Raw genomic sequence first — 72,089 nt, 5'->3', positions numbered from 1 at the left:
CACAGCGTTACTGGGAGATATCCCGATTGCAACTATCCGGGTATCTCCCGAAGCTGAATTTGAGCATCACTAATTCCCGCTGCCTCGCCCTAACCACTCCACCCTCATGTCATCAGCCACCCCTCTTTAGTATAAGTAGCCAGATGACCTCTCCCCCATTTCTCTAGTATAGATGGCCTGATGACCCTCCCTCCAGCATAGGTAGCCCGTTTACCCTTCCCTCTAGTATAGGTAGCCAGATCACTCCTCCCCCCACATCCAGTATAGGTAGCCAGATAACCCTACCCCTTCAGTTTAGATAGCCTGAAGACTCCCCCTTCCCTCCTCTATAAGAAGCCCGATGACCCCCCCATAGATAGCCTGATGACCCCCTCCCTCCAGTATAGGTAGCCAGGTGACCCTTCCCCCCTCCCTTAGTATAGCCTGCTGCAATCCCGCACTTAATCCTCTGGTGCCCTAGGCCATGGCCTAAGTGGCCTTGGCTTAAATCCGGCTCTGCCCTCATGCCTAACCCTCACCTCCTGCCTAATTGACCCTACTCCCTGCCACCATAGGCGGCAATAGTAAAAACCACAATTAGCGGCAAGGAGGTTCGATTACAGTGTCCCCGATAAATAGTGAGTGACTATATATCGGATGCGCCACCATTTTTGTCTGCTCCCCTAAAGCGTAAATACAGTTACATACAACAACTGAAGCAAGGAAAGTGGAGCAGCTGCCCGTTGTCTTTTCACTCTGCGCTTTTTACATACCATAAAAACGTTTCCACTTGAGAATAACTTACATGTTTTGATGGACGGACTTCATGGCTTTGGCAGCATAGCCCATGTTCTTCAGCACCTCAGTGTTGGTGTGAGAGTTCTCTAGTGCTTCTCTCTGGAACTCGATGGTAGAGAGAGTCCCATCTATCTGAGTCAGCTGCTTCTCCAACCTCTTCTTCCTCTTTAGGGCTTGCAGGGCAGCTACACAAAAAAAAAGAATATTTATGTTATTAAAGGACATACGAGGTGAAAATAAACTGATGGGATAAACAACTGTATCTATCCTCCTCCTCCTCCTAAAAATAACTTTTTTTTAGATATCCCACAGTTTTATTTTCTATTTAAAAATAGTTTTTATTGTTTCATGATCTCTGCTCAATGACACATTCATTGAAGTATGCCAAAGCTCAATTATATGAATATTGACCCTTTTTATCTATTTCCTGCTCTCAGAAGCTATTTTCTGCCAGGATCATGTTTTATGGCTGTAATTCCTTATTAGTGAGAATTATGCTATGGTCGGACCCAGTACCGACCCGGACAGAAACTGTCACTTATGATGTTTAACTTTTTCAGGCAAAGAAAGAAAAAAACGAGCACAGCATAGTTATTTGAGTGCTTGGCAATGTACAATACACATGTGTATCTCATGTCACATGTCACCTCGGTTGATCTGTAATGGAACCTTGCAAATAATGGCTCACCCTTTCATATCAATGTAGGTTCGTATGATATTTCTGTGGCGATTGAAAATAAACAGACCTGTACTAATACCAAGTGGTTGGCACTCTTGCTGTACAGAATTAGAGCACCAGATTTAAATCCTGGCTTACTGCCTGGTACACACGATGCAATTTCCCATCAGATTGATGGTCAAATCTATAATCTCCGTTTTTCTGATCGATTTCGTATAGAAGTGATCAGAAAATCGATCAGAAAAACAATCGGAAATCATATCGGGACCTGGCGGAAATGATCAATTTGACTGTCAATCTGACGGGAAATTGCATCATGTGTACCAGGCATAAACACTACGGGCCCGTTTCCACTAGAGCGGTGCGGAATCGCCGCATATCATCGCTGACAAAATCGCATGCGGATGCGATTCCGCATGCGTTTTTTGCCGCGATTTCGCATGCGATTTCGCATAGGCAGGGCGATTTTAACCATGTCACTGCCTGTGTCAATTTACATTACTTTCAATGCGAAATCGCACGCGAAATCGCGGCAAAAAACGCATGCAAAAAACGCATGCGATTTCCCTATTAAATACATTGCCTGCGATTCGCCTGCATTCCACACGCAGGCGAATTCTGCAGGGTCTACCGTGCAGAAAAATTCTGCACATAAAAACGCAAATGAAAACTGACAAGTGGAAACAGTCCCATCCACTTGTATTGCCTATGCGAATCCGCATGCGTTGTCTGCATGCGAATTCGCCCTAGTGGAAACGGGCCCTACTTGTATGGTGTTTGTATTTTCTCTATTAGAGAAGGGTCAATGAGCTAATAATTGATGCAGGATTATGCTAATTCTGTAGGCCAGTTTGGGAAGCTTGAAAATGGACCAATCAATTTCAGCCAAGATAGAATTTGTAATGAGCATCGGCAGTGCTGCTGCGGCGGAGAGTGGCGCGGCTGCCGCCTCCACCGCTCAAGTCTTGGAGGTCCCTGCGCCTCAGACATCTCGCACGCCGAGGACAGGTCTTTCAGCCGCACACAGGGTTAGGACAGCGCGCAGGTCCTTTATTCCCTGAGGAGGAGCGTCAGCTGACCCGCAGGTCAGCTGATGTCAGTGAGCACACACCCCCTCTCTGATTGGCCGGGAGCCTGGGGCGGTACCTTGAGAGGACCTTTGTGTATTTAAACACTGAGTTCACTTGCAAATTGTCTGTTGTTGCGAATACTTCGTGTTAGCGCTCAGACCTTTGATAGCTGTAATCAGTAGTGAAAAACATATTTGTGGGCCCTCGCCACTGGTGAGGTTACCGTTGTGGTTCTATCTGTAACCTCCCTCGTCACTGGTGAGCTTACCGCTGAGATTCTATCAGAAACGTACTGTTTGCACCATTCACTACACTTTGTGCAATAAAGCTAGTGACTTCTGTCACGTCTTACACGCCACTTGCTTACTATATTTGTATTATTGATGATTCTGCAGATCATCATATAATCAGATATAGTATCTGTATTATTGGTGATACTGCAGATCACCACATAATCGGAAATCTGTTATCCTGCTGACACTATTGTTACAGAATTTGATTGATTGATTTTCAAGATGTACAAATTAGAAAATTCCTACATTAACTCAGAATTATTTGCATCTCATTAACCATTCCTACTCTATATATGTTCATCTTGGTTTTCCCCCGCTGCTCTAGTTATTATAATTATTTAGTATCTATATAGCACTGATATAGTCTCTGATGCCTCAATAAATATAATCCATGTATATATATTTACAAGTATTACTTACCGTAATATCATTTGAACTGAAGAAGCCTCTTGATCAGTGTTGAAATATTTTCTAGAATGGTGATGGTCGTGTCTAGGAGAACCCATGGAGGAGAATGTGATCAGTTTGGTCAGGTGATAGATATGCAAGTCTATGATTTGCTAGTCATGATCGTGTGCTAAAGTAGGATGTGATCACAGCAAATCAAAGCTTTGCAAATCTATCAGCTGATCAAGCAAATCACATGCTTCTCTGTGAGTTCTCCTAGATATGACCATCGCTATACTAGAATTCAAAAGGAAAATGTCCAATTTCCTTTGACTCATGATAAGCAAATCTGTTCTTATTACTCCTAAAAGAGTGCTTAGGGAGTGTACATACCAGATGCAGATAAACTGGTCTGTACACCAGTCAATGGCTTGGCAGTTGGGTGTGATTTTGAATACCATAACAATACTTTCTACTTAGCTGGTGACAGACACATGATGATGACAGCGACAAAACAGAATTCCTCTACTGAAGTGTGCTTAAAATGTCTTAAATGGAGCCCTGATAAATAATGCAGTATACTAGCCTCCTTTCTAAGATTTTGGCATGTGAACCCAAGTGTACAGTAGGGCCCTTTTCCACTAGGAAACGTGATCGCCATGTGACACAATCATGTTTCCTTACATTTTCTTTTTCAGACAGCATGGTGGCATAGTGGTTTGTTTAGCGCTCTTTGCTTGTGGTGCTGGGTCCCCAGTTTAAATCCCAACTGGGTCACTATCTGCACAGAGTTTGTATGTTCTCCCTGTGTCTGTGTGGGTTTCCTCCAGGCACTCCGGTTTCCTCCCACATTCAAAAACATACAGAAATGTTAATTGGCTTCCCCTAAATTGGCCCTAGACTACAATCCATATAGACGTAAAACTATGGTAGGGATTAGATTGTGAGCTCCTCTGAGGGGCAGACAATATAATCTGTGCAGTGCTGTGTAAGATGCCAGCACTATATAAATAATAATTTTAACTAACACGACATTTTCCACAATCCGATAATGAACAGTCATGTGTACGGTATGGTGTGATTTGTGGTGCGTTTGTAGTTCGACGAGACAAAACAATCCCAAGTTTGAATTGCCAAATAGCAGGGAAAATTGCATAGCGGCAAGATTGCTATGACATTTTCCTGCGCTCCTATACAAAGTATAGGATCGCAAATGCACCAAAAATGCAGCAGGTCGGAGATTGTGATTCAGAAAAAAATAATGGCACTAGTGGAAAAACAGCACCGCGAATTACATGCCAATCGGCAAAATGGGCGCGATCCAATTTTTGGTTCCAAACACGCCTACCGGAAAAGGGCCCTGAGCTCATAGTAAATAAGCAGAACTGGATGCTGATTACTGTTGAAACAAAAATGTTCTTTATAGCAGAGCATTGTATCGTGTTGCCATAAGTTAGGCTACTTTCACATCAGGATGTTGCGTTTAATGCAACGTTTAGGTCGCACAACGTGCCCCTAACACAACGCATTGTGCACTATAACTTGGACATTATAGTGCATTCTTTAGCCCTGCATTTGGTGCGCCGTTTTTGTTGCACAGTGATGGAACGAAAACGGCGCATGCACTACATGAAAAAAAAAACATAACTGAACATGTGCAACACACATAACGCAGCAGATTTATTGCTAAACGCACAGCATGCAGCACTTTCTAATAATGCTACACGTTACACACAATGCAACTTGTGCACTGAGAATGTCGCACAGACTTAGTATTGCTGTGCGTTAAGGTCCGTACACACGCCGGACTGCAGGAAACGACGGGTCCGTCGTCACCTCCTGCTGGGTGGGCGTTCCAGCGACAGTCCGGCGTGTGTACAGTCTGTCTGCAGACTGATACGGCTGTTTCTGAGCGATCCGCCCGGCGGATCGCTCAGAAACAGCCGTATCAGTCTGCCGACAGACTGTACACACGCCGGACTGTCTGCTGAAAACACGCCCAGCAGGAGGTGACGACGGACCCGTCGTTTCCTGCAGTCCGGCGTGTGTACGGACCTTTAGTCTGCATTGGAACATTTTCTAACATGCGACTTTAACGCCCCACTGTGAAAGAGCCCTTAAAGCAGATAGTTTTGAATAAGGATGATACAATTTATTTGAGTAGTTTGGTAGATTTAAAGTGCAAGCTTTCAGTATAAGGCACCTTTCACACATAACAGAATTTGTGTGCGATTTCCATTTTTGTTATTTCACATTCGCCACACATCTCATGCAAGTCAATGGTATCACATTTGACATGCGTTGCTGTGCAACTTTTTTCATGCAATTTTTCTTCAGAAAAAAAAGACAGCCTATTCTTTTTTTTTTCAGAACAGATGTGATTAGCATATAGTTTAAGTAAATAAAAATGCAGAAAAAAATCACTTTTGTTACGCAAAAATTGCTCCCAATTCTAAAGTTACCGTAATTAGATAGTTTGTCATGTAAATCAACGTCATTGATATGCATGAGAAAATCACATTCCCATAAAATTGCATAAAAACTCGCCCAAACAAAAGAGCAATCGGGACTTGAAAAACTGAAAAACTCAGAATCGAAAAACACAGGTAAAAGTGTGTGAAGGCAGCCTAATAATCTTCAGTTGTAACTTGATTCGCTATACTTCTTTTCATCCCTGTACAAAGTCCGGATAAGCTCTGCAAACACAGAGAATGAAGTATGGTCTGCTGCTGACTCTTTTCTCTAAACAGTGACAATGACACACCTACTGTATATTGTAGTACAGAACTAAAGTCTGTAATATGAATACATTATTCATCAAAGCTTTATTTTCAGACCCCAGCCTGTGCACCAATAGGATGTGTGGGAGTGGCATCAGGTTAGGAAGGAGTACTGCAGTGTTGGACTGGGAGGTGGTAAAGCTGAGGAAATCCACTTGCAGGCCAAGCAGCAGTAATCATGTGTTGCTGCTCATAGTGAAGACTGGCTACAGGTGTTGGGAGTGATAACACAGGGTTTTTGCTGCTTGGCCAACAGGTGGATTTCCTCAGTTTTTCCACTTCTCAGTCTTCCCAGTCCGCTTCCCAGACATTGGAGTATAGTCACAGTTTTGTATAGCGCTTTTCTCCTGTCAGACTCAAAGCGCTTGCAAGGCAGCCACTAGATCACACTTAGTAGGCAGTAGCAGTGTTAAAGTGAACCAGAGACAAAGCACCCTCATGTATTTTACTATATATATCAGTGGGAACATTAGAGAAAACACCTACCCTGCTCTCTGTTTCATTATTTACTGCTCAGCCTGTTTCTTATCACCCCTGATAAAATCCCCTACTGAGCATTCAGTCTGGCTTTGTTCAGGAATCTTTATAGCTGAGTCCGTCTTCTGTGCTGTCTTTTCAAGCCCAAGCCTGCCCCCTTGTGGCTCTGCTCAGGAATCATTATAGCTGAATCATTATAGCAAAGCCAGACTGAATGCTCAGTCGGGGATTTTATCTGGGCTGATAAGAAGCAATCTGAACAGTAAATAATGCAACAGAGAGCAGGGTAGGTGTTTTCTCTAATGTTCCCACTGATATACATGGTAAAATACATGAGGGTGCTTCGTCTCTGGTTCACTTTAAGCCTGGTACACACCATGCAATTTCCCATCAGATAGTTGGGTCGAATAGATAATTTCCGACAGGTCCGATTCAATTGCCGATGGTTTTTCTGATCGATTTGCATCAAAGTGATCGGGTCTGTCAGAAATTATCTATCAACCCATCTATCTTATGGGAAATTGCATGATGGGTATCAGTCATTAGGGAGTCTTGCCCAAAAAACTCCTTACTAAATAGGTGCTGGCTTACTGAATAGGAAGAGCCGAGGTTTGAATCCAGGTCGCCTGCATCAGAGGCAGAGCCCTTAAAGAGACACTGAAGCGAAAAAAATATATATGATATAATGAATTGGTTGTGTACTATGAATAATTACTAGAAGATTAGCAGCAAAGAAAATATTCTCATATTTTTATTTTCAGGTATATAGTGTTTTTTCTAACATTGCATCATTCTATAATATGTGCAGATTACACAACACTCAGCATTCAAAATGATTCTTTCAGAGCAGTCTGTGGACTAATGACCTCTCCTCTGGCAGAGAAAAAGTTGAGATAATAAAAGTCAGAAGACAGCCCTCTCCATGACTTTGAAAGTCGTAGAGCTTAATGGATTTTTTGCATAGAGATAACAACTGGAGTTTCTTAACTCTTCCTGTACTGGAAACAATTACACTGATGTATCTGATCTTAATGTTTTATTTCTTAGCTGTACTACACATACAAATCATAATATCATCATTTTTTTTCCGCTTCAGTGTCTCTTTAACCATTACTCTTAGAATCATGATGAGAATGTAAATGAGAGGTTACTCACCCTGCTCTCAGCATTCCACTGACGAGATCTCCGTTCAGTCAGGGGCACCACTAGCTACTCAATACTATAATAGGAATTACGGCTATAGCGGCGCACAGTGAGTAACTTTGGCGCTATTAGAATACAGAGCTGAAGTTACTTTTAAAACACTGTAATTTGGCCGCCAGCATTAGCAGGAAGCTGAATTACATTATTCCCCACCATCCACGTGGACCTTGAGGGGGAATAGTAATTAACGCCGCCGGAGCAGGATAAGCCATAACAGGGTAAGCCATATAGCAGCTATATCCATCAGCAATGGCGGCGATTTCATATGTATGCCTCTGGATACTTAATGCTATGGGGCACCTGTAGCTACCTATGATGATTAAACAATACCAGTGGCCTGGCAGCCCTGCCGGTCTATATAGCTGCAGTAGTGGCTGAATCACACACCTGAAACAAGCATGCAGCTAATCCAGTCTGACTTCAGTCAGAGCACCTGATCTGCTTGTTGAGGGGCTGTGGCTAAAAATATTAGAGACACAGGATCAGTAAGAGAATCAGGCAACTAGTATTGTTTTAAAAGGAGAATCCATATCCTTCTCAGTTTAGGTTCCCTTTAATCTATCCACACCACTAAAGAATCCAACTTGCAATCTTATCTCCACCAGTTATGCTCAGATCAATTAAAATATCTGCCAAGCAGAATGATTATTTCTTTAAAGGACTTACGAGCCCAAATAGGTAAAAAAAGAGAAGTACCTTGATCACTTTTAAATGCACGGAGGACACTATCCGCGCCTTCCGTGCAGTTCCGCCGGGTCCCCGCTGTGTGATAGCCCCCGTGCCGCTCCCGACCCCACAGACGGGGTCGAGCTCCCCTTCCTCTCCTAAGATGGGCGCCGGAGCTGGCCGCGGCTGCGCAGTCCGCATATGTGTTAGTGCGGCTGCGCAGCTCTAGGCCCCCCCCCCCCCCCGATCCATGCACAGTAGCGTGGATCGGGGGGAGGGCCCTAGAGCCGCGCAGCCGCACTAACGCGTATGCGGACTGCGCAGCCGCGGCCAGCTCCGGCGGCCATCTTAGGAGAGGAAGGGGAGCCCGACCCCGTCTGTGGGGTCGGGAGCGGCACGGGGGGCTATCACACTGCGGGGACCCGGCGGAACTGCACAGAGGGCGCAGATGGCGTCCTCCGTGCATTTAAAAGTGATCAAGGTACATCTCTTTCTTTACCTACTTGGGCTCGTAAGTCCTTTAAGAAAACGATTGATAGGGGGATTGTCCAGGATCAATTGGGCCCACCAGTTTCTCTGTCTTCAATGTAGTTGTACATTCAGCTTTGAAGCATCACTACAAAGTGAGTAGTATTACAATGCAAGGAAATATACATTTCCTGCGCAGTGCTTATTACCAGGTTGTATGGGGCGCGTGCACAGAATGGACATTGGACTGAATATCTCCGAACAGAGTTTGCTCTAATCAGGCCATGTAAGTGTTAACCTCAAAGAATAAACAAGCCCTTCAAACAATTAACATTCCTAGTTATCACACACAGGCTTTACAACCTCCTGTAAAAATCACTCTGAAACTGAATAATAATTGCCTTTAGCTAATAATAAATGCCCTTTCTGCAGAAAAGTGAGCTTAAAAGCAAACCTGAAGTGAACATAAATGAGTTATAAATAATAAAGAAAAGAAAGTTGTTGGCTTACCTCTCAAAGGTGATACAACTAATATAAATTATAAAATATGTTTATTAGCACAAAAATTGGGACAATGTGTTTTGCAGGTTTACTCCTGCTTCGTTAGATCAATAAGCTGAATGCTGAAGAAATCAAGTAGTAGTGTTCTTACTATATTGCTTCAGCATTTTGGCATGGTTAATGGCCTGAAAAGTAGGATTAAAGAGTAATAAAGTACTCATGGGCCTGATCAAAGTCACTTTTTCTCCAGTCCAGAGTTTGTCCTAAGAGATGATTTTTCATCTTTCATTTAACCACTTAAGGACCGCAGGCTTTATCCCTTAATCCTCCCCCCCCCCCCCCCCCCCCCCAGGTGGGTTCTAAGAATCCTAATAGCAGGCAGAGGCTGGGTCTGCGTATACTGCCCAGCCTCTGTTGCTATACAGGGTCCCTCCAGGGCCCCCCTGCGCTCTGCCCCCCATAAATCACACGCCGCTGTTTACCTCTGCCTATCAATCTTGCCTCTCCCCCGCCTCCTCCAGGTCGCCACTTCCCGCACGCGTCCCATCCCTCCAAACAATGGGGATAGAAGGGATGCGGGTGGGGAGCGGCAACCTAGAGGAGGCGGGGGAGCGGCAAGATTAATAGGCAGAGGTGAACAGCCAGCTGGCGAAAACTGCCTATCGCCAGCACGGCGTGTGATTTATGGGGGGCAGAGCAGAGCGCAGGGGGGCTCTGGAGGGATGCTGTATAGCAACAGAGGCTGGGCAGTATATGCAGACCCAGCCTTTGTCTGCTATTAGGATTCTTAAAACCCACCTCGGGTTCTCTTTAAGGGTAACAGTAAAAAAGGGCGCAGGAGGCTAGTGGACAAATCGGGCGCCGCCATTCACTCCCATAATAAATATCGTTTAATGGGCGCCCAACAGGAAAAAAGGGCGCCGGAGAAAAATAACGTTTTAAAAGCGGTGCCCGGAGACTTAATGTTTTATAACTGCTTCTCATAATCACACATTATTTAATGATTTATACATTTTTTAATATAATTTTTAAACGAAAAACAGTACAATTTTTTTTTTTACATTATTTTTAAACGAAAAACCGCACAATATTTTTTTGAAACGTTATTAATGCTTATCACAGGGGGGTCTAAGGTGTAGGCACCACCAGGGGGGTCTTAGGTTTAGGCACCACCAGGGGGTCTTAGGTTTAGGCACCACCAGGGGGTCTTAGGTTTAGGCACCACCAGGGGGTCTTAGGTTTAGGCACCACCAGGGGGGTCTTAAGTTTAGGCACTGTCACAGGAGCCCTAGTGGCTGACCGCACTTAGCCTTCTAAACGGTGCCAGCGCACAGATCGTGCGAACTCTGGTCGCAGTCAATGCGCAGGAACCGTTAAGAATTAGCCGCAGACAACTCAGAAGGGAGCCGGTGAGACACGGGTAATTACAACGTCACCTACTGGTTCAGAGTAAACTGCCACCACCGCGGTTACCATGGGACCGTGGAGCCCACTAACTGACTGACTAGTCCTGCGAATAAAACAGTTAAACACACGGTATTCTGTCTAGCCAACAACAAACAAACAGTAGCGTATCTTCAGAGACCCGGGATCAGTTCTGTGTGTGCTGATAAGCAGGGTAGCGGACAGTGAATGACTTGGAGAAAGTCGTTTATTCACGCAATATAAATAATTAATATATACAGACAATTATTAAAATCACAATTATTAAGACAGTAATAGCCAGTATAAAAAATAAAAGAAGGGAGAAAAATACTTAGTTCCTGGAAAGATGTCCTTTTTGTGGGAAAACAGAGTTCTGGGTTTCAATTTGAGTTCAGAGTTCAGACCAGGTGGATGCCAGCATATCCTCAAGCTGGCATCTGATGAGTTCAAGATGTTTCAGTGTGGAGGCAGGGCCGGATTTACCATAAGGCAGTGTAGGCGCGTGCCTACAGGCGCCTGATGATAGAAAGGTGGCTCACTCCTCTCACCGAACGCTTCCCACCACCTTCCCTATGCAGAGTCCTGAGCGGAGTGTAAATGAGAGGTTACTCAACTCGGTCTCTGCATTCCACTGACCAGATCTCCCTTCAGTCGGGGACACCTCTAGCTACTTAATACCGAGGAGAGCTCTGGCTACGTAAGGGCAACCTGTAGCTACCTATGACAGACAAGGTATGTAAGGGAGAAGTGACAGTTGGGACAGACAGCACGCTTGCAGTGCGGTTGGCAGGTGTTTGTGGGTTCATGGAGGGCAATGTCTAGGGTGCCAGGACATCTGTGCCTATAGGCTCCGTTGATGTAAATCTGGGCCTGTGTGGAGGACACTGAGTTTGGGTCCTCTGCCATTCTTATGCCCCTGCTTCAGTAGGAGGGAGTGAGGGCGGGGAGCCATACACCCCCTTAGAAGATGAGATGAGCCCTCCCCTTGTCCTGGGGGCTAGAAATCATATCTACCCATATATGGGCTCTATCTCACAGAACCGTACAGGTCAGGGCAGATTTATTAACATTTTCAGGTCTGTCTCGATTTACCCAGCGCCCTGATACCAGACATGAGGGGTGGGACCCCTGTGGTATCATCAGGGCATTTTCAAACTGCCTAACTGGCAGTCCTTACCTCAGAATGTTCTGAAACTTCCTCAGAACCAGCACCGGGGCTCATGCTACACTTCCCCCACATTTGGCGAAGCTGCCATCTCAGGAACCCCAGAAATATAACAGATCTGGGAAGTTATGGATTATGCTATGAGACTCAGGTTTATTCAGGATGTGTTCTAGCTGCTAACAGCTGACTTCCCTTTGATCTTTACCAGTGAGCAAGGTGTCAAGACCTCCCGGAGATTTGTAGCCTGCCTGGCTGCACCTAGGCATCCTGATCACCCCTTGGTTAATTAACATCTACATGAGATCAGCTAGGTGTCACCTTATACCTGATGGATGGGCCATCCGCACAGCTTGAAGCCAGGGACTCTCTGGGCCCAGGCTCATTAGCATATCAAAAGAGCCATCCAGCCTTTAGGATGGTGCTCTCTCTCTGCTAAGAAAAGGACTTCAGCTGCCCCTACACACTCAACCCAGATTGTATCGATTTGAAGCGCAATCGATGCAGGGAATCGAGTGCGATCGCTTTTTCTTCACGGGCGGTTACAGGACGCGCCTGCGGCCCCGCAACCGTCCGTGACAGGCACTACTAGGGGGGTCTTAGGTTTAGGCACCACCAGGGGGGTCTTAGGTTTAGGCACCACCAGGGGGGTCTTAGGTTTAGGCACCACCAGGGGGGTCTTAGGTTTAGGCACCAATACGGAGGTCTAGGGGTTAGGGGTAGGTACAGGGAGGGTTACTTACTAATTTTTTTTAAACGTTATTATACGTTTCACTTTTTAAACGGAAGATTAACGTTTTCACAATTGCCGATTTCATGAACATTATTTAATGATTTATAACTTTATAAAACATTATTTTTAAACGAAATATAGTACATTATATTTTTAAACGTTATCCATGTTTATCGTTTAAAACCCCGCGCCCTTTTTTCCCAGCGCCTCTTTTTAACGTACGCCTCTTTAAGGCCTCGCTGCAGGGCCATATAACTCAGCACACAAGTGATTCCCCCCTCCTTTTCTGCCCACCAACAGAGCTTTTTGTCGATGGACTCTGATCTCTGCTGGGATGTTTGTTTATTTTTTTATTGTTGTTTTTTTTTTATAAATTTGCTATTTATTTGTTTTATTTTAGACCCTCCCTCCCCCCCGCCAGCCAATCCCTGCGATCGGCTCTCATAGACATTGGCCTATGAGAGCCGATCGCTCTGTGAACCTCTCCAGGAAACAGCCAAGTGACACGGCTGTCCCCAGTACAGCGCTGCCTTAGATCGCAGCGCTATACAATGTAAATAGACAACCGTCTAACAGTCTCCTAACGGTGATCGCTGCTGGGAGACTGATGACGGAGCTCTGCTCCACCATTCGCGCGATGTCCTGCAAAACACGCCCCCAGGACTGCACATCCTGGGGCTGCCAACGCGTCCACGCCGATTGGCTTGGAGCGGTCTGTAAGTAATTAAAATAACTTTTCAACACTCTGCAACTGAAAAAGTACCACAAAATAGGTAAAAAAAAACCACTGTCAAAATTATTACACCCACACTTGTTTTATGACCCTTGCAAGATGGGCACCAGGTTGTGAGGGTCTCAAGAAGTTAACGAGAGAAAGGGTGTGATTATTGGGGAGTCCCAACACAGGTTTGCTCTCATGATTGAATTTATACTCCGTATCCCTCTTAAAGGGAGGCAGCCGCTGTGTGTAGTTGGTTATGGAAAGTATTGCTCTGGATATTTGACTATAGTACCACCTTAAGGCTAGTTTCACACCAGGACGTTGCGTTTTAGGGGACGTTATGGTCGCATAACGTGCCCCTAGCGCAACGCCTGGTGCTCTCTAAGGTGGACGTCAGAGTGAGCCGCATTGTGCAGCTCACTCTGGCGTCCGTGATGCCGTGATGCGTACTCTTGTGCGCATGCGGCATCACGTGGTCCCGCCGGCCAATCGCTGCACAGAGCGGCCGCTCCAGGAAGTAAACACTGCACGTCACTGAGTGCAGTGAATATTAATTAGCCATGTGCCTGGCCGCTCTCCGCTCCTCCCCAACGTTACTGAGCATGTGCAAGCAGTCTATCGCCCTGCCGCTTAGAAAGTACTGCATGCAGTACGTTGTCTGGTGGCGCAGCGTTACTGTGTAACGCAACGTGGGCACTGTGAACAGCCCATTGATTTTTCATTGCTGTGCGGTGGGGTGCGTTACAGGCTGCTCTAACGTGCGCCTGTAACGTCCCACTGTGAAACCAGCCTTAAGGTTGAAAACCTGAAGTTCAAAGGACAACTGAAGTCAGAAGGATATGGAGGCTGCCATATTTATTTCCTTTTAAAAAATACCAGTTACCTGGCAGCCCTGCTGATCTATTTGGCTGCAGTCGTGACACCAAAAACAAGCATGCAGCTAATCATGTCAGATCTGACAATAATGTCAGAAACACCTGATCAGCATGATTCTGCAGGTTCTATGGCTAAAAGTAATAGAGGCAGAGGATCAGCAGGACAGCCAGGCAACTGGTTGCAACTGATATTGCATCCTCCATATCCCTCTGTTTCGGTTGTCCTTTAAAGGTGGCCATACATCTAGCAACTTGGCGGCCGATCAACCATCTGAATCAGATGAAAATCGGTGCAGCCAAGCGTATGCTTGATTGATGTTGCAGCCAATTTCCTGCGGAGCATATCAATCGGACATTCTGCAAGATGTCGGGCCCTCATGGTCGATCGGGTTTGCGGCTTGAATAGGATTTCCATAAATTGTAATGAAGTTTTATTTTTCCCCCACAAAGGTTATCATGCTGTGACTAATCTTTTAGAACAGAATATAATGTGGAATAATAATGGAATAATAAAAGTTTCACTAGTTTCACTTTAATGGCTATACGTTGAGTTATTTTGATGGTCCAAAGACATAACAACAAAAGTTGTTTAGGTGATACCTTTAACCACCCTGGCGTTCTGATTAAATCGCCAGGGTGGCTGCGGGAGGGTTTTTTTTAAATAAAAAAAAAACTATTTCATGCAGCCAACTGAAAGTTGGCTGCATGAAAGCCCACTAGAGGGCGCTCCGGAGGCGTTCTTCCGATCGCCTCCGGCGCCCAGAATAAACAAGGAAGGCCGCAATAAGCGGCCTTCCTTGTTTTGCTTAGATCGTCGCCATAGCGACGAGCGGAGTGACGTCATCGACGTCAGCCGACGTCCTGACGTCAGCCGCCTCCGATCCAGCCCTTAGCGCTGGCCGGAACTTTTTGTTCCGGCTACGCTGGGCTCAGGCGGCTGGGGGGACCCTCTTTCGCCGCTGCTCGCGGCGAATCGCCGCAGAGCGGCGGCGATCAGGCAGCACACGCGGCTGGCAAAGTGCCGGCTGCATGTGCTGCTTTTTATTTCACGAAAATCGGCCCAGCAGGGCCTGAGCGGCAGCCTCTGGCGGTGTTGGACGAGCTGAGCTCGTCCAGACCGCTCAGCAGGTTAATGACTAAAAACTGTACAAGATTTCTTTGCAAGCTTTCTGATGGTTCTGATCCAGTTCTGAAACATGCCTGAAGAAGAAACTTAAAGTTTCGAAAGCTTGCAAAGAAATCTTGTACAGTTAGTCATTAAACGTATCACCTAAACAACTTTTGTTGTTATGTCTTCGGATTCTCTCCATGAATAATACCGGATCACACGCAACTCATTTTGATGGGACTGCAAATTCTACTGTTCTACAAGCAGCACACTGACTGCTTTACAGTGTGCCATATCTTCACTGTTGTCCCATGAAAAGATATAATAACATATCTACAAAAAACTTTGTAGGTGTACTCACTTTTGTGAGATACTGTAAGCATTTTTATGTCATCATGCCCAGGGCCGGATTTGTACTTTTTACCGCCCAAGGCCAACTATACTGTCTGTATGGTTGTTATCTCTGTGTGCCCCAATGAGCATTTTACTTTATTATTATTATTATTATTTTTTATTTATATAGCGCCAACATCTTCCGTAGCGCTGTACATAGTACAAACAAATAATGGGGAACAAATATACATAAGAAATACAAGACACTGTACAGTCATGACATTGAATAGAATAAATACAGATACATACATAGTTGATATGTAGTTGGTACATATACATATGTTAAAATTACAGCAGTATGAGAAACACTAGGAGGAGGTCCCTGCCCTTGCGAGCTTACAATCTAGAGGGTAGTGGGGAGGAAACAAAGGGGAAGGAAACACCAGGATTAGTGGGTGAGCCAGTGTGCCTTCAGCGCTGCCTATAGCAAATTATAGGCTTTTCTGAACAGGTGTGTTTTCAGAGTACGTTTGAAGGTTTCCAGACTCGTGGCATGACGAACCGGCTGAGGGAGAGAGTTCCAAAGGAGAGGGACCGCCCGTGAGAAGTCTTGGATGCGAGAGTGAGAGGAGGTGACTAGGCTGGAGGACAAAAGGGTCTCCTGTGAGGAACGGAGGGTCCGAGCGGGGAGGTATCTGGAGATTAAAGAGGAAATGTATGGAGGCGACAGCTTGTGTAGAGCTTTGTATGCAAGTGTGAGAAGTTTAAACTGGATCCTTTGGGCAACTGGTAACCAGTGGAGGGATTGGCAGAGAGGGGCTGCCTCAGAGGATCTAGAAGAGAGGTGGATGAGACGGGCCGCAGAGTTTAGTAGGGATTGGAGAGGTGCCAGTCTGCTTTTTGGTAGACCACAGAGTAGGGTGTTGCAGTAGTCAAGACGGGAGATGATTAGGGCATGCACAAGCATTTTAGTTGCTTCTTGTGAAAGGAAGGGACAGATTCTGGAAATGTTTTTGAGATGGAAGTAGCAGGAGGTAGTTAAAGTGTTAATATGTGGTTTAAAGGAGAGCTCAGAGTCCAGAGTTACCCCTAGGCAACGAGCTTTGGGGGTTGATGCTATTGGGGTGTTCTCTACATGGATTGTGACAATGGGAGGTGGAACAGAGAGTGAAGGTGGAAATATCACAATCTCCGTTTTGCTCATATTGAGTTTAAGGAAGCGGGATGACATAAATGTAGATACAGCGGATAGACATTTGGGGACTTTTGATAGTAGTGTGGAGAGGTCTGGGGCAGAACAATAAATTTGGGTGTCATCAGCATAGAGGTGGTATTGAAACCCAAAAGAGCTTATTATCTGTCCCAGGCCATGGGTGTAAATGGAAAAGAGGAGGGGTCCAAGGACGGACCCTTGTGGTACTCCCACAGACAGTGGGCGTGGAGAGGAGTTGGTATTGGCATAGGAGACCATGAAAGAACGTCCAGACAGGTAAGAGTTGAGCCAGGAGTGTGCTAGGCCCTTGATTCCCAGTGTTGAGAGGGTCTGGAGAAGCAGGGTATGATCAACAGTGTCGAAGGCAGAGGACAGATCTAGGAGTATTAGTACCGAAAATCTGCCTTTGGCTTTAGCAACTAGGAGGTCATTGGCAACCTTAGTGAGAACGGTTTCCGTAGAGTGTTGAGGGCGGAAGCCAGACTGGAAGGGGTCCAACAGGGAATTAGCAGAGAGAAAGTTAGACAACTCTGCAGGGTTGCCAACCGTCCGTCTTTAGACGGGCAGTCCGTCCAAATGACCTCAAATTAACCATGTCCGTATTGCCCGTATTTTTAAGCATGCTGTCCTGGAACCGCCCATGAAGAAAAAGCGATCGCACTCGATTCTCTGCATCGATTGCGCTTCAGATCGATAGAATCTGGAGCAGCTGAGTCTTTTCTCAGCAGGGAGATAGCATCAGCTTAACTGCAGAGACTCTCTGGCTTCAAGCTGTGCTGATGGCCCATCCATCAGGTATAGGTGACAAGCACCATGACAGAAGCAATCTAGAGTGGGAAAACTCAGACACTCTGGCTCCTTCCCCCAGCAGGGGAGCCGACATGTGGCTTGCTGCTGCCAGCTTCAAAAAGAACCTCACATAGGGATGACCTGCTGTCAATCCCAGATGTAGATCATATTCCATAAACTGCTATATGTGTCATATTTTCTGTGTTGCCAGGCTGGCAGACCCTCCAAACTAACAGAGCATGTAGGGCCCTGTCTGGCACTGGTTCTGAGAACATTTCAGAACATTCTGAGGTAAAGACTGTCAGTTAGGCAGTTCGAAAGTGCCCTGATGATACCACAGGGGTCCCACCCATCATGTTTGGTATCAGGCTGCTGGGTAAATCGAGGCAGACCTGAAAATATTAGTAAATCTGCCCTGACCTGTACGGTTCTGTGAGATAGAGCCCATATGTCTTTAAGACATGATTTCTGGTCCCCAGGACAAGGGGAGGACTCATCTCATGTTCTAAGTGGGTGTGTGGCCCTGCCCTCACTCCCTCCTACTGGACCAGGGGCATAAGAATGGCAGAGGAGACAAACTCGGTGTCCTCCACCCTGAAACATCTTGAACTCATCTGTGCCAGCTTGAGGATATGCTGGCATCCACCTGGTCTGAACTCTGAAATTTGAGTGAAACCAAGAACTTTACAAGTTTTCCCACTAAAGGACATCTTTCCAGGAACTCAGTATTTTTTTCTCCCTTCTTTTATTTTTGCATACTGGCTATTACTGTTTTAATAATTGTTGATTTTAATAATTGTCTGTATATATTAATTATTTATATTGCTTTCAATAAACCGACGCTATCGCCAGTTGTTGTTCTAGCTACCCTACTATTCAGCACGCACAGAACTGATCCCGGGTCTCTGAAGAGACGCTACTATTGGTTGTTGTTGGCTAGACAGAATAGAGTGTGTTTAACCGTTTTTATTCGCAGGACTAGTCAGTCAGCGGGCTCCTCGTGCCCATGGTAACCAAGGTGGTGGCAGTTATACCCTGAATTAGTGTGTATTTTGTAATTACCGTATCTCACAGGCTCCCTTCTGGTTTGTCTGCGGCTAATTCCCAACGGTTCCTGCGCATTGACTGCGACCAGAGTTCGCACGATCTGTGCGCTGGCACCGTTTGGAAGGCCATTTGAGGTCTGACCACTAGGGCCTCCTGTGACAGTGTTTGGCAGCGGTTGGGACCTGTGTTGTGCTGAAAAGTATCTAAGATAGCGCTAGCGCTATCCAGAAACGAACTAATTCGTTGGTGTAGCTGGAAGGCAGTATATTTTTTATATATACAGAGAGACTGTGTAGCCAGTACCCCTCCCCAAAAGTTTTATTTTATTTGGCATGGAAATGTCCGGGAACTACAAGAACATGTGCCTGTCGGACCTTCAAAATCTTTGCCAAGCGAGAGGCATTGACGTCGGCCGCAGGAAACAACAGGACCTGGTAACGGACTTGTTTCAATGGGATACCCAGCAACTGGGGGAGCTGGATGTGTCGGCTGAGGTAGACGCCGGCCCATCTGACCCAGGACAAGGGAAACCAGGGACTGAAGATTCTTTGCGTACAGAGGTTGAGCATCCTGCGGGCCCTGTTGCAACAGTTACGCCAGAGACTGTCAGTGTGGACCCCAATCCCAGAGTTTCTGAAAGTACTCGCCCGGAATTGGCCAGTACGGGACTGTCCATGGGTGCTGACCCGGTAATGCAGCAGGCATTACGAAAGCTGATGGAGACTGACCTGGAAAAGTACATGCAGTACATGAAAGCCCGTGAGGAGCGGGAATGCCAATCTGCAGAACGCAAGGCTGCTGCTGCAGAACGCCACGCGGAGAGGGCTGCTACGGAACGGGAGCTCCAACGACAGCATGAGCTAAACTTGGCAAAAGTGCAACAGGCCAGTCGGAGTTCACTCTCCAGCCTCCCTGCTGAAGGAGCTGCATCACCCGTAAGTGCAAAATTTTAATTTGCTAATATTGAAAAAGACACTGACATTGACTTGTTTCTGCGGTCTTTTGAAAAAGCATGCCGTCAGTATCGTCTGTCCCAAGACCAGTGGGCCAGACATCTGACACCTTTGCTGCGCTACAAAGCGCTTGATGCTTTCGCAGAATTGCCTGCAGAGAAAGATAATGATTATGCCGCTATAAAAGATGCTATCATTACTAAGTACCAGCTGACGCCAGAAGCCTATCGCAAAAAGTTCAGGGCCTGGCAGAAAAAGTCTTCTGATTCGTAACGAGATGTGGTCAGCAGCTTGCTCACCACACTCTGCCAGTGGACTCTAGGCCTCACCAAAGGATCTTATGGTGTCCTGGAGGACTTGATAGTCCTGGAACAATTTCTGAACATTTGCCCTGCTGATGTATGACAGTTTGTGCTAGAGCGCAAGCCGGCGTCAGCAACTGTCGCTGCAGACCTTGCCGAGACTTTTGCGACTACCCGGGTGCCTGATGCACGCAGGACTGTCCCATCCAGCTGGAGAGGAGGTCAGCCCAATACCCCGGCAGACTCTCCTGCCCCTGTGAGCCGTCAGCTACAGAGGCTACTCAGCGCAGCTGCTGCACCCAGGTCTGCAGCCCCTGGAGAGGTCACCTGTCACTACTACCGCCAGCCCGGACACATGAAATTTGACTGTCCAGAGCGGAGACAGACACCACCAGCACCTGTATCCCCTGCACCTCACCCACAGCAGAGGCAACCCGCCAGCGAACCACAGCCTGGATCCTCAGATTTTGTTCTGTTTGCCCGCGGAAAGGAAATCCGCGACCGAACCGACCAGCAGCAACTTGTTAGAGTGAACGGCAAAGTTGTCACCGGATTCCGAGACACCGGAGCTGACATCACGTTAGTTCACTCACACCTTGTGCCAAAGGAGGGCATCAGCTCCAGCCGATCCCTTGCCCTTACTGGAGTAGAGGGCACCCTTTTTCACATAGCCCACGCGAAAGTGAAGCTTGACTGGGGGGTGGGAGTCCAAGAAAGAGTTGTTGGGGTTATGAAGGATCTCCCAGTCCCTGTGTTGCTGGGGACTGATTTGGGCAAGCTTGTGTCCTACTACGAACCTGCCACGACCGCCTTGTCGCTCACGGAAGGAGACGGACTCTCCACCCACCACCAGGTACTTTATACACTTGGGGGAGCACCAGGGGGAGGTGGGTTGAATGTGCCCAGTTCAAGGGTACCCGGTTCAATAGTGCCTGCTTCAAAGGCACCTGAGTTTGATGTACAGACTGTCTGTTGTGATGATGATGTAACTGTACCTGAGTTTACTGTACAACCTGTCTGTAATGAAAAAATGTCTATACCTGTCAATGTCATTAATGCATGCAACAATGATTTGAGTAATGCCTGTCTGTGCCCTTCTGAAAGTGTACCTGTGCTAGCAGTACCGCGCAGCTGTACTGCTCAGAACCCGAGCTCAGAACAGGTGGAGGGGGTTCCGGCCTCCTCCCCCTCCTCTGACCGCAGGGATGAGACCTTTCAGCCGCTGGCCTCGTGTGACATGAGCATGTTGACTGAAACTGACAGCGTCCTCACAGCAGCACTACAAAGCGGCCCAAGCCTGGAGGTGCTCAGGCAGCAAGCCTCTGAGTCCCTCGCAGATGGCGCCGCTTTCAAGGTGTACTGGGAAGGTGGGAGACTGTGCAGCGAGTCTGTACAGCCCCATACCGGTGGATCACATGCGAATGCCAAATGGCTTGTGGTCCCGAGTGCATTCAGGAGACATGTGCTGAAATCCGCACATGCTAATCCTCTGACAGGGCACTCGGGTGTCCGCAAGACACTTGCCTGTATTCGGAAACAGTTTTATTGGCCCGGGATGAACAGGGATGTAGCCAAATACTGCAAAGCATGTGCCGTCTGTCAGGAGCGGGGGAGGTCCAGGGATTTCCGCGGGGTTCCCATAGGTCCGCAGCCGCTTCGCAGGGAACCCCTGCATGGGCTGGCTGCTGACCTACCCAAACCACTGCCCGTTGTCAGCAGTCCTGGCAGACGCCCCATCCGAACGCAGTGGCGTAAACACCCTGGCCGGAACGGTCCATGTCGGGTCAAGCCTGAGGGTAGCGGACCGCGACCTGTCCAGGGGAACCGAGCCACCGGTTCCAATGGGTTTTCCCGCCGTACCGGCAACCCGAGACCTGTCAGCCAGGTTAGCGGCGCCGCCACACATCTTGCGGGTGTGTGGCTAAGCCACAGACAAGAGGGGGGGCTGTCACGGACGGTTGCGGGGCCGCAGATGCGTCCTGGAACCACCCGTGAAGAAAAAGCAATCGCACTCGATTCTCTGCATCGATTGCGCTTCAGATCGATAGAATCTGGAGCAGCTGAGTCTTTTCTCAGCAGGGAGATAGCATCAGCTTAACTGCAGAGAGTCTCTGGCTTCAAGCTGTGCTGATGGCCCATCCATCAGGTATAGGTGACAAGCACCATGACAGAAGCAATCTAGAGTGGGAAAACTCAGACACTCTGGCTCCTTCCCCCAGCAGGGGAGCCGACATGTGGCTTGCTGCTGCCAGCTTCAAAAAGAACCTCACCTAGGGATGACCTGCTGTCAATCCCAGATGTAGATCATATTCCATAAACTGCTATATGTGTCATATTTTCTGTGTTGCCAGGCTGGCAGACCCTCCAAACTAACAGAGCATGTAGGGCCCTGTCTGGCGCTGGTTCTGAGAACATTTCAGAACATTCTGAGGTAAAGACTGTCAGTTAGGCAGTTCGAAAGTGCCCTGATGATACCACAGGGGTCCCACCCCTCATGTTTGGTATCAGGCTGCTGGGTAAATCGAGGCAGACCTTAAAATATTAGTAAATCTGCCCTGACCTGTACGGTTCTGTGAGATAGAGCCCATATGTGGTTAAGACATGATTTCTGGTCCCCAGGACAAGGGGAGGACTCATCTCATGTTCTAAGTGGGTGTGTGGCCCTGCCCTCACTCCCTCCTACTGGACCAGGGGCATAAGAATGGCAGAGGAGACAAACTCGGTGTCCTCCACCCTGAAACATCTTGAACTCATCTGTGCCAGCTTGAGGATATGCTGGCATCCACCTGGTCTGAACTCTGAACTTTGAGTGAAACCAAGAGCTTTACAAGTTTTCCCACTAAAGGACATCTTTCCAGGAACTAAGTATTTTTTTCTCCCTTCTTTTATTTTTGCATACTGGCTATTACTGTTTTAATAATTGTTGATTTTAATAATTGTCTGTATATATTAATTATTTATATTGCTTTCAATAAACTGACGCTATCGTCAGTTGTTGTTCTAGCTACCCTACTATTCAGCACGCACAGAACTGATCCCGGGTCTCTGAAGAGACGCTACTATTGGTTGTTGTTGGCTAGACAGAATAGAGTGTGTTTAACCGTTTTTATTCGCAGGACTAGTCAGTCAGCGGGCTCCTCGTGCCCATGGTAACCGAGGTGGTGGCAGTTATACCCTGAATTAGTGTGTATTTTGTAATTACCGTATCTCACAGGCTCCCTTCTGGTTTGTCTGCGGCTAATTCCCAACGGTTCCTGCGCATTGACTGCGATCAGAGTTCGCACGATCCGTGCGCTGGCACCGTTTGGAAGGCCATTTGAGGTCTGACCACTAGGGTCTCCTGTGACACACAGCATTTTGAGACAGGGGAAAGAGAGCCCTGTCCAACTGTCCTTAAAGTCTAAAGAAGCCAAGTCCAAAGTCCGGTCTGGGGGCTAAATGCAGCCCGCTGAGCCTTTTTCGGAGGCCCCCAAAGCTCTCAACAGTTGTTCATTCCATGTGGCCCAAACGCTTTAGCTGCGGTGCCATATGCAGGGGCCACCTTGAATTGCCGCTTTGCCACCTCCTATGCTTGTCTGTAGGTTTTCAGCCACCACTATAGCAGTAGCATCCAGGAGATTGCATGTAGAATGGTATCTCGAAATAAGTTTATTTAGATAAGGAGCTAGGTTTTAAAGAGCTTTGTAGGCGAGCGTCAGGATTTTAAATGTTATCCTTTGTGTAACTGCCAGCCAATGAAGAGACTGACAGAGTGGGATAGGGCTGGAGACGCAGGAAGAGAGGGGGATGAGTTGCGCAGCAGATTTCATGATGGACTGTAGTGGGCCAAACGTTTAGTGGGTAGGCCACAGAGCCGAGAGTTGCAGTAGTCTAGACGTCAGATAATTAGAGCATGCACAAGAAGTTTAGTAGTGTTCTGTGTGAGAAAGGAGAGATGCAGAAGATGTTTTTTAGATGGAGTTCACAAGAGGAGACTAGCTGGTCAATGCGTGGTTTGAATGAGAGAGTCGAGTCCAGTATTATACCTAGGCAGCATGCCTAGAAACTGGGACATGAAGGATGAGATAGCACTGATACAGTTAGGAACACAAGCTGTTAGAATAGTCAAGTCTGGAGCTGAAAGGTAGATTTGGGTGTCATCCGTGTATAGGTGATATTGGAAGCCAAAAGAACTGATGAGCTGACCAAGACCATAAGTGTAGATAGAGAAAAGGAGAGGTGCAAGGACTGAGCCTTGGGGAACTCAAACAGTGAGGGGGCATGGAGAGACAACTGTTTGCTGGAGTGAGCAACTCTGAAGGTCCTATCTGTAAAGTAAGGGGAAGGCCAGGAGACAGCAAGACCCTAGATGCCAATGGATGAGAGAATTTGAAAAAGGAGAGGGTGATAATAGGGCAGAGGTCTTTAGATTTAGGAGTTGCCAGGTCACTGGTTACTAGGGCAGATTTGATCGAGTAGATTAGGCAGAAGCCATATCTCCGTGATCGCCCACTGTAGAGGTAATATGACAAGGACTCTATGATTCACACATTTTGCCCATCAGTTTAAGATCGAACGGCATTTGCCTAGCATGAATTATAACCATAATATTTAATAACCGGGTATTGCCTGTAGACATCCAGACATACAGTAAATAGTATGGAAATCTTCATGATTTCCCCAGCATTTTATTTTTACACTTTACATAGGGGTCAGATGCACGGTTTAGCTTAAAAATGAACAAACATGAAAATGCATGATATTTACTCCTGTGATCCTGTGAGCTGCTGCAGGTGATCACCCACCATGGGACAGCAAGTCTACAGCGAGCCAAGCCCCCTGCAGGGACTTCCCCTTCATTCCATTTCTGCTCTGACATGAATTTTGGTTTGGCATTGAGGTGCTAACCGGAAGGTATGTACTGTTTTCAGAGACTGCTAGGGGACAGATGGCTTCTGACATGCAAAGTGAAGATGAACACATCAAACCCCGTCAGAAAAACATAAAATGCCCTTTTAATATCAACTGGTGGATTAAAGCGGAAGTTGATCCACATCCACGATTACTCACGGTTCAGCCATGACAATCAAGACATCCAATAGGGTGCTTGCCACTAAAACCATGGATTTCAGTGCTCATTCCTGCTACGCCCAGGGCATCATGAGCCCAGTGAGTAAACCAAATTGTTCCTTTGAACATTATTGTCATGCAGTTTGGACTGGTGCAACAGAATTTGACATTTTTCTGAATCTGAACAGTAAGACAAACGTTTAGCATTCAATCCTCCTGTCCTGTAGATAGCGGTGAGCTCTCAGAGGACAGGCTTACCAATTCTCATCCGTGCTCATCTCTGTCCAGAGTTTTAGGTTTCCAAGTATCCTCACAGAACATCCATTTTCTCTCTGCAGGATAGTGTTACTACTTAGGATTCTGTTCTGACAAAGCTGTTCCATTATTCAGAAGAAACTTAAAAACTCAGCAACTAGCAGTCATAACATTTAAGGTCAATGTCTCTCCCTGCACAGACTCTGAAGAGCACAAACTGGTATATGAGGTCTGTAATCACAAAGCCATTAAAGAAACAAAGCTAAACACGCCTTTCCTGCTGCTGCAGCCTAAGAATAGACCTGGATCCTGAAGACAGTCAGACTGCTGTATTCCTCTAATTCTGTCCTGCCTACAGTTTAACCCTATTTCATTATCTACAGATGCTTGCTCTACCAGGAGACCCGTTATAAAAGATGAATTTATCTATACAATCATGTATTATCTATCTATTATTATTTCTTTATATAACACCAACATCTTCCGTAGCGCTGTACATAGTACAAAACAAATATTGGGGAACATAGATACATGAGAAGTTCAAGACACTGTACAGTCATGACACCCATTAATGCAAAAACAAATACATACATAGTTAATGGGCCATATGCAATTCACTTTTTCACCTGAGTTTTCTCCCAGGTGATATTTTCACACCTTGCAAATAAAATGCCTTTCACATAACTAGTAAGCAAACAAATACTTAAAATAATTTTGATAGTACTTTTTCGCCTACCCTTTGGTACTTTTCCATTGCAAAGTGCTAAAAAGCTATTTTAAATCAAAAATGAAAAATTATCTCCTAGGAGAAAACTCAGGAGGAAAAGTGATTTGCATATGGCCCCATGGGCCATATGCAATTCACTTCTCGTCCTGAGTTTTTTCCTAGGTGATATTTTTACAACTTGTCATAAAATGCCCTTAAAGTCACCAGCAAGCAATAAATTACTCAAAATAAATGTGATAGTACTTTTTCACCATCTTTGGGGCACTTTTTCAGTTGTAAAATGCTGAAAATGTAGTTTACAGAGAAGATGAAAATTATCTCCTAGGAGATAACTCAGGTGAAAAAATGAATTGCATATGGGCCCATGTGTGGTTTGAGATATCACTAAAATTGGCACACATTTATACAGTAAATTACAGCAAAATAAACGATAGGAGGAGGTCCCTGCCCTTGGCAGCTTACAATCTAGAGGGTAGTAGGGTGGAAACAATAGGAAAGGAGACATGGGTTAATAGATGAGGCAGTGGCATCCATCTGAAAATGGCGCCTGTGAATAATGGCGCACAGTGTTGCCGCTAATCCGTTTGCCGCTTATCGCTATTTAACGATAAAGCCTTATTGTTATTTAGCGTTAAAGCCTTATTGTTATTTAGCGTTAACACACAGAACCCTCTCTGTACCTATCCCTAACCCCTAAACCCCTGGTGGTGTCTAACCTTAACCACCCCCCTGGTGGTGCCTAACCCTAACCACCCCCCTGGTGGTGCCTAACCCTAAGAACCACCCCCAGTGGTGCCTAACCCTAACCACCCCCCTGGTGGTGCCTAACCCTAACCACCCCCTGGTGGTGCCTAACCCTAAGACCCCCCTGGTGGTGCCTAACCCTAATCTTGACAGTGTTACATTAAATCCATGCATCGTTTTGCAGTTAAATAACTTCTGCAGTTTGGCTTATGTAGGGCGCTATTGCTAAATAACGTTAGTGTGTGCCACTATTGATAAATAACGTTAGTGTGTGCCACTATTGATAAATAACGTTAGTGTGTGCCACTATTGATAAATAACGTTACTGTGTGCCGTTTTTCTTCTTTTTTTCCCTGTGCGCCATTATTATGCAGTACTAACGATAAATAGCGATAAGCGTATCTTTTTAATGCGGCGCCATTTCTATGCATAGGCACTGTGCGCCATTATTCACTGATCCCGAGGCAGTGAATCTCCAATGCTACTTATAGGCTTGTCTGAAAAGGTGTGTTTTGATAGTACATTTGAAGATTTCCAGGCTTAGAGCATAATGGACAGCCTGTGGGAAAGAGTTCCAAAGGAGAGGGGCTGCTCGTGAGAAGTCCTGGATGTGAGAGTGAGAGGAGGTGACCAAGCTAGAGGACAAAAAGGGTCTCCTGGGAGGAGCGAAGGTTCCAAGTGGGGAGGTATCTGGAGATTAATGAGGAAATGTATGAAGCTGACAGCTTTTGTAGAGCTTTGTATGAAAGCGTAAGAAGTTTAAACTGGATCATTTGGGTAATTTATAACCAATGGAGGGATTGGCAGAGAGGGACTGCCCTCAGAAGAGGGGGAGGAGAGGTGGATGAGGTGAGTAGCAGATTTCAGTAGGGAATGGAGAGGTGCCAGATTGGTTTTTGGTAGACCACAGAGTAGGTTGTTACAGTAGTCAAGACGGGATATGATTAGAGCGTGTTTGGTTGCCTCCTGTGAAATGAAGTGTCCATCTAGCATCTTCTACATAATCCAATCTATCCATTTAAGGTGCCCATATATTTAAAAAAAAATACCACTTCATAAGAAAGTTATAAATGGTGGAAGCACATGTGATTGTTGTTGACAGGAATGTATATTGCTTTTTGGAAATGAATGCAGATGCTATGTTTGATGACATTGCTGGCATAATTCCATGATGTTATCATGCTGCATTTATGATTCATATATGCGAAGGCAGGAGACTGGATCAGAAGGAACAGACACGTTCTCTACACATTCTCACTGTCTCCAAGTGACAGGACAAAGGCAGTGTACTGAGTCACATGGTACAGAACACATGACCAGCATTGCTTTTCAATGAGGCATATCAAGATAACAGGCCACATGAGGCAAAGCATACTCAATGGACCATCCCCTCCACCATCATCTACCAGGAGAACACTGAAAGAGCTGACTTTCATGAATCGGATATCACACAATCAAATGAAACATTATACAAACTGTAAACCTCCACAAATGTCTCTGTATGCTCAGCAGGAAAAAAAACACAGAATCCAGGCTCCTCATTTTGAGCTGGGTCTTTCTAAATATTTGAATATGTAATAAGGAGGTGCTGGAGGGGGTGTGGCAAGTAAAACAGCAAAGTCAGTTAACCCTCCACACACTTGCATGCAAATTATTTCACACAACTCATGCAGGAACAGGAGCGTAACTACAATTCATTGGGGCATCCAGCAAAGCTTTGATCCCCCCCCCCATGTTCACACCCTTTCCTTTACCTATTCTTGGTGACCCTCACAGCCTGGGGGCCCATCTTGCAATGATCATAATCCAAGAGTGGCCATGTAATGTTTGGGGAATTATTTCCGTGGTCAGCGCACAGAACGCGCGCCGACACTACGGAAATCCTCCACAAGCGTGTAATTATATAGAACCCAGTTATGGTGCAATGCACCTGTAGAGGGAGATTCCCACCGGCAGGTGGAGCTGTGGAGTACAGACGGACACAGCCTCTGTACTGCCACAGATGCCAGATGTGAATTGCACAAGTACAAGCAATGCAGGGCAAGATAGCCCTAAAAGAGAGAGAGCACAGAGACAGAATGAATGTGTGTCCACCAATCTAGTCGCCACCCAGCGACGGTGAACACACATCAGCAGAAACAAAGTATGAAGGCAATCACAAGAGTGGCAATTGCCAAAAGTGACAGAAGACCGAGCAGGACAGAACACAAGAGTTAGCAAAAGGCACAGCAAGCAACACCAATAAAACAACAAGGAAAATAACAAACGCTAGCTAAACGCGAACACCGCACTCATTCTCAACAGCGAACGCGTTTAAGCTCGATCACCGCGCGATAGGCGCCCAGTGATAAGCGTGCCACCCTAACTAACCAAAGTACACAAACACAAAAATAGAGAACGCGAACGCTTGCTAAACGGTTACCTCACCGAGCCTACAGCAAGCATTCGTACAAGACAAGACAGAGAGAAGGAGCAGCCAGCAGCAACCGCAGCTCTAGCCTACACTCCCAGACAGAATTCAGAAGGAACCACCACTGCTACCACTAGAGCGAATGCGATCCAAACAGACAAACAGATGGGGCTACCAGTAGCAACCGCTGCTCTGGTTAGCACCCCTAAGGCAGAATACAGAAGGAAGCACTGCCACTACCACTAGGGCTAATGCAATCCAGACAGATGGAGCAGCCAGTAGCAACCGCAGCTCTGGCCTACACTCCCAGACAGACAGAACGATTCCCTGTCGACCGCCGCTGGCGACAAGGCAATCAGGGCAGAGAAACAGAACAAGGCAATACAAATAATGCAACCTGACTGCACTAGAAGGGATGCCTAGGGCAGTCCCAAGGAATTACTCTAAGATAATCCTTAGCAACCGATAGCAGAGGCTGACACTCCAGGTGTTAGCAGGAACAAACCATCATGACCAGCAAAGGATCCTGGGAGAACATGGTATTTATACTGCAAGCCTTCAAAGGAGGCAGCTAGGCAATTTGCATGACAAGTGTATGCAAATTCCTCAGTAGCAGAGCAAGTCTGAAACTTGCAAAGTAAAGACATGTCTCTTTTCCAGGGACCTGCAGCCCTCAGACTTAAGGAATGGTCCAACAGCTGTCTGTCTGTGCAGACAGCTGAGCAGATCGTTACAGGCCATCATAATCTTCACACCCAGACTCCTTTATTGGAGGAAGGGAAGGTTAGTAGTAGGGGCCCCCTCATCTCCCCGAAGCAGACATGATACTGTCGGTTTTAGTACAAACAAATTTATTTATATACTCCAACATACAGTGCAATGTGTTTCTCAGGTATATTCCCGCTTCCTCAGGCAATAACAAACAGGAATACACACACTGCAGTCTTAAGATCACGATAAGCGCCTCTGTGTCAGATACACCGCGTGTGTCCTAACTCTGGTCCTTTAACACACATAGTACAAACTTGCAAGCATTCAGTGTGTCAGTTGACTTTGCTGTATGCTCAGCAGAAGCACGTCCATTCACAGTTCCACTGACATGGAGATAGCTGTGCAGCAGGGATAATTATACTGGTGGCATGGCTGATTTGAGGGCAGGTAAGGCGGTGTTCCAAGGCAAGAACATTTTGGGATAGGTGAAGTTGGACAGGATCTGGGTATCTTCAGTGTGTGTACAAAAGTTGTTGCTCATCAAGTCTTTCTAACAAACTTTTTTGTTCTCAACTCCTTATAATATATCTCAGCAAACCAAACAACCATAAGGAACTGCGGTGTTGGGTCCTGCACCATTGATGGATAAGTGTACAGCAATACAATGACTTTTAAAGGCCTTACCTCAGTTCCCATCCCACAAAAGTCATTGATAACTGGAAAGGGTAGATGCTGGTCCAACAATGCAAATGGAGACAGAGAGGCCATATGCAAAGAGGTTTGAGGCCTGGAAAAACAGCTGGAGCACTCATAATAAACAGTGTATACTCTGGAAATCAGGGGCGTAACTACATGGGAGCTGCCCCTGTGACCACAGGGGCACAGATCTGTAAGGGAGGCCCAACTACTACATCACTCCCTCCAATAAAGGGCTCCATCCTTCAGGTGTATTTGTGGCTACACTTGTTACATAGTTACATAGTTATTTGGGTTGAAAAAAGACATACGTCCATCGAGTTTAACCAGAGATGGGTGGGAAGATTATGATGTCTACACTTGTTTTATGACCTTTGCAAAATGGGCACCCAGGCTGTACGGGTTACCAGGGGTAGGCAAGCGAAAGGGTGTGAACACTGGGGGGCCCATCAACGTTTTCCTGGAGGGCCCCATGATTTGTAGTAACACATCTGATCTACAGGGGACAAGCCAAATAAAAGAAAAATTCTGTACATCACAAACACCAATCCTAAAGAAATCCAATCCATCATTTATTTCTAACCTTAAAATGTGGCTGTTTTATTCCTTTATAGACATGCATAAAACAGCATTTAAATTAACTTGTTTTATCCTAAGTAAACAAACTTTGAAAGAAACTTCAATCATTTTAAAGGTTTAAAAAAGAATAACAGCGGTACAATGTTGTGTCAGGTTAGCCATTGATTAAGGCAGGAAGTTCGGAATCGGGGTGATACCATTTACTAACTCAGAAGGTCCAAAGAGTAAGCTTTCGCTCTGAAAACTTCTTCAGGCTACTTTTTGTTTCATACGGAGAAGAATAGGAATAGCATGTATAAATAGTACTTAGCTATATAGTGTCGATAGTTAAGTCATTAAAGGTACAAGCATTAATAAGGTAATTAAGAAGGGGTAAGTGTTTGAGAGACCCCCGGAGGGTTGTGATGACCTCACCTCTCTTGTCCTTGGTACCATGCCTTTTCGCTGTGGCCAGTTCGTGTTCGATCTTCTTCTCCAGATATTCCTGTTTCTTAGTTAGCATCTCCTCTGTTTCCCGTAGTCTGAACAGAGCCTCCTGGGCACTGGGGCCCCCTTTTCTGCTTCTAGAAGAAGATCCCGAGCTCCCAGAGCTTTTAAAAAATTTACCGATCTTACTCATGGTTATATCTTGTTGTTTGTTGCCTCTCACGAATCAGACAAAATCCATCCACCAGGAATGTTTTTCACAAAGAGTTCTGGACACAGGAAGAACAGCACGGAGGACGGCTGTGCTAGTCAGACACCTGTCATTTCCTGACAAGTAAAACTTGAAAGGCAACTTCAGCTGACCTGGCAGTGGGGTGGGGAAACCATCAGCGTGATCAAGTGACTCGTTACGTAGCTGAATACCTGTCACATAGTCTCATACCTTACTAATGGCAGATACTAACACAAAACTCAATGTTTCCCTTACATAATTCTGAGCTAAATATTGACACGGTGTCTTATGCAAAGGAAATCTAGAAATGTCACAATAACCTGGGCCAAGCAAGCCTCAGCAAAGGCTTTACGTGAGTTTACTAATTGTATTGTACTTATTTATTCATATTAGTCTTCTTATGCCTTCCCCAAGTTAAATAATAGGGACAGGATGAGGTAGGTTGACCCAGCACTTGTCTACTTTCAGCAGCACCAGTTCGAACATATTAGCTCCAACGTGAGACAGCAGTCATTTTTGGCACTGTGTAGTTTCAGCACCAGCTTCGGTGGCGTAGTGCTTAGCTCTCTCGCCTTGCAGCGCTGGGTCCCTGGTTCAAATATTAGCCAGGGCACTATCTGCAAAGAGTTTGTATGTTCTCTCCGTGTCTGTGTGGGTTTCCTCCGGGCACTCCGGTTTCCTCCCACATTCCAAAAACATACGGATAAGTTAATTGGCTCCCCCTAAATTGGCCCTACACTACAGTACTTACACTACATAATATAGACATATGGCAATGGTAGGGATTAGATTGTGAGCTCCTTTGAGGGACAATTAGTGACAAGATATATATAAATATATATACACACACACACATAGCCGGCCTTTGATATGAGCGACCGGAGCGGTCGCTCAGAGCGCCGGCTTCCAAAGGGGCGCCTATAGCTGGCTAACTATACTGAGAGCACCTACACCTGACTTCCGATATTGGGGGCACCTATAGCTGGCTACCTATACTGAGGGAGTGCATCTACTCCTGGCTACCTATACTAAAGGCACCAATACCTGGCTACCTATACTGGAGGCACCTAAGCCTGGCTACCTATGGGGGAGACCTACAATTGACTTTCTATACTGGGGGAGCCTATGCTTGGCTACCTATATTGAGGGAACCTTACACATGAGATCCTATACTGTTGGCACCTATACCTGGCTACCTACCTATACTGAGTCTGATGGTGTTTTTTTTGGGGGGGGGGGCACGCTGGGGAAATAACGTGTGGTGCTAATTGTCAGTGCTGTGCTATCATTCCAAATTGGGGGGGGGGGGGGGTAACTGTCCCACTGATTGTTTTTATTAACATTCCTGAAAGGTTCTAGACTTCATTTTTTTAAGTTTCAGGATAATGCACTCCTTCCATCCATTTTGTGGTTATTAATATCTTTTTTCTATTATACATATGTGATGCGTCACAGAGATCTGAGCATTTGGCATGATGTGTCACGACTTCAGAAAGGTTGGGAACCACTATCCTTGGAGTTAACTCAGTAGAGAAGTTGAATTGCATATGGGCCTCTGTGTGTGTGCGCGTGCATGCGTAAGTGTGTGGGCACGCACGAAGCAGACGAAGGGGGGGGCACAAAAATCAGATTTCGCTCAGGGGCGCTGTGAAACCTAAGGCCGGCCCTGTATACACACACTGTACAGCGCTGCATAATATGTCGGCGCTATCATGCGCTGTCATGCATGGATACATGCACCCGTGCCTGATCCAATTCACCTTTTCTCCAAAGTTTTCTACTAGGTGGTATTTTCACATTATGAATAAAATGACTTTTAAAGGGTACCTAAGATGGGGAGGGAGAAAAAAAATATATACATACCTGGCTTCCTGCATCGTCCGCTACTGGTCCCGAAAAGTCCTCTAGCCGGAGGGTGGTGACGGAAGCCTGACTGGGAGGGGGGGGGGGGGGGGGGGACAAGTGCATCCGGGCCGGGCATGTGCAGAACATGCTAAACCATAGGACTTTCAGGGCCTATTGTGGACAATGCAGGCGGCTGAGGAGGAGGGCGAGGCAGCGATTAGCCTGGCGGCGGCTGGAGGAAGATCCAGCTATTTATATTTTTTTCTCCCTTGTCATTTCAGGTTTACTTTAAGCCATCAAGCAGAAAATTATCTCCTATGAGAAAACTAAGGAGAAAAAGTGAATTGGATCAGGCCCTTGGTTTCTTAATTAGGTATTTTGGAGATTTTACAGGGTTTTTACAAATAGTATTTTTTAATCTTGAACTTAGAAGTACAGTTTAGCGTCTGATATGCATGTTAGTTTGGCCATGAAGTGGGGAAACACCATTACTTATCAGGTGGCTAGTGCTAGTGTACTAGTGGAAAAATAGTATTATATGATATGAGTCCATAAAATTACTCCCCCCATCATTCCACCTCCAACAGTACAACAGTTGTGTTCTCCTGCAGCTGAATGGGGATAAAAACTATTTTCCCCTAAATCTTGCTAAACCACTTCAGCGCCCTTGCTACGCATATCTACGCCCCTGTATACTTCACTTCAGGCTCAGGGGCTTAGATATGCGTACTGTTAACTTACCAAAGCCGCTCACGAACGTGGCGTCTCTCCTGTTCGCATTCGCCGCAATCCTGTCCCTCTGTGATCGGGAAATGAGAAACAGCTGTTCTTAAACCCGATCACCGTGCCTGTGATGAATAAGAGCTTCCGGCAGCAGCGCAAGCTCTAAGTAAAAAAAACAACAAAATAACATAATCAGCACATGTAAACACTTGGTTCCATCTTCTATTTATAGAGCACGGAGTTAGTGTAGCACCATCTTGTGGCCAAAAAGTAAAACCACACCCAAATACAAGATTACACTATCCCATAGAAAAATTAAATACATTTTTTATTATTTTTTTAACTCCTTCCACCCCCTACTCCATAGTTAACAAATTAAAACACTTAAAAAAAATTACATCATTAAAAAAATTACATAAAAAGTTACCTTAGGGACTTTTTTTTTATTTTTTAATATGTACAGTATGTCATGAGGGTATATTACTGTTGCTTTTGTAAATAAAGGCTTGTAACTATTGTTCCAGTATAAAAAAAAACACTAAACAGAAAAAATACAAATTTATTTCCAAATTAAATATTATTGCCATACATTGGACTAGGGACACAAGTTAAATGTTGTAATAACAGGGACAAATGGGCAAATACAATATGTCTGTTTCATTATTCAAAGCACATTTTATTTTTAAACTACAATGGCTGAAAGCTGAGAAATGATGAGTTTTTTTCATTGTTTCCCCTTCTTCTTCCCTGCAAAATACATATATATTGATAAACATATTGATATTGATATACATGAATATACAGATAAAGAGAAACAAATAATTTGTTAAGTTAGATAAGTATAGATAAACCAGATAAGGAGAGGTAATTCATAAGATAAGTTTCATGAATCAACCCCAGTGCTTTAATTGAATCTTCTACTGTTTAGCCTATTAAAGTGAACCGAGCACCTTTTTTATCATTCAGGACATTTCTATAGCACATGAAAAATGCATGCAGACAATCTGTTTCATTATTAAAATAAACTTTCATTTTACTTTGTATTTTACATTCAAAGTAGATTAATTATCCTGTTTCAGCAGGGCTGCCCGACCGTCCCCAGCCGCAGAGCTTTCAGGTTCCTAATGTAATGATCGCTGCTGCAGCAGCTATTGCTGGAAGTAGTAGTGCTGCAGCTCAGGCAGTTCTGATCTATTTCCATGCAAGCTGTATAGCTTTGTCTGTCTTTCCCTGCTGTCAGCTTGTGACTGATTATCATTCACCTGTGTGGGAATCTGCATGTCTGCTCCCATTGGATGACCTCAGTATAAAGATCTGCTTCCTGCAGGGTTTCCTTGGGTTTTCATAGCTTCAGCTTAAGCCTGCCTTGCTGTCGCTTTAGCCCCCGATCGTGTTTCTTGTTATAAAGATACTTTGCTGGTCTTTGCATCATATATTGGTTCATTGCCAATATATATGCATACCAGCACGTTTATTATTTTCCTTGTATTTGTGTTACGTTGATACATCAGTGTCGCTGATGTATACGTACACGAACTGTTTATATCCTGTGTGCAGTTAGTCAGCTTTCCAGCACGTTTTGGTAGGTTGCGCGTACCGTGACCACCCGTGCTGAGGTAGTTACCCTGCTTCTGTTACTGTTTGTGGATTGCGTTCATCTCTGCGAAGAGATAACGAATCCTTCTGAATCCTGTTCTGTTACCGTTTGTGGATTGCGTTCATCTCTGCGAAGAGATAGCGAATCCTTCTGAGTCCTGTTCCCTGTGTTACTCCATTCCTAGTCAGCGTTCCTGCTTATGTCATATATCGGTTCATTGCCGATATATACATATGTTAGTCAGACGTTACAAATAGTTTCATTGATAGCAGTAATTGTAATACGCTAGGAAAACATACTTATTGTATATTTATCTGTGTTACGTTCATCTATCTCGATCCTGCTATTTTCTGACTATCCTGTCCTGTCTTTGTGAGGCACGCCATCGCCGCAGCGCATTGGCTGCCTCATTCCAGTCTGTCTGGTTTTGGACGCTTGCTGTCGCTAAGTAGCCGCTAGCTAGCAAGCGTTCATTCTGTCTACCTGTCCTGATCTCCTCAGTTCTGGTTTGTGCGCTCAGCGCTACTTTGCGCTGAGACGTTATAGCGAAAGCATTGTTTGTGGCTGTCAGATCTGCACCGGCTCTGTGCGCCACAATCTCCTATTGGAGTCAGTCCTCCCCTCCACTATACTAGGGATAGCCTGTTTCCTGGTGCTAGTGTGTGTACCTCCTCCACGCCAGCTCATGCGTTGCATGCTGACTGTGGAGAATACACCACCAAGCCTTACACCTAATTGTTTTATTGGGCTAATTACCAAGAGGTGAACAATGCTATTAGACAACAAAGGGGGTTAGTAATTAGGACTGTTTCTTCAAAGACCTAGTTTGTGTCAATGTGTCAAGATAGCATCTCTGTCTTCTGTAAATAAGGAATGTGAGAAGGGGAGGGGGGAACATGGCAGCTTCTATGCCAGGAGAAATTCCATTGAAAGAGAATGTGCTCAGTTCCCTTTAAGAAAATAAATAGCGTATGTGTACCTTCAATTAAGCCCAAATTGTCCACCTGTACATGACAGTTATTTATTCAGTCTACTAAAAACATTAATTGTTTTTTATCATTTTCATAAATCTGCACTCTAGTGCATTGTTTTGCTTCTATATTGGCCTAGAGTTCCTCTTTGGTTCTGCGCCTTCCTTTCCTTTGTCTCCTCATGAAACAAATACAATCGGTTCTTAGCGGTGAAGCTTGATGCTCTCCATAATGTATGCTCTTCTGCATCCCCATGTAGCTCTCTTCTGCTCATGATCCCGCATGGCTAATTTGCTACACTATTCAAATTCAATTCAAAACGCCTCTGTCTTGCGAGACAGTAATTTGATGTTTGACTTGTTTTCATCCCCCCCCCCCCCCCCCCCCCCCGCTCCCACTGAGCCGCTTATCTTCCCTTTGACAGTGACTAAGAATTTTACACTATTTGAAACCCAATCCCCTGAGACGGTGACACTGGCTCTGTTCTTTAGTGACTTATTCATCCGAGCTCAGCTGTCTTCACACAAATGAGCTTTTTGTTCGTGACAAACTAACTGTGTGGCCTGAATTGGAAACTGGAGAAAATGTAAGAGTGCACATTATATACCCCAAACAATAAGTACTCTAGAAAAATAAACAGGGCCTGAAAGTATCAAAATCTAAGGAACTGTGTACAAGAAATGTGGTACGAGTGCATCACAAATGCGCAAGTACTGTGTTTGTAAGCCGTTTGTATTTGTGGTTGGATAGTGTACTGTGTAAGGGTTCTGCCTGTGACATAGGAGAGCAGAGTTCAAATCTCAGCTAGCCTGTGCCTATTCAGTAAGGAGACATTGGGCAATACTCCCTAACACTGCTATTGCCTACAGAGTGCGCCTTAGTGGCTGCAGCTCTGGCGCTTTGAGTCTGCCAGGAGAAAAGTGCAATAAAATGTTCTGTGGTTGTCCAAACGCAGCAGAGCAGAACATTCTGTATTTGGACAATCTAAGCCCAATGCAGTGCAACTGGAACGTTTTATAGTTGACTATATAGAGGTTGCCAACTTCAGAAAGGAAGAATTTTAATTTTCAACTAGAGAGAGAACATATAAAGGAGAATCTGATTGGAGGCAGTGGGGAATGCTGTATTCGGGCACTCTCCAGACAATTCTGTTCATGTGGTGCTCATAACACACATATGTATTATGTAAAATAGCTAAGCACTTCCATGGAGAGGGACAAGAAGAAAAGTGGCAGATACCATCAGTGGCAGATTCATGGGAGTAGAACAAATCCATGAAGCGGTCAGCACCACGTAGTTTATAAAGCTCTTCTATTGCATCATGAGATGCTGGACTGATTTCAGGTATTACACCTATTTTTAGGTAAATCAGCAAGTCAGTCCAGCATTTCATGGTGCAATAAAAGAACTTTATACTGGCTGATTTACAAGAAGGATGTAATACCTGAAACGGCTGTTAAAAGAGCTTTATAATGCTATGTGGTGCCGAACTCTTTCTGGATTAATTCTACAGTATTTTACAGCCTGAATTAGGTACTTTGGGCTGAAGGTCTGGGCACACATTTTGTCCCCCGACGTTTGGTGGGTGCTCCTCCATCCATTGTTTTTACAGATTTATCAGGGTACACAGTACTGCAGTTATAGTTTTTGGCACAGGTTATTTGGGCACAGAGCTGTGCTCAGGGGCGTAGCAATAGAGGTTGCGACCCCATTGGGGCCCTTGGGCCAGAGGGCCCTCAACCACAGTATTAGCTCTCTATTGGTTCTGTGCTCATAATAATCACTTCTATTGATACTTTGAATAGTGGTAATCATTAACACACTGTTCCCCATTCCCTTCTTGCACCTCTCACACTGTAGCTGCCATTGGCAGGTTTTGGTGCGCCGTATCAATTGTTATGTATAGAGTGCTTAGGTGCGTACACACGCACTACCGCCAGCAACGATGGGTCCGCCAGACCCTCCCGCTGGGCGGACGTTCAGCCGACAGTAGTGTGTGTGTACACGCTGTCGGCGGACTGACAGCGCGTACACACGCGCATACTGTCGGCTAAAGACCGCCCAACGGGAGGGATTATTGCTCGCAGTGATCGGGACAGGTGCTTGGTTTGAGCACACACCTTCTTTTTTACTCCTGTGCAACAAGTCCTAGGAACTGGCCCTTGGCTCCTTAAAGGACAACTGAATTGAAAGGAATATGGAGGCTGCCATATTTATTTCATTTTAAGCAAAACTAGTTGCCTGGCAGCCCTGCCGATCCTCTGCCTCTAATCCTTTTAGCCATAGACCCTGAACAAGCATGTGCAGAATGATCAGGTGTTTACGATATTATTGTCAGATCTGACAAGCTGCATGCTTGTTTCTGGTGTAATTCAGACACTGCTGCAGCCAAATAGATCAGCAGGGCTGCCAGGCAACTAGTATGGTTTAAAAAATAAATAAATATGGCAGCCTCCACATCCTTCTCACAAGTGGTGTATCTATAGAGGTTGCAGAGGCTGTGACCGCACCGGGCCCTAGGACCAGAGGTGCCCCATAATGCCCTCCCTCAACTGCTGTATTAGCTCTTAATGGGGTTGAATCACTATAACAAATAGCGTGCCTTATCAGAGTTAACATTCCTTATCAGAGTTAACCCGCCTAATCAGAGTACCATAGCGAGCGCTGCAAACTAATACCTGCTAGATGGCAATGACGAGAGCTCCACTCGTCCTGCCCTGAGTGCCTGCGGGTACAATCACTTTAAAGGACATTATCCCAGCACTTTGATTGGCCCAATAGGCTGCCTGTCAAGTCTCCTGTCAAGTGACAGGCAGTCTATTGGACCAATCAAAGTGTGGGGATAATGTCCTCTAAAGTGATTGGACCCGCAGGGGCTCAGGGCAGGACAAGTGGAGCTCTCATCATTGGCAATTAGCAGGCATAAGTTCGTATTGTTCACTATGCTACTCTGACAAGGCGTGTTAACTATTATAAGGCATGTTAACTCTGATAAGGCACGCGATTTGTTATAGTGAATCAACCCCTATTAGTCCTGTGCATGTAATAATCACTTCTATAGATGCGTTTAATGGTAGTAATCATCAAAAAACTGTACCTAATTCCCTACTTGCACCCCTGACACTGTGGTTGTCCTTGGCAGGTTTTGGTGTGCCGTATGAATTGTTCTGTATGGAGTGCTTGGGGGGGGGCCCAATGTAAAACTCGCACTGCGGCCCGTAGCTCCTTAGCTACACCACTGCTTCTCAGTACAGTTGTCCTTCAATGCTCTCATTTCCACATGTTTTAAAGCCGCAGCCCTGCCCACACCCCTGTAGACCTGAACCTTTATTAGAACCTCTATTATAGAATCGCGTGTATTTCTGCACCCACGAGTCAAAGGACCTGTGCTGTTTTTTCATTTCCAGTGCATGATGGGAAACGGCATGGCCCAAACTTTTTAACTCTCCTCTTTTCCCCTTTTACACAGTCCTATGGGGATAGCAATGTCCAGACTGCCAGGCTCCCAGTGAATGCGGTCACGTGACACTCAGTCGTACTACCAGATAAGTACACAGTTACCCACTGCAAAGTCATTTGAATTTCCATTTAACAAAATACGCCTTAACTTTGTAGGATTACGGAATGTGCTTTGTATTGCGATCAGCAGCAAAGGAACCAACTGCATTACGCTCGTTATTTTGTGTTCTCTACCACACCTACGGCTATAAGGGCAGTAGCCAGCCCAGAACCGAAATTACAATATAAACATCGTAATTCGCCCGCCATAGCTGGAGTCTGAATTATGTCTCCCCCTAGTGAATTAGATTATCAGTAGGAAAATAGTATTTAAATCACAGGGAAATTTGCAAGAGTAGGGTGAGACATTTTTTGACTTCAATCTGTGCCCAAATTTCCCAGTGCCTTTTTTGCATGCACGCATCAGCATTAGGCTAGGCTCACAGTGGCCAGTTGCATAATGCACGCTTTAAAATGCATTATGATGAGTGTAAACTCAATGGAGACTGGGAATAGACTTTAATTCAAAGCATGCATGCACCAGAGAGCTTACCGCCAAGAGTCTACTTTGCCTAGCAATGACAGAGGAAGCCTGTCCAGGTGAGCCCACGGGACTTATGGGCATGCCAACTGTACATGTGGAGCAGGGTATCTGTCTGCGCTGGTCCCAAAGACCGCCGATACATTGCTGGAGCTTGGCTGAGGTAAGATTTTGACTTGAACATAAAAACTGCAATCTTCCACCTGATCAGCTTGTAGCTGTTGAAGAAATGTGCTAGGAACTCATGTAAGGGGCACTCGTGAACTTTTGGCCGGTTTCACACTGCAAACTGGCGTCAGCGGTGTGGTGTGTCGCACCCGCCGCACTGCCAAAAACAGGCCTTCAGGGAACATCACGTTAGTACGCGGTGTTCCCTGTCTGGCCACCAGCCAAGAAGGAACTGACGCATGCTTGGGGTCACTTCCTGCTTCGGAGTATGCGTAAGTGCATGGAAGTGTATTGTAAAAATAAGCTTCCTCGCATGCGCACACAGCGTTGCGACGTCAACTTTTTTAAAAACCATGCTTTGCCACAGACTAACATGACTCCCGGGCTGAGGCAGATCGCCACGGGCCGCCGCGGATGGCAGATCCCGCACGGTAACATAGTCCTGCGTTAGATTAGGCACCTCCAGCGCAGCGTACCGAAACATGGGAAGTATGAACTTCCTCATAAGGTTTAATTAGGCTGCAGTAGCAGTGCGTCAATTTGCCGCACCGCACTAGTGTGACAGGGCCCTTACACACATCTGTAAATGTTTGAAAATTCACATAATGCCATTTTAATGTGTATTTTCTAAATAAATATTTGCCCCACAGTGACAGAGCTCTGAATGTGGCAAACACAGGCAAATCACTCAAATCTTCTGCTGTCTGCTTTAGCGCTGGTTCACACGGACGTCTGCCCGTCTTTCTGTGGCGTCGCGTTTGGTGGCGTTGCAGCGGCGAAGCATTCGTGCCTTCAGCAGCCTTCACGTACGTTTCGGATGTGGTCTGCATTTTTCTTCCCCTAGCGTAACATTACCCGTGGCAGTTAACTGCCCCAGGACGCTACATGTAGCATCCAGGGTCGCCTTGAACGCTAGGGAAAATTGGGACCCGAATGCCGCGTTTTCGTAAACGCTGGTAAAAGCCTGGTACAAACGCTCCCATTCACTTAAATGGGAGGGTTTAACACCAAGTCCCAAACGCTGGCGGTAAACGCTCTGCAGACGTCCGTCTGAACCAGCCCTTAAACAGATGCTTTGAGGATGCTCATAAACATACTTTTTTCCTGCTAATGGCACAAATGACTGCTCCTGTGACTGCGGTGATGTCATACATGAGCTTTATGCAAGTCCTGTGTGCTGGAATAAAAAATAAACTGTGCAATGAGTCATGCAAGTCCGGAAGGGCAAGGTGCATAGATAATTACACTTAAGTGAATAGCCCACTGCACAACACATGATATTGTATAACGGCTGGTTTACACTCTTAGGGCTCGTTCACACTAGGGGCGGTTTTAACTATTTTGAAGCGCTGGCGATTTTAAAATCGCCCTATAATCACTTGTGCCATGATTCCCTATGAGAGAGAGTTCACATCTGAGCGGTTAGTTTCCGGTCCGCTCAGATAAACGGTGCTTGAGCCATTTTTGAGGTTATTCCGCCTCAATGGAAGGTATAGGAAAACGCAAAACGCTCACAAAATCGCTTTCGCGTTTTTAAGAATAAATACATTGTATTTATTCTAATCTGGATCAAAGAGTTCACTTCCTAAATGACGTCAGGAAGTGGAAAACGCAATCGCTCTGCAAAAGCGCTTAGAAAAGCACTTAAAGGAGTCATCAGGCAATATACATAAAATAAGTGCTACTTACCGGGGGCTTCCTCCAGCCACAAGCTCCCAGCATGTCCCTCGCCGCAGCTCTCCCCGCAGCCATTCACCGCAGCTCCGTCCCGATCCCCGGCGATGACGTCAAGGCGACCTCCAGATCGGCCTGTACTGCGCCTGCACGATCGGCGCTGTCAATCACTGCCACTTGGGCCGGAGCGGACTGCGCAGGCGCAGTAGTTCTGCTCCTGTGCAGTCCGCTCCGGACCAAGTGGCGGTGATTGACAGCGCCGCTCGCGCAGGCGCAGACCTGGAGGTTGCCCTAACGTCATCGACGGGGACGGAGCTGCGGTGAACGGCTGAAGGGAGAGCTGCGGCGAGGGACATGCTGGGAGCTTGGGGCTGGAGGAAGCCCCCGGTAAGTAGCACTTATTTTATGTATATTGCCTGATGACTCCTTTAAGAAAACCGTCCAACGCAGAGAAATCGAAAATAAACCAAAACGATTCAACATGCTGCCTGTACCATTTTTAGAGCGATTTCCTTTGAAAAACACTCTGAAAATCGCTTTGCAAAATCACAATCTCTTAGCACTTTGCAATTGCATTTGTAGCGTGAACTATGCCTGTCCAATCCAATTTTAAAGGACAACTGAAGAGAGAGGTTGCCATGTTTATTTCCTTTTAAGCAATACCAGTTGCCTGGCAACCCTACTGACCCTCTGCCTCTAATACATTCAGCCATAGACCCTGAACAAGCATGCAGCAGATCAGGTGTTTCTGACATTATTGTCAGATCGGACAAGATCAGCTGCAAGCTTGTTTCTGGTGTTATTCAGACACTTCTGCAGCCAAACAGACCAGCAGGGCTGCCAGGAAACTGGTATTATTTGAAAGGAAATAAACATGGCAGCCTCCCTAGTCTTCTCACTTCAGTTGTCCTTTAAGTACACCCATGTCCTCTTCACTGCTGCACTGTGCGGGGAAGGTGGGGTAACTCTACCACCTCGCACTAGTGGGCCGCAGGCAGGGGGAGCCCAAGTGCGCCCACGTAATATTTATATTATGTGGCGCAGCGAGTGTCGTACTTAGTCTGCCCCTTCATTCACAAGGGCCAGATGCCGTGTCAGATTATCTGATGGCGGCATAGACTAGTGGCAGCAATATTGCTCCATGTTGGACATAGTTTAAGATCTGGTGCTGGGGAGCATGGTCCATTGTTGGACCAAGACCGACAGAAGATCAGAAAGGGTTAAGTGCGTTAGTTAGTTAGTTAGTTAGTTAGTTAGTTAGTTAGTTAGTTGGTTGGAATTATATAACACGTAACACAACATTCTCTTTTGAAATCATCTCTTCTCATTCTTGAATAGAACTTTTTCAAATTTCACCCCTCCTCTGGAATTCCCTTCCACAACCCATTCAGCACTCACTCACACTTACCATCTTCGTCCTAAAGGCGCCACGCCATACTTTTCCAAACAATGGGTCCATCAGACCCTCCCGCGGGGTGGTCGTTCTGCCAACAGTTGAACATGAGTACAAGCTGTCGGCAGACTGATAAGACTGTTTTTGACTGATCCTACTAGCGGATCAGTAACCGTCTTATCGGTATGCCGACAGCTTGTACACTCGTGCAACTGTCGGCAAAACGACCACCGCGCGGGAGTACTTACTTCCGGAACAAGCATACAATCTTATCTAGCACATTCTAATCAACACTATCACCTTGTATGTAGTTTTCCATTATCTATGGTTTCTGTCCCTTAACCTGTTAACCCTGGTACACAAACTAGATAATTTTTATCTGAAATCATGGTTGTTTTGCACCATCTCAGCGGAGAATCTAGCATGTGTAGATCAGATCAGATTGCTAAATGATGAGCAATGAATGAGTCCACTGTGTCCTTATTTACCCTTCCTCAGTGATGTCAGGTAATGTCTCAAAAGAGCTGTTGAGGATGAGGAGTTCTTTTTAACAATAAGATCAGCAAGAAAGAGCAAGCTAACAAGCCTAACACAAGAGCCTAACTAAGCTTTCCCTATGTCAGCAGCAAGGTTCTCTCCCTTCTCTAATTACTGCAGCCACACGAGTGAGTGAAATGGCTGACGCTGCCTGCGTTTTATAAGGGGGGGGGCTCCAGGAGGGAGTGTAGCCTGATTGGCTACCATGTGTCTGCTGACTGTGAGGTAGAGGGTCAAAGTTTACTCTAATGATGTAGTATAGGGGGCGGGTCGAACTCGCATATAGTTCACAGTTCACCGCAAACGCGAACCACCGAAGTTCACACGAATAAGTTTGCGGGCGAACCATTCGGGCCATCTCTTCTGGGTTGTACGGCCCTGCAGCAAGCTGTTAAACCTGCAGTGTGCTGAATTGTAAAAAATCGCATGATCACTAGGGGGTGTAAGCCTGTGGTCCCTTAAGTGGTTATTTCACTTCCTCCTAAGTTTTCTCCTAGGAGATAATTTTTCCTCTTCTGTTTACAATAACTTTTCAGCACTCAGCAGCTAAAAAAGTACCAAAAAAGTAAATGAAAAGTATTTTCTTGCTTGCTGGTGGCTTAAAAAGGCATTTCCTTGATAAGGTGTGAAAATCACCTAGTAAAAAAACTTAGGAGAAAAAGTGAATTGAATACATTTATACATTTTTCTGGCAGATTCTGCAGGCAATTGGTTTCCAACATGATTGCTTTCTGATCAATTTCCATTCAATTCTGACCTAATGCTGGGAATACACCATGAGATTGTTTGGCAGATAAATGGTTCAATAATTTAGGACAGGTCCGATCTGATTTTTGATCGATTTCTCATACAAGTGAAAAATAATTGATCAGAAAAATGATTGGAAAATCGATCGCAAAAACGATCGGACAGTAACAAAAATCTTATTGTGTATTCCCATAAAATCGATCGAAAGTATCGATCGGACTGGATGGAAGATTTAGGTTAATTAATGGAGGAGCAGAAACGGCGGATGATCAGCAGCCCATAGTGCTGCACTGCATTGAATGGTGCAATGCTGAAGTTCGATTGATTTTCACTAGATTGCCTTTTAGAACCTATTGAAAATCTATATGCTGTGTATAATAAAAATGGATTCTTTTATGCAAATGTATATATTATAGTTAGTCATCTGGATTGTGTACTGGTAATGGTGTTGCTTTTGACGTGGGATTTGAATCTTTGGCCAGGGTTCAAATCCTGTCTCAAACCAGTATTTAAAACAGTGAGGGCTCGTTTCCACTATCGCGAATCCGCATGCGTCTAACGCATGCGGATTCGCACCTGTAATGCAAGTGGATGGGCCTGTTTCCACTGTAGCGTTGTTGAGGTGCGTTTTTTTCAGCGGCGAAAAAACGCACAAAAGAGCCGCAGAATTCGCCTGCGAGTGGAATGCATGCGACTCGCATGCAATGTATTTAATAGGGAAATCGCATGCGGTTTCCCCATGCGTTTTTTGCCGCGAATTCGCAAAGGTACCAATGTAAATTCACACAGGCAGTGACAAATGGCATATGGTACTTATCCGTTAGCCGGGCGCATCCTCTAGGTGGCGACAAAACTCCACCAGAGTTACATCTTTCCCTACTATCCATGTCGGCCTGGAGGGGGAATAGTAATTAGCGCCACCTGCCGGATGCGCCCGGCTAACGGATAAGTACCTCGCATATACCCTCACCTATGCGAATTCGCATGCAAATTTGCGGCAAAAACGCATGGGGAATCGCATCCGCATGCGATTTCATCAGCGGTGGAATCCAGGTGATTCCGCACCGCAATAGTGGAAACGAGCCCTTAGGCATCTTTGGGCAAGGCTTCCTTATGACCCTGGTTCCCCATGAAGTGGCTGCAGCTCTGGCGCTTTGAGTCCACCAGGTGAAATGTACAATATCAGTGGCGTAGCTACAGATTATGGGGCCCCATAGCAAAGCAATTATGGGGCCCTCAGGTGTAGGCACTCTTCAGCAATGCCACCTGCCCCTACCCCATGGATATGAGTTGATTGGGCAATTTACATTCTCATGCATTCTACACTGCATATAGTCCATGGGCAATGAGACAAAGTCAGAGGATGGAAGAACACAAGAAAGTAATTAGTGAATACATCAAGTACTAACTGGGCCCCCTCTGCTCCAGGGCCCCATAGAAGCTGCTATGGCTGCTATAGCTAATGCTACACCCTTGTACAATATAAATGTTCTGTGTCTTGTGTAGTGCCACAGAAGCTGCTATGGCGTTATCAAAATTACTAAAATTATTAATAATCCCACTATGGTTCTTGAAGTTGTCATACAAATAAAGATTATTTACGTGTCTAAATATAACCTCTATATACAGTATATCAACTATTTAAGGGACAGCCTAAACAAAACTTTTCTATTATTTACAATAGCAATAATGGTTATATATCTAAATCTAGCCTATTAATAGGGATGATCAGTGAGATGCAATGTTATTGTAAACTTCATGCAGTTTGGAACTGGGTTAATCAAATGCAGGAGATTTTTATTGGCCAAATTCCATCCTTTGTGCAATTTACAACTAAATTTGCATTCATTTGGAATGTTAGCATCTCATTAGTGATCGGCATATTAATAACAATATTCCGGTTTCTGAAAATAGGAGCATGGGTGAGCTGCAGGTGAGCTGATTGCCCTTACTAGACTTAGGCTGGTTTCACACCAGGACGTTGCGTTTTAGGGGACGTTATGGTCGCATAACGTGCCCCTAACACAACGCCTGGTGCTCCCTGCTTTGGACGTCAGAGTGAGCCGCGTTGTGCAGCTCACTCTGGCGTCCGTGATGCCGTGATGCGTACTCTTGGACGCATGCGGCATCACATGGTCCCGCCGGCCAATCGCCGCACAGAGCGGCCGTTCCAAGAAGTAAACACTGCACGTCACTGAGTGCAGTGAATATTAATTAGCCATGTGGCTGGCCGCTCTCCCCTCCTCCCCAATGTTACTGAGCATGTGCAAGCAGTCTAACATGGCTCTGCCGCTTACAAAGTACTGCATGCAGTACGTTGATTTATGGCGCAGAGTTACTGTGTAACACAACGTGGGCACTGTGAACAGCCCATTGATTTTTCATTGCTGTGCGGTGGGCTGTGTTACAGGCTGCACTAACGTGCGCTTGTAACGTCCCACTGTGAAACCAGCCTTAAGGCTCATACACACATCAGACCATAGTCTTTGGAAATTGAAAGATCACAGACCAATCTTACCACCCTTCATGTAGTATGAGAGCCATACCTTCACAGTCTTTTCTATGGAGCTGAACTCCCCATCAGAAAAAAATCTTTACAAGATGCTGCACACACAGATGCTGTACAGACACAAAAGATCAGTATCTGCAAAAGATCTGTTCCTGCCAAAGATCCGTCCCTGCAAATTGCATTCATAGTCTATGAGATCTGCAGATCATCATACACACATGATTTAACTGACATTCATCTGCAGATCAGATCCACCAGGATGGATTTTCAGATTTGCGGATGATTGCTTGATCTGCAGACGAATGTCAGTTAAATCATGTGTGTATGATGATCTGCAGATCTCATAGACTATCATTGCAATTTGCAGGAATGGATTTTTGGCAGGAACAGATCTTTTGCAGATACTGATCTTTTGTGTCTGTACAGCATCTGTGTGTGCAGCATCTTGCAAAGATTTTATCTGATGGGGAGTGCAGCTCCATAGAAAAGACTGTGTAGGTATGGCTCTCATACTACATGAAGGGTGGTAAGATTGGTCTGTGATCTTTCATTTTCCGAAGACTATAGTCTGATGTGTGTATGCACCTTTACACAGTGACTTGTTGTCTATGCTGTACGCCCTATTATTGCTCCCAGCCCAACAACTGACACGCGTGACATGCTAAAAGGGAATTAAGCCCAGTGCACACCAAAAAGCGCTAGTGTATGAAGTGATTTTTTTTAGCGCGATTCTAGGCATGTGCCCAGCGGTTTTTTTTTTTTAGTGTTTTGGTGTAGCGTTTTTTATATTTTGTTACAGTAGAGCTGTAACTGAACAGCTTCTGTAACAAAAATGCTTGGAAAATCGCTCAGATCTAGCGCTTTTCAGAGCGATTTTCCACGTTCCTATACTTAACATTGAGGTTGAATCGGCTCAGAATCAGTAAAAATGCTGCAGGACCCGAGTTTGCGTTTGAGGAAAAAACGTATCACTCTGGTGTGCGCCATCCCGTTGAAATACATTAGCCAATGCGCTTTTCAAAGCGCAAGCATTTTTAAAAATGCTCAGAACTGCTCTTGGTGTGCAACAGACCTAAGTCTGATTTTTTTTTCTTCTAATTCTCCCTCATGTGGTGCTTGTCTGAGGCATGCGAACACCATAATAAATATTTTTATCATGGGTGTTGTCATTTTTCTAAAATTGCTTTTAGGCTATGGAATGTGGTTAGCTTAGCTGCAGAATCATCATGTTCTCAAATGAACACAATTGCAGTATTTTGCACTGACTTCTTTCTTTGGATTTTCTTATCTTTCTAGTCGAAGGTCAAGTAAGTGGTTGATTGACAGAGTTCAAGATTTGTTTGTATGGGAGCTGAATAAACATTATAAATCACTGCCTCAGCCATGAGGGCAGTTTTTATCTACCCGAGGGGGGTACGCGATGGGGGAGCACGGGCCAGAAGCTTGGGGGGGGGGGGGGGGGGCAGGTCTTGTGACCAATGTAGTAATTCAGAAAGCGAAGCAGAAGCCTATACTTTGCCTGGTCCCGGCGATCGTCTAGGCTCCACTTCCTGTTTAGTTAGCAACTTAGCAAGTGCCATGCAGCCAGCCAATCACCATGCAGCTTCAGTGATTGTCTGGCTGCACAGCACTTGCTTAGGATTACAACCACAGATACATTTGTTTATCTAAACAGTTGATTTTAATTTCAGGTATTTTTAATACTTCCTGAATAAATTACCACAATCCTGTATACAGCTGGTGTGTTCTAACTGAAATGATCACACTGGCTGCATGCTTGATCTGGGCATGACCCAGAAATGACTGACAGGATAAGATTACAATACCATGACAAGCATAATATAAAAAAAAGCCTGTTTTCACAGTATGTCTATGGCGTTATAGACAAATGACTCAGGAATTGTATGGAGAGTTCGCTCCCACTTTAAATTTAGCTCAATTTGTCTTGAGTTAGGAAAAGATCATGGCATGATGATTTCTTTAGCAACAGAAAATGTTATTTTAGGTTTAATTTTGGTCCCAAAATGCACTAATTACCGTACTCCATGAGAGAATGTGCAGTACAATAATAACAATTAAAAAAAATGACAAAAACTCATGAAAATCTCAGCTACAAAACTTCACAGCCACATCTCACTCATATAATGTATGGCTACAAGAGCCAGAGCGCCCTCCAACCAGCAGGGGGAGTCGGGGTTTTTAGTCAGTGCACTCGATAGACCTTTCCCAGGATCGCTATTTGATGATGTCATCGGTGGTAGACTGGGAAGTAGAGGAAATATACCAAGTCATTTTTATTTTTTTGGCTCGGACTGTAAACAAATCTATTCTACACAAGGAAGCTCCATTGTCTGTGCTCGTCTGTATGCATTGCTGAGTGACTAGCTCCAGACTCCAGAGAGGGATCGCCATGGCAGAGCTGGATATTGGACAGCACTGTGAGGTGCAGCACTGTGCACAGCTAGGTGATGACTTGTCTTCCTAACGTGTTTATTATTTGTTTATTGATCTGAATAGATTTGGTTAGATAAATTCGTGTTACCCTTTGAGGTACAATCATTATAATTTTCAGGACCCTAAGTGGAACTTTTCTCTGGGATAATCTGGGTACTCTGTACTGAATGCTTTGTAATTTTCTGCCTGTTCCAACTGATACTGTGAAGTAGAATAATCAATGACAATTCAGTGTTGATAAGGAGATCTTTTATTTATTTTACAATTTGGACATATTATCAGACTCTTACTATAGCTCCGTACAAAATAGAGTGATGATGATCATGTTCTATTGACACTTGTCATCTAAACAGATTTCACATTACTGCAGTCAGCATACCACCCAACTTTTTGGGATAAGAAAGAGGGACACTTAAGCCACACCCCTGATCACGCCCCATCACACCCCCTAGTTATGCATACCATAAAGATTTTATAAGAAAAATATGTTGTTTTATAATTCAAACCACACTGGTCCTTTCTATCCTGGTACATTTTCCTTCATATTAACATTTTAAAATTAGTAATATATCATTTTAAAGGTTGGGAATAAAGTTTAGAGTCTGTCAAACACATTTTTAGTAGAGAAATATATATTTACATAGAAAGAGGGACAAAGTTCTGAAAGAGGGACAAATGAGGAGGAAAGAGGGACAGGGCTTCCAAAGTTGGGAGCTATGCAGTCAAATCAGCAAAACACCAGTGGAATTGGCATGATGCTCTTTGCTTTGTTAAAAAATAAAATATTTCACTGATGTAATTGAAAGCTGTCCAGAATTTAGGATCGCAGTTAGGTATATGCTTTATTTTAATCTTCCAAAGATCATTTAACGGAATGATGTGTGTATCACTGCTCCTTTTTCTCCTCTCAGACTTTCTTCCCTTTGTGTGTGACGGCTGCTCAAAAGTATTTTGGTAAGTGTTACACTATGTGTGTCATATCACAGTGAGAAATGGTCTCTGAGGGTAAAATATGTACACAATTTTATTTATTGTGCTTATGTGCACTTATGTTCTCCTTTTAGCCTTGAACATAGAAGCAGAACGTCACATGGCTGTGTGCAGGTAATGCAATTGTTTTAACGAATGCGTTTACAAAACTTCTGAGATTTGGGGAAGTGTTCTCTAGAAACTTGGATGTATTTTCAAAGCAGGCGCTCACTGTACTCATTGGCACATCAAGGCAAAACCATTTGCTGCTGTGCAAAACTCTCTTTTCTATGTAGAACAGGAAATACTTCTTTAGTTTAAAATCCAGAAGGGATTACTGCTCTTTTGTTAACAGTGGGTGGGCATACATGCAAAAAAAAGCAGTTGAGAAATTTGGGCACAGGGTGTGGCTGAAAAAGACTCACCCTGCTTTTGCAAATTTCCCGACGGTGTTAATTACTATTCCCCCTCCAGGCCGCCATGGACTCGGGAGAAACTTATAATGTGGCCACCAGCTATTGCTGGTGGATGAATTGCACTGGTTTTTTTTTGTACTTTGGGCTGCGTCTTTTGCCAGTGCCCAATTTACCCTCTTAGCGCCGCTATAGCTACATTACAGTGTATGGCAGCACCCAAATGCCGAGGCGCCTATGGGTAGAACCTTTTAATTCAATCATTCTTTTATGCTCCTGTGGCCAGTTATAAATACTGCCTTAAATGAGAAACGCAGCATGGATTATATGAAGCAGCCAGTATTGTGTTACATGGTTTTAGCTGTAGCAACATATGAGCGTTCTAGCATTACAGCATTTATCAAGGAATTAAAAGGATACTCGAAGTGACATGTGACATGATGCGATAGACATGTGTATGTACAGTGCCTAGCACACAAATAACTATGCTGTGTTCCTTTTTTTTCTTTCTCTGCCTGAAAGAGTTAAAAATCAGGTATGTAAGTTGCTGACTCAGTCCTGACTCAGACAGGAAGTGACTACAGTGTGACACTCACTGATAAGAAATTTCAACTATAAAACACTTTCCAAGCAGAAAAAGGCTTCTGAGAGCAAGAAAGAGGTAAAAAAAAAGTGCAATTTCTTATCAGTCAGGGTCACACTTTAGTCACTTCCTGTCTGAGTCAGGACTGAGTCAGCCACTTACATACATGATATTTAACTCTTTCAGGCAGAGAAAGAAAAAAAGGAACACAACATAGTTATTTGTGTTCCAGGCACTGTACAAACACATGTCTATCTCATCATGACACATGTCACTTTGGGTATCCTTTAGGCCTCTTTCACAGTGGGACGTTGCATTTGATGCGGCATAATGTGCCCCTAATGCAATGCATTGAAAGACTATAACCTGGACGTTATAGTACATTCTTTAGCCCTGTGTTTGGTGCGCCGTTTTCGTCGCACAGTGATGGAACGAAAACCGCGCATGCGTTACATTAAAAAAATAAATAAACATTACTGAGCATGTGCAACACACACAACGCAGCAGATTTATTGCTAAACGCACAGCATGCAGCACTCTCTCTAAATATTGCTACACGTTACACACAACGCAACGTGTGCACTGTGAATGTTGCACAGACTTAATATTTCTGTGCGTTAGTCCACGTTAAAGCATTTTCTAACGTGCGACTTTAACATCGCACTGTGAAAGAGACCTTAAAGCCAAAGTCCAGGCAGAGAAAAAGCATAAAAGATGAATTGTTTATCAGCTGATGTAACAAGGACACTATATAGAAAACTATAATATTTAAAATGCATATGGTCGCATACAGTGGGATGCAAAAGTTTGGGCAACCTTGTTAATTGTCATGATTTTCCTGTATAAATCGTTGGTTGTTATGATAAAAAAAATGCCAGTTAAATATACCATATAGGAGACACACACCGTGACATTTCAGAAGTGAAATTAAGTTTATTGGATTTACAGAAAGTGTGCAATAACTGTTTAAACAAAATGAGGCAGGTGCATAAATTTATAGTAAGAGTAGAGTAAGTAGAGTAAGCTCCGTGTCCTCTGACGTACATACACAGGTGAATCCAATTATGAGAAAGAGTATGTTTATGTGGAAAAGCCATTTCCGTGTTCCCCTCTGTGTACGAGCTTGTCTGCACTGCGCATGCACCAGTGGGGTTTGCGTCTGCGCAGTCGTAAAGCCGCTCACGCACAGAGAAAAAAGCTGTGCACAAGTGTCTCCGTGTCGCTGCATTGGCCATTCTTTGTGCCTGTGCAGTGTGGCTGCGCTCTGCCTCTTGCAAAGCCATTTAGTGACCCTAAGGGCATGAGCCCACTAACGCAGTTGTGCGCAGTTGTGTCCGCTTTTCAGAAACACATCAGTGTTACAGATGCTGAAAAGCGGATACAACTGCATACAACTGCGTTGGTGGGCTCAGGCCCTAAACAAGCATGCAGATCAGGTGCTCTGACTGAAGTCAGACTGGATTAGCTGCATGCTTGTTTCCGGTGTGTGATTCAGCCACTACTGCAGCCAAAGAGTTCAGCAGGATAGCCAGAGAACTGGTATTGTTTAAAAGGAAATAAATATGACATCCTCCACATCCCTCTCACTTCATGTGGGATAAAACTCCATATTAACTGACAAAAATTAAAATAAATCATCCAGGAAATGATTTATTTAGCTTACCTACCTGTTGTTTTTAGAATATTCTGCTGGGATATTGTTGTTTTTGGAATATTTCTGCTGGTTTCCATTGTTACGGTTTCTCTCTGATGCCAAAAGTGACATCACTTCTGCCCTTTTTCTTTTTAACCCAGCTCCATGTTAATTTACTGCTTATTTTACAGATTGCTGTCCCTCCCGCATACAAAACATCACCTAGATAACATGCTTTCTCCTCTGTGTAAATTTGTCTGGTCATAGTGTCCTTATCTTATCTGAAATGGAAAGTTTTTGTTAAGGCTTGTACACCTGTGCAACTTAATGCATGACCAAGTGCACAACATGATCAGCTACACGGCTTGTTGTTTACACGACAAGTACATACACACATGCTGATCAACTAAACAATCAACTCATTTAAATAATGTGCACACCAACAAGTCTGCATTCAATAACAACAAGCTGTTGACATACTTGTACACACGTGGCCAACCTGCATGATAGTTGTGCAAGTTGATCCTCCGGTTGGATTGGGCTAACTGCCTGTTATTATTATTATTGATTTATAAAGTGCCAACATATTCCGTGGCACTGTACAAAGTAAGAAACAAACCTGGGGTACATAATACAGACAATGGTGTACACCAATATACAAGATACATAATTAGTGACAAAATACAAAAAATGATACAGCATACAGAGTACAAAATACAGAAGTGGTAATGACAGTGATAAAAGTAACATAATATATAATGATTTCCAAGACACAAAAGGGGAGAGAGCCCTGCCCTTGCGAGCTTACAATTAGTTATCAGTTAGATGTCTTGTCTTTTGCTAGCGTACACATGCCCAAGTATTGCCCAACAGACCAAGTTTAGATGATAGTTAGGCCGAATAGTTGCACGAGTGTACAAGCCTTTAGTTGCATTTTGAGATGAGCTTTTGTTACTGTAGCTAAAAGAAATAAATAAAAGAAATCCTGTTGGCACTGCACAGTTCATGCAAAGGCACACAGACCAAGTAAAAAAATAAATAAGGGGACATATAGTGACCTGTTTTAGAAAAAAAAATGTGTTTATTTTGGGCACTAACTATTTTTAGGTAATTTTTTATTTTTGGATGTTACAACCGGCAACTACGGTAACGATATTAAACCTCCCACTAGAGGGCGATGCATTACCACTTTCTGAAAGAGATTGTTAGCTAGCATCAGAGTGCTTACACATGGACTTTTCTTTCAAATGAGAAAGACTCATACACACGCTCAACAAAAGTCTTTTAAGGCTCGTACACACGCCATATTTTTACAAACGACGGGTCCATCAGACCCTCCCGTGGGGCGGTCGTTCTGCCGATAGTAGCACGTGAGTACAAGCTGTCGGCAGACTGATAAGACTGTTTTTTACTGATCCGCCGAGCGGATTCAATTTACAAAAACTCAGTTTGCATCTGCTTGAGCCTTCAAACAATGGTTTAAAAAATAAAATGCCATGCCACGCCATATTGCTTGAAGTGGACATGTACTCTTGCTCAGGAAAACAGAGAGAAATGTACCCTGTATGTATTTAGAGAGTTTAGCCTATCTAATTCCCCCTCGTGTGACTAATCACCACTGTAATTTGGTCTCTCAGCTGTGTCAGCTGGCTGCCTCAGCAGAGAGCTAATTTGTAAACACAGGATGTTAAACCTATATCTGCTACTATGAAAGCACAGGATGTAGACACAAGCTTTTAGATCCTAAAAACAAGAAAAATATACTGCAGAGAGATCTGCAGCAGCTCCTGCATATGGCATTACCGCTCTGAGCTGTGGTTTTCCATCCCGAGCCTGACTCGAGATTACCGCTAAGGAGGTTAAGAATTACATTCTGTGTTTTTCCTTTATTAAAGATTCCTGCAAGTTCGGATAGTAGGAAATCAGAGGGGAGCAGCCAGTACCCTTGTACATATAAAGGCTGCAGTGACAAGGAGTTAGTACAAGTTTTATGCCCGTTCTGTGACAAGCACTTCTGTCTCAGGTGAGTTCTGTGTCTGCACAGTGTGTAAATGTATGAGAGTTTATTGCTTATGCTTTAGTGTCTGGGTGTACCTGTGTTATGTTATGCAATATCTTTTCCAGACATCGCCATCAGTCAGATCATGAATGTGAGAAGCTCGAGACCCCCAAGCCTCGAATGGCTGCAACACAGCAGCTTGTGAAAGAAATTGTGGGTCAGTGACTTTTGACTGGCTTTTTTGTTTGATTTTTTTTTTAGCATTACTAGATAGCTTTTCAAGGATACCTCAAGTGAAGGAAATAGGGAGGCTGCTTTGCATTACAAAAAAAAATGTCAGTGGCCTGTAATGTATATCTCTTGAAGCAGCAGGGTCAGCCATACTATGCCAGGAAAAAAAAACATATATAAGTAGATAACTGCTTGTTCTACACATGTATTGTACTGTCAATGTTTTGATTTCAGTACATTTTTTATATAGTAAATAGAGAGAATTCTGTTCCTGGCATTTGCCATCTTGATTCCCTCTGACTGAAGCCAATCCTGATGTCATTTTCTCCCTTACTTTTTTTCCCCAGACTCTGCACTGTCATAGCTAGCTTGCTTTGTAAACGTGAGTACAGCAAGATCAGATTTCAGCAGCTTCATACTGAACTGCACCCAGCCAATCAATGAGGAGCAGGAATGTGGGAGGGGTGATGACAAACTTTCTTCTGGTTGGCAATGCACCAAATAGAGCCAGTCTGACTGAGAGAAGATTTATTACAGCAGAAATATTTCTGATTAGATTGAAGTGCTTGCAATGCAGTGCGAGGTTCCAGGCTGCAAAATGAACACAGTGCAGTGGGTAAATGGAATTTGATTTTGTGGCTTACAATCCCTCTTTAAAGTTTCCCCTCGGGTCAAAAATCAGATACTTACCTAAGAAGCGGGAAGTCTCTGAATTCTATAGAGACTTCCCACACCGTTCTCCGGTCCACCGTTGTCAAGTGCAGACCCTCAAAAAAATCTGACAAGCTCTTCTTGGATTCCAAGCTTGCGACTGCGTTCCTCTTCAAGCAGCAGTGTGGCCATACTACAAGCATGGCCGCACCTGTGCAGTAAGCTGAAGGCACTTCGTGCGGGTTCATGCTACTGTGTAGGCGCAGCCATGCTTGCGCTGGTGCCGCATGGGCACTCGTGCATGAAGAGGAGCGTGGTCGTGATGTGCAGTGGGGGAGGTCCAGCACTAGGTGTGGGAAGTCTCTGGAGGATCCAAAGGCTTCCCTCTCCTTAGGTAAGTATTTGACACACACACACACAAGTACTGTCGCCTATAGGGATCAGGACTCTGTCCCTCTGGTAAAAGTTTAGGACCGGCACTGTACAAAGGCTCCGCCAGCCTAGACATAATGCTGAGTATTGGACGATGGAGTGGGACATGTAAGGAGGAGAACAATGGCCTCAGCCTGCGCTCTGCCTAGATTATATAAAAATGTATTGAGAAAAAAAAACAGTGAGCTGCTTCACAGATTGAACTGAATATGACATTAACGCACAATATGTCATCTTCCCCACTACTTGCTGGGACCAGTGGGAGTGTCATCGCAAAGATGACATTACTTTGTGTCAAAGGCAGGTAAGAAATTAAATAGCTAGTTTATAGGGCTTTGGGAGGCAGTTTTTTCATTGTATTCCCAGACTATACCTCTGTCTTAAATCTTTACCATGCAATAGTAATTTATAAATGTATCTATTGGTAGCCAAAACCAAACAGACCCAATGGAGAATCCCAATGCTGCAATCCTCCCTGTTCTATGCCTGAGCCATGCAGTAACCAATGTATCGGTTTCAGGCCTTTTGCCCATTTATAGATAATTGTGTGGTTATTTCTTTTGCAGCCACCATTGTTGTTATGTAGCTGTTCAGCTTGGTCTCCAAAAAAAAGGACTTTGATACTTGAAAACAGATGGCTATCCAATGGTTTGTTACTGCACCACTGAGCTGTATAGCCAGCTATAGGCAGGAATTGTGGTGCATAAACCTGGTATTAGTATTTTACACTTGAGCAATGTCCTACTCTGAAACGTAAAACGTCACTGTACTGGAGACCAGAATGCTGTACTTACAGGAGGTGACTGAATCATAAGTGTGTACAATGTTTAGTTTCAACTCACTTTTGTTATTTACATTACATGCTTTCAGAGTCCAAAAAATCTGCACCTCCCAGCAAGGTGAGGAAGGGGGCAAAAAACAGTGAGACGGCTGCAAAAGTGGCCCTGATGAAACTGAAGCTGCATGCGCTGGGAGATAAGTCTTTACCACAGGTGAGCTTCTTACTCTCTCCTTTGTGGGCTTAAGGGTGGAACAGAAGGAGCAGCAGATCTTGAATTGGCTGCGTGATCAGTAATACTCTGTTTACACTGTACGGTTTGGGCAGGGGACTGGGATCAAGACTTGCAGTGCTTTCCGGGGAAACAGGTGGTTACCAGGGCTGTGGAGTTAGTACAAAAATCATCCGTCTCCTCAATTTATGAAACCTCCAACTCTGACTCCAGGTACCCAGAATTGCTCTGAATCCTTAGTCTAATACTTACCAGGGCTGTGGATTTGGTACAAAAATCATCCGACTCAGTTTATGAAACCACCGACTCCAACTCCATCTCCAGGTACCCAAAATTGCTCCGACTCCAACCTATCGACTCCGACTCCACAGCCCTGGTGGTTACGTCGCTAAGCGCTAAAACTAAGCGCCGCCATAGCAATAATGCTATACTGCACTGGGCACGTAAGGGTAAGTCTGGGTTCTGGTGATCGCCGGATCTCGAATTACATCTCCAACCGAGTTGCAACGGCTCAGAGGGAGAATAGTATTTTACACCGCTGGAGATTTGAATGGCAGCAGGGTGAGCCATTATTTGTCTCACCCTGCACCCAGCTTATTGGCAGCGTACCTATGCGTACACCTAGGGAGACCAAAGTCTAGCCTGACAGCTGTGTCATGAGTACTCCTGGTTCACCAGAGGTTAATGGTCCCCTGATAAAGCAAGAGTACCAGTGCATCTCTTACTTTGTATGAAACATGGTTAACCATATTAGCCTTTTGAACGTGACTGTCACGCCCAAAAGGCTGCTGCTGCGCGCTCCCATGCCGGCCATTCATTGATCTAAGTTCCCTGTAGAAAGACAGACCGCTTCTTATGAGAAGCTGCAGTCTTTCTGAACGACAAAAAAAAAAATCACGTCCTCCTTATACTTCCTGTAAGCAAGGGTGCTTGCTTACAGGATGAAATAAAAAAATGACTGTGGCCAAATAGTAAAACTACATGTACATACATTTTTTTTTCACACTAAACATAATAAATTACATTTAAAATTAACTATTTACCTCCCACATTTAGAAAAAAATAATTCTTATCAAAATGTACCACACAAAGAAAGCTTAATTGGTTGGCGGGAAAAAAAAATGAATTCATTGTGATAATTAGTGATAAAGTTATTGGCGAATGAATGGGAGGTGAAAATTGCTCGGATGCATAAGGTGAAAAATGACTGAAGGCTGAAGTGGTTAAGCTATATAAATCCATAATGATACTTATCCTAAAATAGTTAATCTAATTAGTTTTACCAGTTAAAGGGGAACTTCACCCTAAACAAACATACTGTCATTAAGTTACATTAGTTATGTTAATTAAAATAGGTAATATAATCTCTTACCCACCCTGTTTTAAAAGAACAAGCAAATGTTTGTGATTTCATGGGGGCAGCCTTCTTTTTGGTTGAAAGGAGGTGACAGGGAGCATGAGACACAGTTCCAACTGTCCTGTGTCCTGATCACCACTCCCAGTTGCGTGCACTAGGCTTCAAATCTCAAATTCAAAATAAAAAAAACAAAAACAAATTTGCGCCAAAACAGCAGAACGAGAACAACAACATCAGAAATCCCATCATGCTTTGCACAGCATCAGGGGAAAAAAGCCCGGGCAGTTTTCTTCTGTGCAGCTAATATGAGGCTTGGTTAAGAAAAACAAAGTTCTGATGCTGTGAAGCTGTTAAAGAAACACCAAGCCTTCAGTGCTGCTGAGTAGATTTTTAGTCTGGAGGTTCACTTTAAGGTGGCTATACATCCAGTGATCGACCATTTGATTCGATCATTTTGTCGAATCGAGAGAGAATAGAGTGTTTTCCAGTATACCCAAATGATGAAAAGTAGGCGATGATATGTTGAATCAACCAGCTTAGATGATCGAGCAGGATGCAAGATATCGGTCAATCGCACAGGAGTTGGCTACTGTTCACATGTCATTCGATCGACTCTGAATTGATTTTTGCATTCAGAGCATGGAGACACAACATCGGTCAGATCGATCAGTGAAGGTGAATCACATAGAATATCGCTTGTAGTGGGTGGGCCACTAGTCGATCAAGTTGATCACCTAATAAAGTGGATCGCATTGCTGATTGAATCAGAATCGCTAGATGCATGGCTACCTTTAGGTACTATACTTGAATTAAGTCAATTATTTTCTACTATGCACATTTTTTTCATTTTTTTATTTAGTCTGTCAAGTTTGATGTAAAGCAAAGTTATTTTATTCCTAAGGAACAGAATTATATGGTTATCAAACGCTTAAAAAGGGCTTGTATATGATCAACATTATAGTGACCAAGCCAATAAATACTTCAGTACTTACCACCAATTTTAATGGGTTGTTTGATACAACTTCTACAAGCCTGCTTTGATAGCACGGACTGGTCAGTTCTCGAGGCTCCCTGCCTAGACGAATGGACGGAAAATGTCACCTCCTATATCCGCTTCTGCGAAGAGTCATGCATTCCAACAACGAACGTTAAAGTCTTCCCAAATAACAAACCTTGGTTCAATGGCAAGCTACGCCACCTACGGAAAATCAAAGAAGAAGCACACAAATCCGGCACCCCAGAGGAGTTCAGGGAAGCCAGAAACTCCTTAAACCGAGAGCTGAAGGCGGCAAAGCGGGACTTCTCAAACAAACTAAGACAGGACCTTCAGTCTAACAACATACGGGATGTCTGGAAAGGCCTCAGGGCAGCTACTAATTTCAAGCCCCCTCCCCAACACACACTTCCGAGCATTGCGCTAGCCGAGGAGCTCAACAAATTCTATTGCAGGTTCGAGCACCTTCCCACCCACTCTGAGGACCTAGCAATCTCATCCTCACCCGGGAAGCCTCCTGCCACACCCCCCCAAGCGGCCACTGCCCTCCAAGCACCGGTAACTGTTTGGGAGGCTGACGTACTACGGCACCTCCAGAAGCTCAACCCCAGGAAGTCTCCAGGCCCGGACGGCATATCTCCAGCCTGCCTGAAAACCTGTGCAAGCCAGCTAGCCCCGATCCTAACGTCAATCTTCAGCAAATCCCTGACAGTGAGCAAGGTCCCTTCCTGCTTCAAGATAGCGAATATCATTCCGGTCCCCAAGAAGCCAGGTGTTACGGAACTAAACAATTACAGACCGGTTGCCTTAACTCCAATAATCATGAAAACCTTTGAAAGGCTGATTCTTTCCTATCTGAAGGAGCACACCGACACCAAAACGGATCCCCTGCAATTTGCATACAAGGCCAACCGGTCCGTGGAGGACACTATCAACATCAGTCTAGCACACATCATGGAACATCTGGATAAACCAAGCTCCTACGCCAGGATCCTGCTCCTAGACTTCAGCTCCGCTTTCAACACCATTTGTCCAACCATCCTGTATGAAAGCCTAGCACGACTTGGTGTTGACCCTAACCTGTGCACCTGGATCAAGGATTTCCTGACCAACAGGTCGCAGTTAGTCAGGATCGGCGGCTGCTCTTCCAGTGCTAGAATCACCAACACTGGTGCCCCGCAAGGGTGCGTGCTGTCCCCGATTCTCTTCTCACTGTATACGAATAGCTGTACCTCATCCGCAGACTCTGTCAAGGTCATCAAGTTTGCAGATGACACCACCATAATAGGCCTCATAGATGAAAACGGCGAGCACGAATATCGTAAGGAGATTGAGCGGATCCTCAGGTGGTGTAAGGAAAACAAACTTGTATTAAACACAGCAAAAACCGTGGAACTAATTGTGGACTTCAGAAGGAACGCTCCGTCTCCCAGTCCAGTCTCCATTAATGGTACTGAGGTCTCCAGGGTACACAGCGCTCGGTTCCTTGGCACCACCATCACAGACAACCTGAAGTGGGAGGCGAACTCCTCCGTAATTCAAAAGAAAGCCCAGCAGAGGCTGTTCTTTCTCAGGCAGCTGAAGAAGTTCGGGATGTCGCGGGAGCTAATGATCAGCTTCTACTCTGCCACCATCGAGTCTATCCTTTGCTCCTCCATCATTGTCTGGTATTCCGGGGCTAATGCAAGGGACAAACACAAACTCCAAAGGGTAATCAGTGCTGCTGAGAAGATCATTGGGTCACCCCTGCCGACCCTGGACATCCTGCAGTCATCTAGAATGAGGTCTAGGGCAAACAGGATCATTCAGGACCCCTCCCACCCGGGCAGTCGCTTCTTCGTCCCCCTTCCTCTAGGTCGCCGTTATAGGACCATTCTCACCAAAACCACGAGGCATAAAAACACCTTCTTTCCCCAAGCGGTTGCTCTACTTAATTCTACTTAATCATGCACTCTCCCAACTGACACCCCCTAATCTCCCCCAGCCACCCCTCTGCGGAATACGAGCACAGAAGGAACTTGTCTCTAGCTGGCCACGCAGTACCACGTGTCACCGTACAGTATGTCCGCTTGCATAAGATAATTCTGCCAACCAGATCTATGAACTGATCTATGAACTGCTGCTGCCTGTTAAACTGACGTCTGGGTGTCTCTGTAGCTAAGAACCTGTACCAAGTGCTGTTTACCAATTGCTGTCACTGTCTTGTCAAACTGCGGTTGTGTCTATGTAGCCATTATCTGTACCATGTTGACGTTGTTTTTTATGCCAATTGTTTTTGATTTTTGCTTTCATGCCAATTGCCGTGTGTCCACAAAAAATTCCGGGTGCGGCTCCTGCCGCACTTGGCGAATAAAGTTGATTCTGATTCTGATTCTGATTCTGAACTTCTGTTTGCACTGTGTATTTCAGTCCGAGAGGGTCTACTTCCAAGTCTTCCTGCCTAAGGGTGGAAAGGAGAAAAGCAAAGCCATGTTCTTCTGCAGGATGTGGAGTATTGGCAAAGTGGTGGATTATGCAGCCTCTTTAGCAAGCCTGAAGAATGACAATAACAGAGCAACAGCCAAGGTACTGCATGTGTTCTACATCATTGCTGATTCATTAAAGAAACTTGAAGTCACAGGAAAAAGTTACATACTTACCTCAGAAGTGGGAAGCCTTTGCATGGTCCAGAAGCCTCCCGAATCCTTCTACTGCCCACCAATCCAGCGCAGGATCCCTCTAAAACCTTTACAACAAAAGCTTGTTGAATAGTTTTTTTCTGGCTACACTTCTGGCTGTGGATGGGTGTGTCTGGACTGGGCATGTGCTAGTAAGGTTCGCAGTGGCGTAGGGACCAGGGTCGCAACGGTCGCCGTGGCGACCGGGCCCGGCTCCTGAAGAGGCGGGGGAGGGTCCCAGGGGGCCCATGTCCGTTCGGAGGGCCGTGCGGCCCGTGCGCGCTATTGAGAGGGGGGAGGGCAGCCCGACCTCTCCCTCCCTTCCTCTCCCGGGGCCCCCCCCCCCCCTTCAGATGCAGAGTGAGCGGCGCACGGAAGCGCTGTAGGCAGAACTCGCCTCCCTGTGTTCCAGTCGCTGCTGATCTCCTCTCTGCATAGAAGCTGATACTGATACACACTGCTTCCGGCTAAACAGGAAGCAGTGTGTATCAGTATCAGCATCTATACAGCGGGAGGAGATCAGCGGCGATTGGAACCAGGGACGGAGGTGAGTTCTGCCTACAGCGCTTCCGTGCGCCGCTCACTCTGCATCTGAAGGGGGGGCCCCGGGGAGAGGAAGGGAGGGAGAGGTCGGGCTGCCCTCCCCGCGGCTGCGGCTCCCCCCTCCATTATGTGGGGGCAGCTACCTACCTAATCTATCCTGGGGGGCAGCTACCTAATCTATCCTGGGGGGGGCAGCTACCTAATCTATCCTGGGGGGCAGCTACCTAATCTATCCTGGGGGGCAGCTACCTTCCTAATCTATCCTGGGGGGGGGGGGGCAGCTACCTAATCTATCCTGGGGGGGGGGGGCAGCTACCTAATCTATCCTGGGGGGCAGCTACCTAATCTATCCTGGGGGGCAGCTACCTAATCTGTCCTGGGGGGCAGCTACCTAACCTATCCTGGGGGGCAGCTACCTAATCTATCCTGGGGGGCAGCTACCTATCCTGGGGGGCAGCTACCTAACCTATCCTGTGGGGCAGCTACCTAATCTATCCTGGGGGGGCAGCTACCTAATCTAACCTAATCCTGGGGGGCAGCTACCTAATCTATCCTGGGGGGCACCTACCTAATCTAACCTATACTGGGGGAAAGCTACCTAATCTATCCTGGGGGCAGCTACCTAATCTATCCTGGGGGGGGGGGGGGGGTCAGCTACCTAATCTATCCTGGGGGGGCAGCTACCTAATCTATCCTGGGGGGGGCAGCTACCTAATCTATCCTGGGGGGCAGCTACCTAACCTATCCTGGGGGGCAGCTACCTAATCTATCCTATACTGGAGGGCAGCTAACTAATCTATCCTGGGGGGCAGCTAACTAATCTAACCTATCCTGGTGGGCAGCTACCTAATCTAACCTATACTGGGGGCAGCTACCTAATCTAATCTATACTGGGGGCAGCTACCTAATCTAATCTATACTGGGGGCAGCTACCTAATCTAACCTATACTGGGGGGCACCTACCTAATCTAACCTATACTGGGGGGCATCTACCTAATCTAACCTTATACTGGGGGGCACCTACCTAATCTAATCTTATACTGGGGGGCACCTACCTAATCTAACCTATACTGGGGGGCACATACCTATCTAACCTATACTGGGGGGCACCTACCTATCTAACCTATACTGGGGACACTTACTTATCTAACCTGTATTGGGGGCACCGATCTAGCATATACAGGTGGCAACTATACTGGCTACCTATATTGGAGGCACCTACCTAACTAACCTATACTGGGGGCACCTACCTATCTAACCTATGCTGGGGGCACCTACCTATCTAACCTATGCTGGGGGCAACTATTCTTGCTACCTATATTAGAGGCACCCACCTAGCTAACCTGTACTGGGGGCACCTATCTATCTAACTTATACCGGCGGCGCCTGCCTATCTAACCTATACTGGGGACAACTATACTGGCTACCTATGCTGGAGGCACCTACCTGGCTAACCTATACCGGGGGCAACTATACTGGCTTACCTATGCCTGGCTACCTATACTGGGGGGACCTATAGCTGGCTATAGGGATTTGGTTATGTGTGTGCGTCGGGTGTTGCCGGGGGAGCTGTTGTTGCCGTGGGAGGGCTGTTGTTGCCGGGGGGGGCCACATCCAGATTCCGCATCGGGGCCCAGAGGTTTGTAGCTACGCCACTAAAGGTTCGCACATGCCCAGTAGAAAAAAACTGTGCACAAGCGGCTTCATTCTACTGGGCGTGTGTGGACGTAACACGCACATGCCCAGTCCGGATGTGTTCATCCACAACCTGGAGCATAGCAGGAGGAGAAGAGGGAACCTGCACTAGAATGGTGGGCTCTATAAGGCTGTAGGAAGCCTCTGGACCATCCAGAGGCTTCCAACTACTGAGGTAAGTATCTGTCTCCACCCCCCTTCCCACTACAGGCTAACTTTACTCATCAGAAAGATATTTTAATACATGAGAATAAAACAGGAAAATAGCTGCCGCACCAATTCATGAATCCTTGGTTATAATCCAGCTGCTTGTTCACGTTTTCTCTACTAGTCAGGAGGGAGGATTGCCTTCATGTGACAGGGAAGTCGCTCTTCTCTAAAGTGGGAGAGGGTTAGACTGGCTGTGAGTGAGCAGGCATCAGTAGGACACTGAGGAGGAGAACCAGTAAAGCGGGGCAGCAGATATTTTACTTTATCATTTTGTAAAAATTTCACCTTTTTTAATAAAACTGCTTGAATATTGAACTAACATTCCGTTCAATACGTGTAATAATTCTGCCTGAGCTGAGACCTCAAAGTACCCCTCCCTGAATCAGGTTAGAACTATTGAATGAAGCCCAAGGAGGGCTAGATTATGTGTTCCAGGGAAGCCTGGTGCTGCTCGTTGTCCGCTGGGTCCCTCCCATTCCCTGTGCCCGGTCCTCTTCACTCCCCAGCCTCCCAGAAGTTCCACCCCAAGTGGCATCCCTCAGTTCTGAAGAGTGCATACATGAGTTTCAAACCGCACATGCACAGTGAAAGAAAACACTTTAGAACAAGCGGTTTCCTTTAGCTGTGCACATGAGTTTCAGGAACTCGTACCTGTGCAGTTTTGAATTGCTCATCACCACCAGGGGGAATTTCTGGAAAGATTTTCAACAGAGGGATTCAATTGAATACTCAGAGATCCAAGCAGCTTTTTTTTCTGCAGTTTTTCCTGGTTTCTAATAGCTGTAGGAAATGCTATTTCCCTCCTCCCCTTCCCTCTGCCCTTATCCAGAAGGAAGGAGTTTATCAAGCCTGACTTCTAAAAACTTTTTGAAGCACAGTGTCCTTTCTCCCCACCTCCCCTTGTTGATGTAAGCTTTTGTTTGCTCATTGCTACTGCTTATTACAGCAGTCCTTACCTGCCTGCTACTTTTGAGGATGGCAGGCCACGGAAGTAGGGTAATAGAAGGCTCTAACAAACATTTAAATGTAAAAAGTAGCAGTAGAATGGAAGCTTTTTTTTTATTAATGAGCCACATTGTTAGCACATTCAAAATAAATATTGAGATGCCCCAGGGGGCTAAAAATGCTAATCGGTTCAGTTAAAGAGGACTGGGAATGGACCCGAAGATGACAAATGACATCAGGAAGCTATGGAGGATGTAATCCAGCCCATTATAGTCTTCATTCAGTTTTTTTCTTTCCCCGATTCAGGGTTACTTTAAAATCCATCTAAATAAAGGTAAATATGAAAAGCAGACAGCAGGGCTAGTACTGTGAGTTCAGCATTGCCCATGTTATGGCAGCTCTTACTGGCTGTATGTGTGAGGAGAGCAGTGGTCAGAGCTGGGAGTTGTCTGCTAGGCCTTGGCGAGGGGAACAGGCCACACACCCACTACACTGTGGAAAATGGGGGTCAGAACCTCTGTATGAGGCTGTCCACCTTCCCATTAGAAAGCTTTCCCTGCACTTCCTGTTTTGGGTGATCCTGTCAGGAAGTAAGCAGACTCTTCTCAACAGAGACCTGCAGGAGTTCAATTACACAAATACTCAATCACTTTAGCATGGTGCTCCTAAGGCCTAAGGCCAACTTGTGTGCTTTCAGCTGCATTTTGGACTCGACAGCTATTCCCAAAAGTGCTAGGCTAATGATAGTCCATGGAGGTGATCCCAGAGTAGCGATTGCCATTTGCTGTAGCATTTTTGGAGCGTTTGCGCATTAATACAAAGTATAGGATCGCTGCAAAAATGTTTTTCAGTCGTTAGGACAAGGCAATTTTGCAGCTCTTTTACTACTCAAAACCACTTGCTGTACCCATAAAGTTTTTCCCTAATGGAAATGGCAATCGCTAGAGAAATCACCAGCACTAAATTCAGAAATGCTTTAAAATCGACAGAAATCACTCTGGGAAATGCTGTAAAAGCACTTAGGGATTTTGATTGCGATTTGTGATTTCTAGTGTGCTTTAGCCCTAAGTCAGGGATCCCCAAACGTTTTGTGTCGAGGGCCGGATCAACATACTTCAGACTGCTGGGGGGCCGGAACACACATAAAATGATGTAGGAGTCTTTCCGGGCAAGACAGTGAAGCTTACCCAGGTGACAACCTGCAGTCCAATTGGACAGCAGTGTCACCTGATGTAGAATTTGATTGAAAATCTTCCATGTGGATGGGTGGTGCCAGCACTGCTATTCTATATGCGGACCACCAATATTTAAATATGTAGCTTCCCGCATCTATAAGTAATACATTTTGTGTGGGGGGGGCCGGTAAAAAAGCCTCAGGGGGCCACATTCGGCCTTAGTTTGAGGACCACTGCCCTAAGTGTCTATGCTATCTGTGTCACATGGTTTCCTGTTTTAGCTTCCCTGGTATTGGGACAGGAAGTGAGGGGATGTCACCCAAGTAGAACCTAGGTTTAAAGAACCTTTAATCTCTCATCATTTAATTCAAATGTAAACAAGTTTTGGGTGGACTTCCTGTGGGTTTTTTTCCCCCCTATAATTTGGATTCTTAAAACAGAACATATTTGTGATAATTCAGCTTGTGAGCATCTGTGGTTTCCCATGATGCATTATGATTATCACTTTCTGCCAGAACAGGTGGTATTTAGCAAGTCTATAGCTTATAAGTTTTACAGAGCCTCATCAACCCAACATGCAGACAGCCTGTTTCAGACTTTTTGGTTCTCATCAGTGCATGGCAGGGATTGATGTGGCTCTATGGGATAGGGCTTGGACCAATACTACAGAATACCCAGATAGCTCATGAGCTAGCTGAGTCCTTTTTTTTTTTTTTTTTTGTCAATGTAGTAGATCTTGGGCAGTCTGAAGCGTATTAAAAAAAAAAAAAAAAAAAAACCTAAGGAGAGGCAAGGCTCTTGGACCTCGGGGTCGGCCTCCGGACCGAGAATGGAGACCGGGACAGAGGCGGGGAGCGGAGGTAACCGCCTGGGACAGTCGGCTGCTAGGGGCTGGAGAAATGACTGGAGATCACTGCCGTAATTATTCATACCCCTGGTAAATTTTGACTTAAAGTTACTTTTTTTCAACCAGCAAGTAATTTTTTGATGGGAAATGACATAGGTGTCTCCCAAAAGAAAATAAGACAATATACAGGAGGCATTATTATAGAAAAAAACATTTCTCAGCTTTTTACATTTGAGCAAAAAGTGTCCCATCCAAATGTATTCATACCCTTCTCAATAATCAATAGAAAAGCATTTATTGGCTATTACAGCAAGCAAATGCTTCCTATAACTGCAGACCAGCTTTTTGCATGTCTCCACAGGTATTTTTCCCCATTCATCTTTAGCAATGAGCTCCAAATCTCTCAAGTTGGAGGGTCTTCTTGCCATCACCCTGATCTTTAGCTCCCTCCACAGATTCTCAATTGGATTCAAGTCAGGAATCTGGCTGGACCACTGCAAAATGTTAATGATGTTGTCTGCTCACCACTTTTGCTGTGTGTTTTGGGTCATTGTCAGGCTGAAATGTCCACTGGTGCCCAAGGCCAAGTTTCTCTGCCTGATGTTGTCGTGTTGTTTTGTACATTCTTATTATCTTTTGAGAGACATCTATGTCATTTCCCGTCAAAAAATGACTTTCAGGTTGAATAAAAATAACTTTAAGTCAAGATTTGCCAGGGGTATAAATAAATGGGCAGCACTGTATATCTAGAAGTAATAGCCAGAAGTATACATAAGTGATCTGACCCCACTGCAGAGTCCCACATAATCATCTTACAGTGCTGGTATAAGACACATATAACTGTTGCCATGTGTATCCTCTGTTACAGAAGCTGAGAGTGTGTCATCCGGAGACGGGAGAAGCTCTGCCATTGGACAGCACAGTGGATAAATGGCTTTCCAGTCCGGAGAATGCCTTATACAATGGGGGTAATGTTATCATCGAGTATCTGGATGATGACTGTTGTGCGGTTGAAGATATCAGTTACTACTTTACTTAATATTGGAACAACCAATTCATTTTTTTTATATATTTCTGCCAATTCAATAAATATTTATTTATATATAAATAGCTGTATGAATTGTCTTCTAAGGGCTTATTCACACATATGGTAGAACAACATGGTTGCTAAAAGTGGAACTGAACTCAGAACTTCCCCTCTGCTCTAAAAGATTAGCTACGTCATGATAACCTTTATGGGAAAAAAAATCTTTATTTCAATTTGTGGACATAAAAAAAGCGCTGAAAGGGTTAAAAGTCTCACTGTTTACTGTATGAAGAGAGCTGCTTGGGCAGAGCTCCCCTGTAGTCTATTCACAGCTGCTGATAAGAACTAATTAGACATGCTTAAAGTCGTTTTAAATTTACCTGGGTCTTCCTCCAGCCTGTGGCACCCATCCTGTGCTCCCAGTCTTCTCCGCTGGCGCAGCCGACCTCGCCAGGTCGGGTCCCATAGTTACATAGTTATTATGGTTGAAAAAAGACATACGTTCATCGAGTTCAACCAGTACAAAGTACAACTCCAGCCTGCTCCCTCACATATCCCTGTTGATCCAGAGGAAGGCGAAAAAACCCTTACAAGGCATGGTCCAATTAGCCCCAAAAGGGAAAAATTCCTTCCCGACTCCAGATGGCAATCAAATAAAAATCCCTGGATCAACATCATTAGGCATTACCTAGTAATTGTAGCCATGGATGTCTTTCAACGCAAGGAAAGCATCTAAGCCCCCTTTAAATGCAGGTATAGAGTTTGCCATAACGACTTCCTGTGCCAATGCATTCCACATCTTAATCACTCTAACTGTAAAGAACCCTTTCCTAAATAAATGGCTAAAACGTTTTTCCTCCATGCGCATATCATGTCCTCTAGTCCTTTGAGAAGGCCTAGGGACAAAAAGCTCATCCGCCAAGCTATTATATTGCCCTCTGATGTATTTATACATGTTAATTAGATCTCCTCTAAGGCGTCTTTTCTCTAGACTAAATAAACCCAGTTTATATAACCTTTCTTGGTAAGCGAGACCTTCCATCCCACGTATCAATTTTGTTGCTCATCTCTGCACCTGCTCTAAAACTGCAATATCTTTTTTGTAATGTGGTGCCCAGAACTGAATTCCATATACCAGATGTGGCCTTACTAGAGAGTTAAACAGGGGCAATATTATGCTAGCATCTCGAGTTTTTATTTCCCTTTTAATGCATCCCAAAATTTTGTTAGCTTTAGCTGCAGCGGCTTGGCATTGAGTACGATTATTTAACTTGTTGTCGATGAGTACTCCTAAGTCCTTCTCCAAGTTTGATGTCCCCAACTGTATCCAATTTATTTTGTATGGTGCTAGACCATTTGTACGACCAAAATGCATGACTTTACATTTTTCAACATTGAATTTCATCTGCCATTTATGTGCCCATATAGTCATCCTATCCAGATCCTGTTGCAATATGACACTATCTTCCTCAGAGTTGATGATTCTGCACAATTTTGTATCATCTGCAAAAATACCAACATTGCTCACAACTGCATCTACTAGGTCATTAATAAATAAATTGAAGAGCACTGGACCCAGTACAGACCCCTGTGGGACCCCACTGCTAACAGTCTCCCATTTTGAGTACGATCCATTGACCACAACTCTTTGTTTTCTGTCCATTAGCCAGGGGGTCGGCTTCCTCTGCGCGCCACCGCGCGGGTCACGTGGTCTCTCCAACGTCATCAGGACTGTACTAGTAGTTCTGTACCGTCTTGATGACATTGGAGAAACCACATGACCCGCGTGGTGGAGCGCAGAAGAAGCCAACCCGGAGAAGACCGGGAGGCACCGGAGCTGCAGCGAGGGCACAGGACGGCTGCCACGGGCTGGAGGAAGCCCCAGGTAAGTGGATCTTTTTTTTTTTCTAAAGTTTGGATCACTCCTTTAAGCAAACAAAGAACACAGAGAAGTGAACTGTGTGTGAAATATAAACTTTTCATTGTGTGCTGTGCAAGATTCCTGTTTGCTTTAACCTCTCTGTGGTTATGATTCTTTTCTGATTTTAGGGTCTTAAAGCGGTACAATTTTTTCATGTGCTTTTAAACTCTAAAACCAGAAAAAGATCCTACTGCAGAGCTATTTCCTGCAGCCCTGCACATTACTCGCCTCCCCGGGATCTAGCACTGCAATTCTTCCTCCTGTCCTCTTGGTGCGCTCTACCCATATGGTGAGATCGCCATCATGTGACAAACAGCGATATCACCCGAGGAATCAAGAGCCTCCAGGG

At 45.1% G+C, this 72,089-nt stretch overlaps 2 protein-coding genes across 2 annotated transcripts in view; one reads left to right on the top strand and one right to left on the bottom strand.

The window, feature by feature from the left end:
- The window catches only part of CHMP4C (charged multivesicular body protein 4C), a 56,021-nt gene extending 24,135 nt beyond the window's left edge, over positions 1-31,886 (bottom strand). The window contains exons 1-2 of the mRNA XM_068234862.1: positions 31,548-31,886; positions 785-962 (exon numbers count right to left, since the gene is read on the bottom strand). Of these exons, the coding sequence (XP_068090963.1) occupies positions 785-962; positions 31,548-31,752 (383 nt within the window). The 5' untranslated portion in view covers positions 31,753-31,886. The remainder of the gene's footprint in view (positions 1-784; positions 963-31,547) is intronic.
- Positions 31,887-50,229: 18,343 nt separating this feature from the next.
- ZFAND1 (zinc finger AN1-type containing 1) lies at positions 50,230-69,900 on the top strand. Its single transcript, XM_068234861.1, has 8 exons — positions 50,230-50,459; positions 51,360-51,402; positions 51,513-51,552; positions 55,942-56,069; positions 56,171-56,262; positions 58,230-58,351; positions 63,130-63,285; positions 69,661-69,900. Exons 1-8 carry the CDS (start codon positions 50,405-50,407, stop codon positions 69,829-69,831), a joined length of 807 nt encoding a protein of 268 aa, XP_068090962.1. The 5' UTR covers positions 50,230-50,404; the 3' UTR covers positions 69,832-69,900.
- Positions 69,901-72,089: the final 2,189 nt, after the last annotated feature.

Source organism: Hyperolius riggenbachi, chromosome 5, assembly GCF_040937935.1.
Source record: "Hyperolius riggenbachi isolate aHypRig1 chromosome 5, aHypRig1.pri, whole genome shotgun sequence".
Taxonomy (NCBI): Eukaryota; Metazoa; Chordata; class Amphibia; order Anura; family Hyperoliidae; genus Hyperolius; species Hyperolius riggenbachi.
This window is presented reverse-complemented; position numbering and strand designations above follow the sequence as displayed.

Coding starts and splice junctions, on each gene's coding strand:
- ZFAND1 (XM_068234861.1), top strand. CDS start 50,405: ATGGCAGAGCTGGATATTGGACAGCACTGTGAGGTGCAGCACTGTGCA. Junction 56,263..58,229: donor GCTTGTGAAAGAAATTGTGG/GTCAGTGACTTT, acceptor ACATGCTTTCAG/AGTCCAAAAAATCTGCACCT. Junction 58,352..63,129: donor GAGATAAGTCTTTACCACAG/GTGAGCTTCTTA, acceptor TGTGTATTTCAG/TCCGAGAGGGTCTACTTCCA.